The following is a 64,571-nucleotide window of genomic DNA, read 5'->3' on the forward strand; positions in this document are numbered from 1 at the left end:
TCCAGTACCCCCCAGATCGTGTCTCAGTGATAGTGGTTGAATGCTGTGCTCTACACAATCTTGTGCTGGAAAGTGGGGGATGCAGTGGACGATGAAGACGTTGACACAGTAGTTGTGGCTGCACACGATGAGTCCAAAAGTGAGTCCGAGGATGAGCACGCACAGGGAAATGCTGAGGGGGTAGACGCTGACCTGGGATACTCCAGGGAGGCAGAGACACCCGGGAGGCTTTAATCCAATGAGCCTTCAGCTAGCTCACCACAGATGGACCTCCAGGACAAGCCTGGACTGTAGGCTCCATACTCAGTACCTAAGTGCAAAATCTTCCAGGTTAGGAACAGTAACTAAGGGCCTTGTTAATTAAGCTGAATGTCCCACAAAGCACTCATAATATTTTTGGAAACCATACACATGCAGAAGAAAAGAGGAACCCTCAGCCATAGTCACATGTCTGAATTTAATATCACAAGCAAAGAAACTTAAGTCAAAAAAATGGCAGTGTTCCAGTTCAAAACAAATCATAAGGACCTCATCTTAGGCCAACACAAAATCACCAGTGATAAACCTGTGGTGTGCCCAAAGTGCCTTATGTTTACATTTCCGAGTGTCAAGTCTTGGTGCTGCCCCATCACTGGGAGTGGCATCTGGGACAGTCTGCTGACTCTGCTGTCCTGTTGGCCTCGATGACCTCAGTGGTTGTCCTCTGCTGCGTCGTGGACGACTCCAGAGGCACATCATCAGGCACAGACTGAGCATGTGCCTGGTCCCCTGCAATTCTCCGACTGCTGGTGCCATGGGCACTCTCTGTCTCTGCCAGCTCCTCCAGCGACTGTGAAGTGCCCTCACCGCTGTACCCCGGGACACTAGCCGATGTTCTAACTCCCACTGAGGTGCTAGTTATCTGCGCTGGTGTCTGGCAGAAATGGTGTGACACTGGTGAGACTTCAGGCCCCTCAGGTGTGAGAGAGGGCCTCCGCTGCTCCTCCTCCCAGCCCTGCTCTGCTGATGCTGAAAGGAAGAACAAGGACAGTGGATCAGTTAACGTGGAGACAATGACAAAGTGCATCCCTGTCCCCCTGATCATTATGCGCTCATCCTTCCATAAGCAATGGTCAAGCCATGTTGCAAGATAAAATCACTTAACATTCAGCACTGCTATGGCTGTTGGGAGAACAATGCTGACCTCACTGCTGGGCATAAATACTTGGCCATGGCACCCCAGCCTCACCGACACCAGTGGACCTGGGCGCATGGTGCCTCTCCAAATCCAGGGCCTCCTACTCAAACCGGCTGAGAATGGCTAACTGTGCCTGGCCGCCACCAGTCCTCGCACGCTCTGCCGCATTGCGTGCATTCTTCTCCTGAAAATGAGAGAAGAGCATTGATTAGTGCTAATTGTACATGGACTCTCTTCGCACACGGCCCACCCCAACCAGAGTGGGACATATCAGGGCTCCAGTGTCTCCTCACCCCACTGCTGCCAAACACTCACACAAAGGTACTAGGCCACAGCACCTTGAAGCTTTCCTCCCAGCATCTCATCACCCTGACTTGGACATGTCCTGCAGTTCAAGGACAGCACCTAGGTACAGCTGCTCCAGGTTGCCCCCAGAACAGTCACGTGGGTCTCAGTGTACCACATGCTGCGGGCGCAGAACCCATCTCTTCACCACCCTCTCAGGCTGACCTCGGCATGGGCAATAACTGTTGGCCCACCCAGCAAAGGACACATGCCGTCAATGATTCAATGCAGTCACTACACTCAGACATTGCGGGGAGGGGGCAGGCAGCAAGGGGGAAAGCCAACCTGTTGGGTAAGTGACCAATGGCAACATTGTCCTCACCCTTCCAGAGCACAAGTCGCTGAAGAGCTTGCAACACTAGATCCAGGTGCGCCGCACCACGTTGCGGGAGCTCACCACCTCCACCACCTCCTCCCAGGCACGTTTTGTCATGTGGGGGGGGGGGGGGGGGGGGGGCGGCCTCCTCCCATCCTGGGGAACCAGCACCTCCCTCCATGCTGCGACCTCCTTGAGGAGGGCAACAAGGCAGTCATCTGAAAAACGAGGGGCACACTGGCCTACCCTCCAGCCTGGCCTGCACCATTGGCCTCCGCTCCGGACTTACGTCACCTCCATTGCCCCTCTGCAGAGCCCCTTGCCCAGCTTTTCCAAGACTGCCAGACTTTCCTTTATTCAGACTGCCGGGTCGCCATTGGACCCAGTGGGCTGACTGGACCCGCTGCCGCCCGCCCACTGCCACTGTGCACGGGAGTCATAAAGTATGCTGGGCAGGCCTCAATTGGCCCCCCCGCGTAAAATGGCGGCACGCATCGGATCGTGAATGGTGATCGAGTCCACTCCCGCTCCGCACCCCGCTTCACCCCGCGCCCCCCCGCCCCCCCCGCCACCGCCAACCAGAAAATTCTGCCCATACCTTGTCCTTCAATCAACTGAGTCCTTTATTGTATCGTACAACACTCAAACGCTACCTATTTAAATTTTGCAAGAAGGTGCTTTCAGCTCGAATAGCCTTGCTAACCTAGAGAAAAAGTTGATGAATTTGATAGATCAACCAAACTTGTACACCAAGTTATATGGTGCTTTATGACTGGATTGTGCTTCTGTTTAAAGTGCTTCAATTCTGAGTAATAATTAACATGAAATTGAGTAATCATGAAATTGTTACTGTGCAAGATCAGACCAGACTCTCCTTGCCTCTGTAATCATTTCCACATATTAATTGCAACAGATGTTTGACACACCGATTCTTTGAAAAATCAAAGTCTTGGGAAGAAAACAGGACATAGGCATGAAAGTCCTCTTGGTGATTTTAAATGCCTGCCTACTTTCCGCCAAATTAAAATTGCCCCTTTTTGTTTCAATATGGAGATTGAAGGAAGCACTCACTTTAACTTAGACTGCAACATAACATATAGCCCACAACTGACTACTAAATTATCTTGGTCGCCTGGTAACTGGGCTGCTGTAATTCTTGACCTCTGGTGATCCTTTTAGCAATTCAAAATCTCCAACCCTTTCAATCTATTTCAAAAATGTAATTTCAATGAAGGAATCTGAGGGACTGCAATCATTTTTAGGGAGTTCAAACTGATTATGTTATTAAGCTACAGAAAAATTATTGTACTAACATTAAAATTTCAATTGCTTTGTTTTAGGAGAAATAGGGGATCCAGGGGAAAATTCACCGCCTATTATTTCATACGAGAAAGGTAACCGAGGGACCTCAGGTATTCCTGGTGAACATGGATTTACAGGACCACGAGGTAAGGAAAACACGGCCTAACCAACTTTCAGATGTCTTAGGATTTGGTTAAAGGATTATTTATTTAGTGATGGGTGACTTTTTGAGCTAAATGGTTTATTATTTCACTTCTGGAATGAAGCTGAACCCAACAAAATGAGATGATGAAAGTTATTCCTCTCTTAGCTGTGATAGTCAGTAATTCATTTGGGTGAAATGTTAACCCACTTCCTGGTATGTGCTGAAGTACAGCAGAAAACATAAAAGCATCTGATGTGGGAAGTGAAAAAGCTTCCACCAATGTTCTAAGGGCCCTGGCTGAGATTTAATTGCACTTCTTAGAGATAAAAGCCCTGATTGCAGCTATTTGTAAAATAGTTATAAAATGAAGGAGGATCAAAATTAGTTTTTTTTTAAAACTAATCTTTTAGTGCTAGGAACACTACTGTGTTCAAGATTTCAAGGTGGGTGGCGTCTCACCAACGCCAATGACATACATGACCTGTGTTAGAGGTTTGGAAGAGCAGCTTGGCGGACTAATGCAACAAAAGCAGAAAATGCTGGAAAAACTCAGCAAGTCTAGCAGCATCTGTGGAGAGAGAAACAGAGTTAACGTTTTGAGTCTATATGACCCTTCTTCAGAGGACTAATGGTGCCTTGTGCCAAGACAATTGCTGTGTTACTATGACAAGGTCTTTTAGGGCCCTGAGCATGAACTTAAGTAGTTTTGTTTTACAATACACTAACTGTATGATAATGACTGTTTCAGGTGAAAAGGGATTGCCTGGGAATCCGGGAATCCCTGGATTCTCAGGCAGGCCTGGTTTTCCAGGCCCGGAGAAAGGTTTTTCTGGGATGAGTGGACCGCCAGGTCTACCTGGGCGACAAGGGTTAATTGGACATAAAGGCCAAAGAGGTTTTACTGGATTTCCTGGAATTAAGGGGGCGAAGGTAAGTCTGAAAAAACACTATAATAGCTTCATGAGGCATTTGTTATTACATCAGAACCATTGTATTGCAAAGGGGTCAATATAATATTAAGTTGTGGTATATTTACTTTTAGGGTGACAATGGACAATCAGGATTTCCTGGATCACAAGGTGAACCTGGTTTTAAAGGAACAAAAGGTATAAGTACAACTGATTAACTTTCCTTAACTATTAAAACCATTAATTGTACTTTCTAACCAAGTGGCCAAAATTCACTCTCACTGAACTGACGGAGTGCATGTACGAGTTCCAATAATTTCTAAAACTCGAATGACCATGACTTGGGGTCCCAAATTCACCAATTTCTGGTTACTTGTTGACTAAATGTTTGTAAATTTACTTTAAAGATTTACTGAGATCCCCTGATAACTTATGTAAAAGTGCTGCCTCATGCAACACTAAGCCACACATCATGCAACATAAAGATCCAGGTTCAATTCCTGGTCCACATTGAGTTGGGCAATACTTGGGTTGCTATACTTGGTCCCTGTACACCTGAGCTGAAAAGAGAAAGAAATCTGCTATTCCCACCACTGATCACGTTGTAGTTGGTCAGAATGGAGTAGAAAGGATTAGGTAAGTCCACTGCTCCATTTTAACTGAACCCCGGCCAAGTTTTTACCAGGTGGGCTGATTTAAAATCAAGGCCTATGTGTCTAAAATGAAGTGTCCAATTCTTGATAACTAACATCCGTCATGTTCATGAGCATAAAAAAAGCACATGAGAATGTAAGGAGGGGTTGGGGGTGCGGAAAAGGAAGCTAGGTGATATTTAACCAGATTTTGAAATGAGAGATGAAGGTGCACTTGTCTCCACCAGTACGATGAATAACAAAATCAAGAATTGCCTCTCAAATAACAGGTTCAGATCATAAAGTCATAAGAAATAGGAGCAGGAGTAGGCCACTCAGCCCATTGAGCCTGCTTCACCATTCAGTAAGATCATGGCTGATCTGATTGTGGCCTTAATTCACTTTCCTGCCTGCTCCCCATAACCTTGGACTCCCTTGTAGTTCAAAAATCTGTTTAACTCAGCCTTAAATATATTCAGCGATCCAGCCTCCCCTACTCTCTAAGGAAGAGAATTCCAAAAACTAACAACCCTCTGAGAGAAGAAGTTCCTCCTCACCTCCACCTTATATGGGAGATGTCTTATTTTGAAACTGCGCCCCCAGTTCTAGATTCCCCCACTGAGAGGAAACATCCTCTCAATACCTACCCTCTCAAGCCCCTTTAGTATCTTATTTGTTTCAATACGATCACCTCTCATTCTTCCAAACTCCAATGTGTATAGGCCCAACCTGCTAAACATTTCTCACAAGACAATCCTTTCATCCCAGGAAATCAGCCCAGTGAACATTCTCGGAACTATTTCCAATGTAAGTAAGTCCCTCTTTAAGTAAGGAGACCAAAACTGTGCATAGTACTCGCAGTCTCACCAATGCCTGTATAGTTGTAGCAAGATTACTTCTATATTCCATCCCGTTGCAATAAGGATCAACATTCCATTTGCCTTTCTAATTACTTGCTGTACCTGCATTGCCAACTTGCTGTGATTCATGTACAAGAACACCAGATCATTCTGTATTACAGCATTCTGCAGTCTCTCGCCCTCCATTTAAATAATAATCTGCTTTTCTAACCTTCCTGCCAAAGTGGACAACCTCACATTTTCCCACATTACACTCCATCTGCCAATTCTTTGCCCTCTCACAACCTATCTATGTTCTTTTGCGGATTCTTTGTATCCTCCTCATGTTTCCTGCCTAACTTTGTATTGTAAGCAAATTTGGCTACAATACAGTTGGTCCCTTCATCCAGGTGATTGTAAGTGGTTGAGGCTGCAGCACTGATCCCTGTGGCAATGCACTTGGTACAGTTTTCCAACCTAAACATGACCCATTTATCCCAACTCGCTGTTTCCTGTATCTTTGTTAATATGTCACCTCCCAACTGCTTAAGCTGTTATGTTGTGCAGTAACCTTTTACATGGCACCTTATCGAATGTCTTTTGGAAGTCCAAATACACTACATCCACTGGTTCTCCTTTATCTATCCTGCTTGTTATATCCTGAAAGGACTGTGATAAATTTGTCAAATTCAGCCTAAAAAATTTATTATTACTCATTGTATGAAAATCTTCCTTGAAAAATAAACTACAATTCCTTCTTTCAATAGGTGATACAGGTGATTCCATTAGTTTGCCAGGATTTTGTGGAACCAAAGGGCAGATCGGTGACCCAGGAGAGCCAGGTAAAGTGTAACTGTTCAACAGGCAGAAGTTCCGGTGACAGGGTGCAGCATTTGGTTAGGGCACTGTCCATTGATATCTGGGTCCCATATCTGACTCCAGCATAAACTGGCAGGTTGGAGTCTTCTTCCAGCAGGAGGGGTTCCTCCTGATTATTTTCTGTAACTTTGGCAGAAGGGAGGAGAAATCTCAGAAAAACAGTTTAAACTATTTGAAATGTTTCTCAGAGCTTTCCACTTCTTTTCCCTTGACATTGCTATGGACATGTGGAAAAATACATGGGGGAAAGATTTTCCCCCAATTGGGGGGGGAAGTGTGGGTGCGGGCAGGCCCGCCTCTGATTGGCGTCCTCGATTGGGGGCATGCCGCCATTTTACGTGGGCGGGCCAATTAAGGCCCGCCCAGCGTGACGTCCGCCAGGAAGCGCTATGCGGTCTCTGTGCGGGGGTGGGGGGGGGGGGATTGCTTCAGCCGGGAGTGCGCTCTTCCGCACATGTGCATGAAAGAGTGCACTGATCTCCCTGAGGCTAAGTGCTGCCTCAGGGAGATCGGCTCCAAATTAAAGATTGTTAAACACATGATAGAAAGATTTCCCTGACATGTCCCCTAATGTGGCACTGTCACATGAGTTGGGACATGTCCATAACTTTAATTGAAACCTTTATTAAATATTTAAATACCCTCATGAAACCTCACCCCACCCGTGGATGAGGTTTCATGCTTTTTCTGAAGCCCGCCAAGGCTCCCGGCCTGCCCGCCAACCTTAACATTGGATGGGCAGGTCCATTAATGATGTTAGTTACTTTTTCAATGGCTCAATAGGCCGTTGACAGGTTGGTAGGTGCGCAGCTGATTCCCTCGCCGACCTGAAAATGGAAATGACGCAGGGTGACATCGGGAGTTCCACCCGACGTCATCCTGCGTCATTTTTGGTGAGCGGGCAGCGGCCCCACTTGCTGACCGAAAGATCCTTCCCATGGAAATTTATTCTCTTAAGTGCCCATGTGAAATAAGACTAACTAGTCTATCTTTCTGCTAGGCAAAGGCACAGAGCACAAAACTACCCATTCTAATATAGTTGGCAATCTGCCTCAGGGTACAAAGATGGCTGGTGTGGGAGTCGAGTAGATGTTTTTTTCTGAAGCAGGGATTAAGCCATGCTATTAGGTTAGAGTGGTAGAAGTTTTATTTTTTACCTGGCTCAGGTATTTATCTATCGTTTTCACTTTGAAACTGATCGACGATGCATCCAGGAACTTTAAATACAAATACAAGGTATTTATTTTTAATCTTTCGTGGGATGTGGGGTTTTGCTAGTGAAGCCATTTGTTGCCCGTCCTAATTGTCCTTGAATTGAGTGGCTTGCTAGGCCATTTCAGAAGGGTGGAGGTAAGAGTCAGCAATTTTGCTGCAGGTCTGGAGTCATTTGTAGGCCAGACCGGGTAAGGACAGCAGATTTCATTTGTTAGTGGATTTGATGGATTTTTACAATTTACAACAGTTGTCATGGTTACCATTATTGAGACTAGCTTTCTATTCCAGATTTATTAATTGAATGTAAATTCCACCTGCTGCCATGGTGGGATTTAGACCCATGTCCGCAGAGCATTAGCCTGGGCCTCTAGTTTACTAGTCCAGCGGCATTACCATTATGCTGCTATCTCCCCCACTGTGATGCTGGAAAATGTTTCATTCCATTGCACTAAGTTGTAGACTGACTCTTAGATTCCATCATTTGAGATCAAGTTATTAAGGAATGCATGAGTCAATTAAGAATAATCAGCACAGATCCATTAAAACAAGTTGTGTTCAACAAATTTATTATGATACTGAGTATCCTATGTGAAATAGTTTGTTATGACAAAGTTAGTAAGCTAAAAATGGAATCAATTGATCAAGCAATTGCAACAGCTACAATGTAGAAGCATTTTCCGCAAGCTTTCAGTAGGGTGTCTCACAAGAGGATTGGCAAAGTGACAAGGAGCATAAAAAACTTCAGAAGGAGACATAGTGCAGAATTTAATGTCATTCCCAGTGGTGAGTTTGGAGACAGAGCAGGTATTTAATCGGGCTAGAGGGTGGCAGATGTGGACCTTGCTGTCTTCTCCCCTCCGTCTGAGTGAGTCTGGGGTGGGAAGGCTCATGGATGATCCTCCCGGCAGACACTAACTGAGGCCCTTAATTGGGCAATTAATGCCCACTTAAGGGCCTCAACCCACCACCGCTAGTATTCAACCGGCAGCGGGCGGGAGAGTCACCACACAGGGATCCTGAAATGCAAACTCTGTTGGGTTTGCAAGCAGGCTTTCAGGAGAGGTTCCTCGTTCAAAGACACTCAGTGTCTAATCGAGGGACCTGGAATCAGGAAGTGGGGCTAGCCCACTGTAAACCACCCCACCTTCTCTTTCTTCTGATCCACTCCTCACCACCCCCAGCCAGCAATCTCCTCCTGCAACCCTCATCCTGCTCTCACTGACCTATGACCTGGGTCCCTCATCGATCCTAGGCCTGTATGTGTGCATTGTTGGCAGTAGTCACCACTCCCAGTGGCACTGATGGGCAGTGGAGATCTGCTGCATTCTGATTGGTTGGCAGCTCTTACCAGGCAGGATTTCCACCACCCAACGTCCTAAATCCCAGAAAATGCCTGACACTGATAAGTTATGTGCCTGAGGGTCACTTTAGTCCAGTGGGCCATCCCCAACATTAAATTCCACCCATCAGCTTTTTTAAAAAAAATGTTCTTGGGATGTGGGCAACATGGCAAGCCAGCATTTATTACCCATCCCAAGTCAGCCTGAGTCATTAAGTCAACTGTGCAATGATGAACTTGAGTCATTTATAGGCCAGAACAGTTAGGACTCTCTTCTCTGTAGTACGTTAGTGCAGGAGTTGGGATATTACTGAAAGTTTCATGGTCATTTCCGCCACCTGATCCACAAATTGATAGATTTTGAAAGTTCAAATTTGAATTTGAACTCAATGACCCTTGGGCTCATAGTCCAGTACTGTAATCACTAGGCTACTGTAGCCTTGTTTTGTAGCAATGCTATTGACAGATGACAAGGAAATGTAATATATGACTGTGAAATATTTAACAATTGTATTTGCTCAATCTGGTAGTCAATAAATATAAAGAGAAAAGCTGTGAATACTGGAAATTTAAATAAAAACAGAATATGGTAAAAAAAAAAGTAGGTCTGTCAGTATCTGTAAATAGCAGCTTAATGTTTTAGAGATATAACCAGGCCACATAGTGACAGACCAATTGCCATTTATAGCATTTTCTGTTTTTATTTTCGCTGTTTTGGAATTTATGTCTGTGTCCCTGATTTGTTTGTTCTTCATAAATCTACTTTGAACAGTAATGCAGACAATAGTTATACTTCTGCACCGTAGACTTGACTATGCCACCTGCAACACTTACAAATTGCAGCACAAGTAATGATTTTTATTTCTTCTTTTTCAGGTGTCAATGGTTTACCAGGTCAGCCTGGTGTCCCTGGATTTGGTGGAAGGTCAGGTGCACCTGGAGGAAAGGGAATCCGTGGTGATCCAGGGGTTCCGGGTTTCCCAGGTACTGGTAGCCATTGAAAAAGAGCAACGGAACCAGTGCCTGATGGTTATCGATATGTTAAATGTGATCAATATGGCAGTCAGATATAGAGATTGTAAGGTGCGGTTGGATGAAGAAACAAAGACAGTTACAGCACACCTGGCCCATCATTTTTCTGCAGGCTCTTAGGGAGAGAATCTGGTTGGAAAATAGTGAGCTTTTTTTCATTCTTTCATGGGATGTAGGCTTCACTGGCTAGGCCAGCATTTTTTGCCCATCCTTAATCGCCCTTGAGAAGGTGGTGGTGAGCTGCCTTCTTGAACCGCTGCAGTCCATGAGTTGTAGGAACAAGAACATTGCTGTTAGGAAGGGAGTTCCAGGATTTTGGTCCAGCGACAGTGAAGGAATAGTGATATAGTTCCAAGTCAGGATAGTGTGTGACTTGGAGGGGAACTTGCAGGTGCTCTTCCCATGCATCTGTTGCCCTTGTCCTTCTTGGTGGTAGAGGTCGTCGGCCTGGAAATGCTTTCAGTGGAGCCTTAGCGAGTTGCTGTGGTGCATCTACTGGTGGTACACACTGCTGCCACTGTGTGTTGGTGGAGAAGCAAATGAATATTTAAGGTGATGGATGGGGTGCCAATCAAGCAGGCAGCCTTATCCTGGGCGATGTCAAGCTTCTTGAGTGTTGTTGGAGCTACACTCATCCAGGCAAGTGGAGAGTATTCCATCATAACTCCTGACTTGTACATTGTAGATGGTCGACAAGCTTTGGGGACTCAGGAGGTGAGTTACTTTCCGAAGGATTCCTAACCTCTGAATTGTTCTTGTAGCCACAGTATTTATATGGCTAATCCAGTTCAGTTTCTGGTCATTGGTAAGCCCAGGATGTTGATAGTGGGGATTCAGTGATGGTGATGCCATTGAATGCCATGGGAAGATGGTTAAATTCTCTCTTGTTGGAGGTGGTCATTGCCTGATTCTTGTGCGGTGTGAATGTTATTTGCCACTTATCAGCCCAAGCCTGAATGTTGTCTAGAACATTTTGTATGTGGACATGGACTGCTTCAGCCTCTGAGGAATTGCAAATAATCCTGAACATTGTGCAATCAACAGTGAACATTTCCACTTCTGACTTTTCGGTGGAGGTAAGGTCATTGATGAAGCAGTTGAAGATGGTTGGGCCTAGGGCACTACCCTGAGGAACACCGGCAACAATATCGTGGGACTGAAATGATTGGCCTCTATTGACCATAGCCATCTTCCTTTGTGCTAGGTATGACTCCAACTAGTGGAGATTTTCCCCCATGGTTATCATTGACTTCAATTTTGTTAGAGCTCCTTGATGCCACACTCAGTCAAATACTGCCTTATGTCAAGGACAGTCACTTGCACCTCGTCTCCGGAGTTCACCTCTTTTCTCCATGTTTGGAACAAAGCTGAGGTCGGGAGCCGACTGGCCCTGGAAGAACCCAAACAGAACATCACTGAGCAGGTTACTGCTGTGTATGTGCTGCTTGATAGCACTTGCAACCACACCTTCCATCGCTTTGATGATCAAGAGTAGACTGATGGGTTGGTAATATACCAGATTGGAGTTACCCTGCTTTTTGTGGATTGGACACATCTAGGCAATTTTCCACATTATTGGACAATGCCAATGTTGTAGCTGTACTGGAACAACTTGGCTAGAGAGGTAGCTAGTTTTTTATTTTATTCATTCAAGGGATGTGGGCTTCACTGGCTAGGCCAGCATTTATCGCCCATCGCTAATTGCCCTTGAGAAGATGGTAGTGATCTGCCTTCTTGAACTGCTGCATCCCCTGTGGTGTAGGTATATCCACAGTACTGTTAGGAAGGGAGTTCCAGGATTTTGACCCAGCGACAGTGAAGGAACGGTGGTATATTTCTAAGTCAGGGTGGTGAGTGGCTTGGAGGGGAACTTCCAGGTGGTGGTGCTCCCATGAATCTGCTGCTCTTGTCCTTCTAGATGATAGTAGTCATGGGTTTGGAAAGTGCTGTCAAAGGAGCCTTGGTGAATTCCACCATCGCATCTTGTAGATGGTACACACTGCTCCTACTGTGCGTCAGTGGTGGACAGAGTGAATGTTTGTGGATGGGGTGCCAATCAAGCAGACTGCTTTGTCCTGGGTCAGGGCCATAGCATTTGCAGGATCCAGTGCCTTCAGCCATTTCTTGGTATCATTTGGAGTGAAAGGATTTGTCTGAGGACTGGCATCTTTGATGCTGGGGAGCCCCGGAGTAGGCCAAGATGGATCATTCACTTGGCACTTTTGGCTGAAGATTGTTGCAAATGCTTCAGCCTTGTCTTTTGCACTGATGTGCTGGACTCACTCGTCATTGAGGCTGGGGATGTTTGTGGAGCCTTCTCCTCCAGTTAGTTATTCAATTGTTTACCATCATTCATAACTGGATGTCACAGGACTGCCAGATGTTGAAGCATAGTTAAGAGACAGACATCACTGTAATCACAGGGCCGTATAATGTCCAAGAACCACAATGCAATTGGGGAAAAAAGTAACATGATGCTTCAGGCACAGGAACTTACAAAGGAACCTTCACAAAAAGAAGTGATCTTTGTTGCCTGCAGCTGGGAGACATGAAAGACACATCATCCATAGTTACTTACACAGCGTGTGGTTCGAGCCTGGAATGCACAGCCTGGAAGTGTGGTGGAGGGAGGTTTAATCAAGGCATTCAAGAGGGCATTAGATGATTATTTGAATAGAAAAAATGTGGAAGAATACGGGGAAAAGACAGGAGAATGGCATTAAGCCATGATGCTCATTTAGAGAGCCAGTGTAGGCACGATGTGCCGAATGGCCTCCTTCTGCACCGTTATGATTCTGTGTCCTTAACACCCCACTTCACATCTGGAATGGCAGAAGAGGGGAGGGGTTTGGGAGGCCTAAGAATCTGAACATATTCCAACAGCTGTATCGTGACATGTTTTGTTCATAGTGTATAATTAGGTTGGACACAAATAAGATAGAGCAATACTGCCTGTAAAACTGAAAACGTCTGTGATTAATTATGTAAACTGTGCTGTAATCAGTGAAGAATTTTTGCATTTGTAAGAAACATATAGTTACCCCTGTGGAACTGGCAGTATGAAGCATATTTCATTGGAATAAGTAGTCAGTTTATTTTTGAATTGGATTACATGATGTAAAGGGCTAAAATGATATTGTAACAGTGTATGAGGCAGGCATAAACCAAGAGTTGGAAATCTTATTCAAAGTGCTCACATGATCAACTTGTGCTGTAATGATTGTGTTGATTCATCTCATTAGGATATCAAGGACCTCCAGGAGACACAGGACGTCCAGGACCAGTAGGAATACCTGGTATCCAAGGACAACCAGGATCTGTAGGACCTCCTGGCCCACCAGGTCCCAAAGGTAAATTGATATATAGTACAACCCAAAAGCACCTGTTAGTGACTATTTCAATAATGACTGTTTGAGAGACTGGAGCAGTGGTAAGAATCCAAAAGTTTTACTACTAAAGTGTTCAAACCAAAACATACTAAAGAGTTTTCCAGAATAAATTTCTATAATGATCGTATCCTGAGCCTACTTTCTAAAATCAGAACCAAAGAAAATTTATAACTTCTGTTTTACTGTGTCCTGTCTCTTGGTTAGAGCACCATTTATCTCTGCTTCAAAGAGACAGAACTACATGGAGTCGATGTTACTAAGTACAACCAAGTGTTCCTTGCCTCTCCAATGTATTCAGTTTGAGGGTGAGATATGTGGGTCTGAAACTAGAGTCATAAACTGAAATAAAAATAATTAAAAGGGTATGAAGACAAAGTTGGAGGAATGCGGAACAGGAAAATAAGTTAAAAGGTAAGATGGTAGAGAAGCAGAGGCAGACATTTAAGAAAATATTTCATAACTATCAACAAAGATATATTCCATTGAGAATGAAGACCTCTACAAGAAGGATGGCCATTCATGGCTAACGAAGGAAGTTAAGGATGGTATCAAGATGAAAGAGAAGATGCACAATTCTGGGAAAATTAGTGGTAGCCCAGAAGATTGGGGAAATTTTAGAAACCAGCAAAGGATAACAAAAAAAAATAGAGGGAGAACTTGGAGTATGAGAAAGAAATAGCAAAAAATATAAAAAAGGACAGTAAAAGCTTCTGCAAATATATAAAAAGGAAACAATAGCTAGAGTAAGTATTGGGGCCCTTAGAGAGTGAGACCAGGGAATTAATAATGGGAAACAAGGAAATGACAGAGTCTTTGAGCAAGTATTTTATATCTGTTGCCACAGTAGAAGACACAAAAAAAAATCCCAGGAATAGTACAAAATCAAGAAGCAAAAGGAATAACAATCACTAGAGAACGAAACAAACACAATCCCTAGAGAAAAAGTACTGGGAAAACTAATGGGGTCTGAAAATTGACATGTCCCCTGGAGCTGATGGCCTGCATCCTAAGGTCTTAAAAAAAGTGGCTGCAGAGATAGTTGATGCATTGGTTGTAATCTGCCAAAATGGTCTAGATTCTGGAAAGATCACAGTGGATTGGAAAACTGCAAATGTAATGCCTCTATTCAAGAAAGGAGGGACACAGAAAGCAGGAAACCATAGGCCAGTTAGCCTAACAGCTTTCTGGGAAAATGCTAAAATCCATTATTAAGGAGGTAGTAGCAAGTTGTTTAGAAAATCATAATACGATCTGGCAGAGTCAATATGATTTGGTTATAAGTAAATCGCGTTCGACAAATTTGTTAACATTCTTTGAGGATGTAACAAGCAGCATGGATAAAGGGGTACCAATATATGCAGTGTATTTGGATTTCTAAAAGGCATTCACTCAGGTGCCACATAAAAGCTTACTGCACAAGTTAAGAGCTCATAGTGATGGAGGTGATATCTTAGCATTGGCTAACTAACAGGAGACAGAGAGTAGGGAGAAATGGGTCATTTTCAGGTTGGCAAACTGTAACTAGTGGTGTACCACAGGGGTCAGTGCTGGGGCCTCAACTATTTACATTCTATATTAATGACTTGGATGAAGACACTGAGTGTATTGTAGCCAAATTTGCTGATGATACAAAGTTAGGTAGGAAAGCAATTTGTGAGGAAGACACAAAGAATCTACAGAGGGATAGAGATAGGTTAAGTAAGTGGACAAAGATTGACAGATGGACTATAATGTGGGAAAATGTGAGATAGCCCACTGTGGCAGAAAGAATAGGAAAGCAGAATATTATATAAGTGGAGAAAGACCACATAATGCTGCAGTTCAGAGGGACCTGGGTGTCCTACGTGAATCACAAAAAGTTAGCATGCAGGTACAGCAAGTAATTAGGAAAGTAAATGAAATGTTGGCCTACTCGCAAGATGGTTGGAGTATAAAAGTAAGGAAGGCTTGCTACAACTCTATGGGCATTGATGAGACTCCACTTGAGTACTACATATAATTTTGGTTTCTTCACTTAAGGAAGGATATGTTTGCCTTGGAAACAGTTCAGAGAAGGCTCACTAAGCTGATTCCTGGGATGAAAAGGTTGTCTTATGGGGAAAGATTGAACAGGTTGAGCTTGAACACATTTGAGTTTAGAAGAATGAGAGGTGATCTTATTGAAGCATATACAATTCTGAGGGGGCTTGACAAGGTAGCTGCTGGGAGGATGTTTCCCCTCATGAGGGAATCTAGAATTGGGAGACTCATTTGTAAAATAATGTCTTCTATTTAACACTCGTAGAAAGAGGATTTTTTATCTTGGGGTATTGTTAGTCTTTGGAATTCTCTTTCACAGAGAGCAGTGGAGGCTGGGTCATTGAATATATTCAAGGCTGAGTTAGACTGATTTTTGATCAAGGGAGTCAAGGGTTATGGGGGACAGGCATGAAAGTGGAGTTAAGGCCAAAGTCAGATCAGCCATGATCTTATTGAATGGTGAAGCAGGCTCGAGGAGCCAAATGACTTACTCTTGCTCCTACTTCTTATGATCATGGAAGATAAATGTTATAACAGGTGTGTGATCAGATCATTCTCATTTTGGCACTCTTACACATCAATGGAGTTATGGCCCTTTGGCTTAAAAAAACACAACCAATATAGGTTTCACCAAAATGAAAGTTTAAAATATACCTCCTTGCTTTTCAAAATTATTTGTAGCATGGCTGCTGAGGAGAAAGTGTTGGAAACCGAAGAAACATAATCCATCCGTAAGATTGAATGAAAAATATCAATGCATTATACAACATGTGCTCAGACTGCATAATCCAAATACGTCTCACAGAGTCTGGGTAAAAACCTGAAGTGCAGGTCCAAACCTTTTGGAGAGGCTAAGCCCTTCAGAGGAAACCTTCAATGAAGGCTTTAACAATGCCAATTTGCATTTGTGTAGTGCTTTTAACATAATAAAATTTCTCAAGGTGCTTCATGGTTGCATTGAAAGTGTTAAGACACAAGAAATAATGCAATTTAATTATGCTATTTTGGAATATGTAATATATTGGAGGGTTTTTTTGTTTAACTGCCCTTATTAAGAATTTTGGTTGCTGAGGGAAAATCCTTAGATGCTGAAGCAGTCCATGTCCATATGCAGCAAGACCTTGACAACATTCAAGCTTGGGCTGATAAGTGGAAATTAACATTCGCACCACACACGTGCCAGGCAGTGATCATCTCCAAGAGAGAATCTAACCATCTCCCCTTGACATTCAATGGCATTACCATTGCTGAATCCCCCACTATCAACAATCCTGGCGTTACCATTGACCATAAACTGGACTGGACCAGCCATATAAATACTGTCTCTACAAGAGCAGGCCAGAGGTTGGGATTTCTGCAGTGGGTAACTCAACTCCTAACTCCCCAAAGCCTGTCCACCATCTACAAGGCAAAAGTCAGGAGTGTGGTGGAATACTCCCCACTTGCCCGGATGAGTGCAGCTCTAATAATATTCAAGAAGCTCAAGATCATCCAGGATAAAGCAGCCTCCTGTTTGGCATTCCATCACCACAGTAAATGTTGACTCCTCCTGCCACCGATGCACAGTGGCAGCAGTGTGTACCATCTACAATATACACTGCAGCAACTCACCAAGGCTCCTTCGACAGCATCTTTCAAACCGTTGACCTCTACCATCTAGAAAGACAAAGGCAGCAGGATCATGGGAACACCACTGCCTGCAAGTTCCCCTCCAAGCCACACACCATCCTGGCTTAGAACTATTTTGGCTGTTCCTTCACTGTGGCTGGGTCAAAATTTTCAAACTCCCTTCCGAACAGCATTGTGGGTGTACCACATGGACTGCAGCAGTCAAGAAGATGGCTTACCACCACCAACTGAAGGGCAACTGCAGATGGGCAACAAAAGCTGGTCTAGCCACTGATGGTCACATTCCATGAAAGAATAAAACAAAGCAGATTTTAAAAAAAAATCAGGAATATTTTTGAGTGACCTGTGTACCATGGAGATTCTTTTGTCTTTGTTCATGGAATGTGGGTGTCACTGACAAATCCTGCATTTATTGCCCTTCCCTATTCACCCTTGAGGACATGGTGGAGAGCCACCTGTGCCAGTTTGTGAGATACAGGATCAAATCTTTGACTTAAACCTTCTCAAAACCTGAATTTAACAGAGTCCCAAACTATATAAAACAACCACTTCAAAATACCCAAATCTTTGTTCTGTTTAGAGGAATTATAATGCTTCTCAACTAGGGTGCTGATCCACTTTATCCACTTCTGGAACTATTTTCGACTAAGAATATCTGTAATAAAATATTCTTAGATCTACCTTGGCAGCTATCTTTAAAAAAAGTGAATTAAGTTACTGGAAATAATTTTCCTTTTATTCTAGGTCAACCTGGATCACCTGGTTTACATGGTCTCAATGGATTGCAAGGACAAAAAGGAACTCCTGGACCTTCAGGTAAAAGCTGCAGAGTTATTATCTATATTTTTAAACACTATACCAACAACTTTTCCATTCAACTAACCAAGTCCGTGAAACAGATACCAGTAGCACCCTAACACTATCTCTTATAGATTATTGCACTGAAATACTTCTTTCTGGTTGCAGATACAAACCACATCCCTTTGATATGGATATCATGCACAGCTACACATCATCTCTGGGGCATAAATGGAAATACCGTTGCTTCAGAACAAATACCCATCACACTGATGCCATTTTGTGAACACAGATACCAACTACATTTAGACTAACTGTCTTAATCCTATAAAATCATGTTCAGTTAGTTGAGTTTTATTTTAATCGTTGTTGTCTGATGTTGGAGCATTAATTAACTTTAGGTTCTAACTTCAGCTTTATCCAGTGATGTGTCACATAATTATTAATATTTCTATAATTAAAAAGGACTGAGTGAACTTGGACCACCGGGATCACGAGGACCACCTGGATCAAAAGGTGCAAAAGGTTCCTCAGGACGTCCAGGAAGCCATCTTCAATGCCCAGTGGGTAGAGCAGGACCTCGAGGACCAGAAGGTAGGAAAGTACGTTACCTTGAGGGATCAAGTTTTTCAATCTCCCTTTTGAGTACTAACCTGTTTGACCATCTGAAACACAATGGTAGAAAAATTCATTTGCATAGCACTGCTAGACTTTTTAGATTCTCTGTGGGCAGACATAACCAGAGGCTGCTACCTGCAAGACGCACTTGATTTTCCTCACTGACATCTAGAACTAGGGATCACTGTTTAAAAATAAGGGGTTGCCCATTTAAGACAGAGATGAAAAGAAATTTTTTCTCTTAGAGGAACTCCCTTCCTCAAAAGACAGTGGAAGTAGAGTCTTCGAATGTTTTCAAGACAAAGGTAGATTGATTCTTGATAAACAATGGGGTGAAAGGTTATCGGGGGATAGGCGGGAGGTTACATTCAGATCAGCCATGATCTTATTAAATGGCAGAGCAGGCACGAAAGGCCGAGGGACCTATTCCTGCTTCTAGTTCGTATGTTCGTATTCTGGACATTGCCTCCACAGGTAGTGTACCGCAGCATTCTCTGTCCCCGCGGAATTGGTATAGTTTTAAAGTGGTGCCACCCGAATAAACTTTTCCTACATATGCTTCATTACTGAAATGAACAACATATGTCCAAAGATGCTTTGCCTCCCTTACTTTTGGAAATGTTACTTGAGTAAAGAATTGTACACTTTTGAAGTTTGCACTTACTATAAGTGTTTGATATGTTTCTTCACTTTGTGCTTTTTCTTAGACTCAAACTGCATTAGAAGCTTTGCAGTGCTCTTAAAATCATGTGTTAGATAAGGCAAACTTTAATCTACAGAGACGTAGAGGGATTGTAGGGTCTTCTGGCCTACCTGTTGAACTGCACCCCAATGCCTGTGAATGGAGGGCATGCTGAATGTACTAGCAACTGAGAACTGCAATGACTGGCACAGGGGCACATTTAAAAAAAAAAACAGGTTGTGCTTGTATTGGGAGGCCATGCTGAGCTTCTTAAGTCATTTGTGCCACAAGAAAAGCTTTGCTCTTTCACATTAGAGAGATAGTTGGAAAGCTGCATGTATTAGATAAAGTGCCCATGCTCAAAACGATCTTTTATAAAGTGATTAACACTATTATTCGAATGTCTATCATTGCTTGGAGGCTTAGATATTTGACAAGTGCTAACATTGGGCAGAATTTTATGTTCTGTCGCTAGCAGGTTTGGAGGAGGTGGGGTGGGGGGTGGGGGGGTGCCCATAAAATTCTTTGGATGGCCTTCCCACTGGGCTCCCACCTGCCCTGACCTCTCTGCAGTTTTACAGTAGGCCTAAGTCGGCCCGCCCGCCCTTGCCCCAATTGAGGCCCCTAAGTGACCAATTAATGACCACTTTAAGGGCCGCTTCCCACCCAGCCTCAATTTTCAGGCTGACAGGAGGAGTTCAAAGGTGAGGGGAGGGGAAGCCTGAAAATAGGCCGTTAAATGGCCAGCCAGTGTGAAATCGTGGTCGTGGGCTGATCATGTTGGCAGTCTGTTTCTAAGCCGACCCCGGGCCCGCTGATCGCACCCGCCTGCCGAGCTGAAAATGCAGGCCTATCTGTGCAATTATGACACAATCTAACACTCTCCAGTGGATACTTGGAGACATGGCCAGATCTAACACTGCCTCATGGTTGTTTCATGCAGTTATTGTTTTCATGTCCGTTGTCACATTCTTATGGTCGTATTGTAGAAAATGAAGAAACCTGTTGCCATGTTGTATTAATTCTTGCTTTGAATTGCATGTTTGTATTTGTCTTTGCCTAATACCATCCATGAATCCTTAATGCTTCCTGCTGTTTGGTCATGGCCGTTATGAACTGAATCCAGGCCCTCCAGGTGAGCTCTTGAATTTAAAGATCACTTGAGTTTTAGTTATTAAAGAAAATTACTTTTCGCACGTTAGTTGTTTGTGCTTGTAGCTGTATCATAGGAATGTGCAAAGGATGATTTGTGACCACTTCCTGGTAATTCTAACTCTTCCCTTGATCCTGTGATCCAATATTGTACACAGTATCCCATGTATTAACAAGCTCTTTCTATAGAATTTGGGAAATGGCAAACCTGGATGATTTTTGTTTTTACTTAATTCCAATTTCTTCCTTTGCATCTTGCTCCCAAAATTTGTGTAAAAACCAGCATTGTAGAATGCTCACTACACTAAGCTTAGACTTACCTAAAGGTGGACTGAATTTTATGGAAAATTCTCCATTCTTGGTGTCATTGCAGTAAATTAACTCTCTACAAAGTGTCATATTCCAGGTGTAAAAGAGGGTTGGTTCAAACTGTTTGGGGTTGAATGCCACAGCTGCAATCAGATCAGCCATGATCTTACTGAATGGCGGAGCAGGCTCGAGGGGCCGAGTGGCCTACTCCTGCTTCTAATTCATATGTTTGCATGCACCCCGCCCCCAGACTAGAACAAATAAAGGTTAAAGGAGTAAGCTGTCATTCTTGAGTGTCCCGAACATACACTTGTGCATTTCTCTATTGATCTGTGCTCCATGGATTCACAATAATACATAAGGCAAAAAATCCCAATTGTTTTGCGAGAACTGTCACCTACCTATTTACCCATCCTTTCAAGGCCAGGGTGGTCTACCTCAAGTCAATAGAATTAACTCACTTTTTTCACACTCTGCCTGCATCCCTATCTCACTGGTCACAAAATTGGGCTCTGTAGCGCAATGCTGATCGCAGCACTACAGGAGCCCAAGACGGTTTAAAAATGGTAGAGGATCTGCTTCTGGCCAAGTCTGATGCAGCCTGTGCCGATTGTCATCTTAGATAGGCTGATAGTGTAGGTGTCCCATTTGTGCACACAAGATATGGTGCTGATGCTTCCTAAGTTCCTGAATAATTTATCAGAGCATTGTAGAAGCCCCCAAAGCTCTGAATATCCAGGCTTCACCTGATCTTGAAACATGGGAAGAAGGAAGGAGTGAGAATTATCATTCATCGAATAAATATGTTCTCTGGTAAGATATAGGATCATGCAGCAATTTGGATAACTACAGATCCTCTTTAAGCAGACAATATATTTATCAAATATTATAGTTTCTAATGTACTCTGTTCAAATACAGAATATATAACAATATAACTTTTCATTAAACTACTTTAATTACTAGGACCATTCTTTTCAATATGTCCAATATGTTTGCATTAAAATTACAGGTCCATGTGGGCCACCAGGACCCCCAGGTTTAAGAGGACCATCTTGCGATTTTATCTCAATTGGACCGCCAGGAGATGAAGGTCCACCAGGTTTTGATGGTCCACCAGGTACGAGAGTTTTTGCCAAGTCAGTAACCATAGAGAAGCCTAAATGAAAGCATTTATGTTCATTTCACCAGGTTTTGGTATGGGATTTGATCCCGCTTTTCACCAACCAACTGCCTCTAGAAAGATGCGGGCAATTTTAACCCATCTCGCCTGTTTGGGAAAATGATGTGTTTGGGTGCAATACTGGGCAGAATTTAGCCCTTGATGGGCGGGTGGGCCCCACCAGCTCGGCGGGCGGGCAGCCAATCGCCACCACCAAAACGGGCCCCGCCGCCATTTTGAGTGGGCGGGCCAATTAAGGCCCACCCAGCGGGCCGCCCAATAGGAAGCGCTATGCACTTCCTGCGCGGGGTTGGGGGGGAGGGATTCCCCATCTGTCAAAGTGCGCTCTTTCACGTATGCATGCGAATGAGCGCACTGCTCCCTGAGAGTAAGTGCTGTCTCAGGGAGATCGGTGAGAGCTTTATAAACATCAAAAATAGAAAAATAAAAAAATGATTAACATGTCCCCCTCATGTGACAATGTTACACGAGATGGGACATGTTAATAAATATTACGTAAAGTTTATTAAAGTTTTTAAAAACAGACATGAAACCTCATCCCGCCAGTGGATGAGATTTCATGTTTTTTCAGAAGCCCCCTGGGGCTCCTGGCCTGCCCGCCAGCCTTAAGGTTGGATGAGCAGGGCCTTTAATTGGGTTAATTATTCTGTCAATGGCCTCAATTGGCCATTGACAGGTCGGCGGCCGGACAGCTGATTTCGCTGTCCACCTGCCTTCCTGCATATATAAATGGGGTGGGTGAACCCCCGACGTCATCCCACATCGGCGAGAGGGCCCCGCCCCCAACTCGCCGACGGAAAAATTCTGGCCACTATCTTTATCCCCAGCCTGATTTTACTCTTAGCTTAAGTGGAGGTTAATATTGGTCAGGGTGTAAAAGCAGTGTCCCGCTACATCCTGTGTGTTTCCCGCATGGTGAGTTTGGTTGCAATTAAGTTGTATCGGTAGACTTAGTAGCCTATATTAATTACTCCTTGTTACTAAGACAGATAATTGTTTACTACGTTTTATGCTTTAAGGTAATGACTAAGAAGCAACTGAGGAGCAGTTATTTTTCTGTGCAACATCCCTGTTTTAACTGTGGAGTTCTGGGCAGATGATCTTGGCTATGTGTCTTCATGTGTAGCTGGCACAACCCCGCCATTGCCTTATTGCAGAAATACACTCTTCTCACCCAGAACTCCACACTGAGATCTTTATACAGACTATGTGGCCTGTAAGTTCTTTAGGAGGAAGGATGAATAAGACCTTGTAGAACACATCCTTAAAATATGGTGCCACAATCCTATTTCTTCCTGTTCCTCCCCACTCCCATTAAATTTGCAAATAAGGCAATACCCCTTCAGAATCCCACACCTGACTCTCAGAGCTTCTTATTATGGGTGAGGGCAAAAATAGACCAGGGGTCTCATGGCCTTAGGATGTCGATAGCAGGGCCAGCTCTCAGCTGTATACAGGTGCAAAGCACAAAAACAGACACTTTATAAGCCTTTCTGTAACACTCTTAATGACTGCTCAGTGACTTGATGACATCAATGAGAAGAACAACAAATTGCATTTATATGGCACCTTTAACATAGTAGAATGTTCTGCTTCGAGAGCAATTATTAAACAAAGTTTGACATCAAGCTGCATAAGAAGATATTAGAGCAGTGGTCAACAAGGAAGGTTTTAAGGACGGTCTTAAAGGGAAGGTGGAGAGATTTAGGAAGGGAATTCCAGAGCTTGGGGCCTTATGATGGCACGGCTGCCAGTGGGTGGAGTGATTAATATCAGAGAAGGCTAAAAGGTTAAATTAGAGGAATGCAAATATCTTGGAGGCTGCAGGACTACAGGAGACTACAGAGATTATGGAAAGGCAATGCCGTGGAGGGATTTCAAAACAAGGCTGAGATTTTAAAATCAAAACACTGCTTTGTCTGGAGCCAAAGAAGGTCAGTGAGCACAATGGAAATGGGAAAACAGGATATGTTGCAAGTTAGGATACAGCAGCAGAGTTTTGCATGGCCTCAGGTTTACAGAGGATGGAATATGGGAGGCTGGCCAAGAGTACATTGGAATAGGCAAGTCTAGAGATAACAAAGATATGGATGAGGGTTTCAGTAACAGATGAGCTGAGGCAGAGGCAGAGTGGAACAATGTTATGGAGATTGAAATAGGTGGTCTTAGTGATTGGGTGGATATGTGGTAACAGTGTGCTCTGAGTCATGCATCATATTTACAATATAATATAAGCAGGACTCTTGCATACAGATGTATTTGTCCCTAATGAAAAGTAACTTGCAATAGAGATCTTTAATAGTGCGCCAAATACAAAGCCCCACCAATACCCCAGCAACCCTCCTTGAACTACAAGAAGAGCATTACTTAGTCTGTTACCCTGCTGCCCTCTGGTGACTTGGAAACACAAATGGATTTTGTTCTTCGGGATCCAATTAGCTTGCACTATTTGGCAACTTTATGATGTAAAATGAGATTATCAGCAATTCTGGGAGTGATCTGGTGGGAGGAACCCATTTCCACTGAATTTCTGCCTGGCGATGGCAGTGCTGTGGTTCAAGGGCCTTAATGTTTGTGCAGTGATGCTGCTGGTGCAGCATTAAGAGAAATGCTAATGAAGAGCAGCAGCTCTGGAGGAGCAAAACTTGTGACTTGCACACCCATTGCTCCAAAGATATCATAAAATCATGGTACAAAACAGCACAGAAAGAGGCTCATTGTCCCTGTGCTGGCTTTTTCAAGGAGCTATCCAATTAGTTCCATTCCCCTCTCCTTTCCCTGCCACTCAGCAAATTGTCCCACTTCAAATATTTATCCCACTCCTTTTTAAAAGGTATTATTGAACCTGCTTCCAGTAACCTTTTCAGGCAATGGGTTCCAGATCATAACAACTCACTGTATAAAAATTGTTTTGTCGTGTTGCTTCTGGTTGTTTTTCCAATTACTTTAAATCTGTGTCTTCTAGTTATCAAGCCTTGTGCCACTGGGAACATTTTTTTCTTACTTGCTCTATCAGAGCAGTTTAAGATTTTGAACATCTTCATCAAACCTCCTCTTAGCCTCCTCTACTACAAGGAGAGCAACCCTAGCTTACCCATTCTCTCCATGTATCTGAAGTCTTTCATGCATGGTACCATTCTAGTAAATTTCCTCTGTACCCTCTTGTAACTTAAGGATATCTTAAGCCTTTTATCTTAAGGCTGTGACATCATTCCAAAGTTGTGGTGCCCAAATTGGCCACATTATACCAGTTCTAGCCTAATGGACTATTATAAAAGGTAATTGAGCAGCTAAAAGTGACCTATTTACAGCATCAGCTGGGACTGGCTTAAGTGCTTTAATGTTGAGTCTGCATGCAGCTTAAACATACTGTGAGGAGTGATTAGGAAAGTTACAGAAGAGCTTTTAAATTATCTTTTTTTGCGTGCTTTGCACTTTTATAGAGCTAGCTTTGCCACTGATGTCCTGAGGGTGTGAGACCCTTAAGTTATTTTTGTTCCCACCTATAGTAAGCCATTCTTATTAATAGGTATGGGGTTCCAAAAGGGTATTGTCTTGTTTGCAAGTCTAATGGAAGAGAAGGAACAGGATAGAAGAAGTAAGATTGAGGCACCATGTGATAAGAATGTGTTCTTCAAGATTTTATTAATCCTTCCTCCTAAACAATTTACAGGCCATCTTCCCAGAGAGCTTTGCCTGTGGCTGTGAATGTATGAACTGCCCTAAATTTTTATGCCACATCACATAGGGTTAGTGAAGCACTTAACAATACAGTGAGGATTACTTGTGCGGCTATTCATTTTAGAGGATCAGCAGTGTGTTGGTACCCATGAAACCCAGAGAAGGAAAGGGTAAGTGCCTGGTGTGGTACCTTACCTGTCTTATTCAGATCATTGCACTTTTTCCAGCACTAATCTATAGTTCTGAGGCTGAGAGAGCTGATATTCTTCCCCCCACCCCCTCCACCCACATGGCATGAGACACACTCTCCTAAGGATCCTCCCATGGGGACCAAGTAGTCTTTCTCTCTTTTGCAAAATTCTACGATGAGCAGCAGCCTTACTAAAATTGGCTGCTCTTTCTGCCTCCTTGCCCTACCCTGCTCAGCCTTTTGCACCTCTGTCCATTACTCATCTTGAAGAGATTCTTTAAAAGTGCCCCAAAATCTCATGAGCCACCTGTTACATTGGCCTGTTGTTTACATTGTTTACATCAATTCCTTAAACTGCTTTACCAGCTGCTGTTTCAGCTTGCTGCCAAAGATCCTTAGCCCTTAAAGACTGTATTTAACGCCTGCAATTATCAATTTCCAATCCTGCTGTCTCCCAATGCAATATCCTATGTCACACAGAAGTTGCAGTTGGCATCACAAGTAGATATTTTTAAAGACTGATCTCCCACACACCCCATCCCCATCCACCCCTTCCCCTACTCTCCAATTTATGACAGGGTTGGATGTTGGGAATCCCTGCTCAGAACTGCTACACCAGAGCAAATGGGCTTATATTTATTTACTCCTCATATTGTTTCTGTAAATGACTGTGAACTATACACATCATGTTGCTTTATAACAATACCTGTATTGCAATTAGCAGTAATAGAACAATGAGATCCAGGGTGAGACACAAGTTTCTTTACCTCAGTAACCAGAGGGAGATCTGCATTATAGCACAATGCTACACATTATAGTACAATTATAGCCTAGTCATATCCTAATGGTATTGCATGGGATTAATATCGTTTACATTGTCTTCATTCTTAGATTATCTGCCTAATCTTTTAGGTTCCGTCATCTTGTCTTCTTTTGCAGGTCCTCCTGGTCTCCCCGGTGACCCAGGGCTCCCCTGCACACCATTTCATGGGGACCCTGGAGATCCGGGCTTATCAGGTAGAAATGGACCTCCAGGCCCACCAGGAGAGCAGGGCGAGTGTGGCTTATATGGTCCTCCAGGGCCGCCAGGTCAAAAAGGTATTTTCAAAGTACAATTTTAAATTGAATTTTCAGTAATATATTGGTATTGCCCTCTGCCACAAGAATACCCAAATGCTAAAAGCATAATGCTGAGTCTCACTGAATCTTAAATAGTTGTCGAAGCAGAAACATTGAAAACAATAAATTCTTATTTCGTGAAAGATTCTGGAGGTAGATTGAAACTTTAATAAGATCTTGTTCATTTATTTTTCCTTTTTTCCACAGAAGCATCGATGCTTACAGCATACAAAACCATTTGGCACATGGTGTCTGTGTAGTCCCACAGCCCCCACTCTCTCCACTTAGTCCCATACCTTCCTCATTTTTAAATATCTCCCCACATGTCCCTTAGAAGTTGCACTGTTCGCTGCCTCAAGTACTCCCTGTGACAAAGCATTCCATACTCCCAACAGCCTGCTGCATATAGCAATTTCTCCTAGCCCCTCTTCTCACATTCTTAGTAACAATTTAAAAATGATGTCCCCTTTGCCATTGACTGGCCAGCCAGAGGATATAACCTTTCTCAATCCAGGCTATCAAAAGTTTCCATAACTTAAAAAAAATCTCAATTAAATTTCCTCTTTAACCTTTATTATTCCAGTGGTAATAGTCCCATTAGCTCGAGCCTTTACTTATAACTATAGTTTCCTATTGTTTGTAACATCCCGGTGATCCTGAACTGTACACTTGCTTTTATTTCGTGGCCCTTCTATAATTGGGTGGCCAAAACTGCACACAATACTTTAGCCTAACCAAAGCTTTACACAAATTCATCATTACTTCTTTACTCTTGTACTCTCTGCTGCTATTCATGGAACCAAAAATATTGTGGGCAGAATTTTCACCATGGCATACGGGCATGCGTTCGACCCCCTCGAGTGTCAAATGATGCACGATGATGTTGGGCAAGCCAACGCGCAGTTGCACGATAGTTCGGTCGGTGTGAATCGGCAGAATGTCCGCCAACAATTTGAAGGCCTATTAAGGCCATTGAAGTATTAATTAACTTAATTTTTTTTGCTGCCTGGCAGGCGAAAAGGCCAAGCGGCCTTTACACTTATTAATTGGCCCGCCAGCATGAAATCGCGGTCTGGCCCCGATCGTGGGTGGCGGTCGGCTTCCCGACTCCCCCTGCCTAGCCTGCCCGACAAGGGCAAAATTCTGCCTTGTCTTTCATGTGGTCTCATTTGTCTGCAGTCGAGGAACTGTGCATTTGAATCCTTGATTGCTTCTGTTCATTCACAACTTTCAGCATCTTTGAGTGTACACTCCCATTCTTTGCTTTCTCTTCCAAAGTGAAATACCTCAAAAATACACAATGATGGGCTTTCCCTTACCACCATCTGAAGAGTCGACCTGCTGACTCTGCCTGCCTGGCAGCCATTGCACGCTCGAATGAGCATCAGTTGGCTGCAGGGACTTCCACCCTAGTTCGGGAGGAGTCCCACCTTAGAGAGCTGCCGGCCAATCTGATTGGCTGATAACTCTCTAGTCCCTGCAGTGACTAGACAGGAAGTGCGTGAAGATGACAGAGCCCAAGTCTGGACATCAAGGCAACTTTTTGGGGTCCCAGGGCAGGAAAGGCCTTTGGGGGGCGGGGAGGGGGGGATGGTTGGGGAGGTGGGGGGGGGGGGGGATGGTGGGAGGGGTGCGGGGTGTGGGAAGTGTTGAAGGGGTGTTGGGTGATTGGGGTGTTGGGGGTGAGGCCAAGTTTAAGGTCCAGGGGCTGCCGCTGGTGGCGAGGGCGTTCCAAAGTTAGAAGCGAACTTCTGATGGAGGCAACACCCAACTGCGCCTCCCACCCCAGCCCCAACACCAATAATTGGCCACTTTAGGGCCTCAATTGGGGCAAAGGCAGGCAGCCCATCTGGAGCCTTGCTCGCCCCATTGTAAAACTGCCGTGAGATCAGGGCGGGCGAGAATCCAGAGGGAAGCCCATTCCTTCTATTTCACGCTCCCCCCCACCCCCCACCCCCCCCACCTCCCTGTCTGAAAACCCACTGGCAGGGCAGCATGAAATTCAAAACAAAAACAAAAACAGAATTACCTGGAAAAACTCAGCAGGTCTGGCAGCATCGGCGGAGAAGAAAAGAGTTGACATTTCGAGTCCTCATGACCCTTCGACAGAACTTGAGTTCGAGTCCAAGAGAGAGTTGAAATATAAGCTGGTTTAAGGTGTGTGTGTGGGGGGGCGGAGAGAGAGAGAGAGAGAGAAGTGGAGTGGGGGTGTGGTTGTAGGGACAAACAAGCAGTAATAGAAGCAGATCACCAAAAGATGTCAACAACAATAGTACAAAAGAACACATAGGTGTTAAAGTTAAAGTTGGTGATATTATCTAAACGAATGTGCTAATTAAGAATGGATGGTAAGGCACTCAAGGTATAGCTCTAGTGGGGGTGGGGAGAGCATAAAAGATTTTTAAAAAAAAAATTAAAAAAAAAAAAATTTTTTTAAAAAATAATGGAAATAGGTGGGAAAAGGAAAATCTTTATAATTTATTGGAAAAAAAAAGAAGGGGGAAACAGAAAGGGGGTGGGGATGGGGGAGGGAGTTTACGACCTAAAGTTGTTGAATTCAGTATTCAGTCCAGAAGGCTGTAAAGTGCCTAGTCGGAAGATGAGGTGTTGTTCCTCCAGTTTGCGTTGGGCTTCACTGGAACAATGCAGCAAGCCAAGGACAGACATGTGGGCAAGAGAGCAGGGTGGAGTGTTAAAATGGCAAGCGACAGGGAGGTTCGGGTCATTCTTGCGGACAGACCGCAGGTGTTCTGCAAAGCGGTCGCCCAGTTTACGTTTGGTCTCTCCAATGTAGAGGAGACCACATTGGGAGCAACGAATGCAGTAGACTAAGTTGGGGGAAATGCAAGTGAAATGCTGCTTCACTTGAAAGGAGTGTTTGGGTCCTTGGACGGTGAGGAGAGAGGAAGTGAAGGGGCAGGTGTTGCATCTTTTGCGTGGGCATGGGGTGGTGCCATAGGAGGGGGTTGAGGAGTAGGGGGTGATGGAAGAGTGGACCAGGGTGTCCCGGAGGGAGCGATCCCTACGGAATGCCGATAGGGGGGGTGAAGGGAAGATGTGTTTGGTGGTGGCATCATGCTGGAGTTGGCGGAAATTAACAACACCTCATCTTCCGACTAGGCACTTTACAGCCTTCCGGACTGAATATTGAATTCAACAACTTTAGGTCGTGAGCTCCCTCCCCCATCCCCACCCCCTTTCTGTTTCCCCCTTCCTTTTTTTTTCCAATAAATTATAAAGATTTTCCTTTTCCCACCTATTTCCATTATTTTTAAAAATCCCTACCCCCACTAGAGCTATACCCTGAGTGCCCTACCATCCATTCTTAATTAGCACATTCGTTTAGATAATATCACCAACTTTAACTTTAACACCTATGTGTTCTTTTGTACTATTGTTGTTGACATCTTTTGGTGATCTGCTTCTATCACTGCTTGTTTGTCCCTACGAACCACACCCCCACTCCACTTCTCTCTCTCTCTCTCTCTCCGCCCCCCCACACACACACCTTAAACCAGCTTATATTTCAACTCTCTCTTGGACTCGAACTCAAGTTCTGTCGAAGGGTCATGAGGACTCGAAATGTCAACTCTTTTCTTCTCTGCCGATGCTGCCAGACCTGCTGAGTTTTTCCAGGTAATTCAGTTTTTGTTTTTGTTTTTGTTTTGGATTTCCAGCATCTGCAGTTTTTTTGTTTTTATCTCTGCATGAAATTCAGGCCAGTGTATATGTAACCTGACACCCCACTCTACTGAACAGTCTACATCACTCTGAAGTCTTTGACACTTCTTCACAATTCGGCAAATCTACTCTTGTGTCATCAGAAGATTGTGAGATTGCATTCTCTCTGCCCAAGTCCAAATCAGCTATATATATCGAGAACAAATGTGGATTTGTTGCCCTGTGTTACAATCTGAACAACATCTACCTCCAACTTCCAACCAATGATGCTACTTTTCCTTTTGTACCATATACCTGAATTTTTCTTACAAGCCTGAGACTCCTTATTTATTTTAAAATCTATATACACTAAACACATTGCATCCCTTTATCTATCCAATTAGTCACTTCTTGAAAAATCTCTAGAATTTGTCAATACCCAATATGCCTTTAATGAATCCATACTGGCTGTCCATGATTGTCCTGTTCATTTCTCTCACTAATTTTATCTCTAATCATAGATTCTGGATTTGCCTACAACTTATCTTAGATTGGCCTATTGTTCACTAATTTATTCTTCTCGTACTTCTGGAACAGAGATGTTGCTTTAGCTTTTTAAAAATTATTTTTAAATTTATTTTTATTTTTAGCTGCTTATTTTCATTTTTATTTATTTATTCATTGTTTTATTGGCTTTTTAATCCCCTTTTCCATCCTTTTCCACCAACTACTGCTCCCTCCCCCCCAACCCCACCCCCAAAAGGGCTATCTATTACTTATTCAATGTTGTTCTTTCACAGACTGCTTACCCTTGTTCTGCTATTAACACATTCTGCTTTCCTACCTTTATGCCACAATCAGCACCTCCCTTAGCCCTTACCGCTACCATTAACACTCCCTTTGTCTTGTGTCCACGATATCTTTGTCAATCTCTCCTTAGCCCCCACCTATCATTCGCCTTTTATCCAGTTTCACCTGCTCCAACACCTCAAACAGTGTAAATTTCATCACATTTCTACTTCTCTTTACCTCTGAAGAAGACTCGAACCGTTAACTCTGTTTCTCTTTCCATAGATGCTGTCAGACCTGCTGAGTTTTTCCAGCATTTTCTGTTTTTATTTCAGATTTTTATTTTTATTTCAGATTTCCAGCGTCTGCAGTATTTTGCTTTGATGTTACTTTAGCTCATCTCCAGTCCACCAGCACAATTTGCATGTATGTGCAGGAATAAAAAGATGTGATCAGAGCTTTTTTTCCTCTTTTATTTTATTTCATTCAACGGCCGAAGGCACGGCCGGTCAGGATCTGGTGGCTTATCCATTTTGAATTCTGCTAGTCTTTTTAGAACCAGTTCTTCTTCGACAATTGTCTGTAGCAGCTGCTTTTTGTCCACCTACAAGGGAGTCAAAGTTTATGAGGGACAGGCAGGAAAGTGGTTTTAAGTCCATAATCAGATCAACCAAAATCTTCTTGAATGGTGCAGCAGGCTTGAAGTGTTAAATGGTCCACTCCTCCTCCTAATTTTTACCTTCTTATGTACAAATTTGCTTTGGCCATCATTTGTAAAAAAAAAATGAACAAAATACTTATTTAATATCTCTGCTATACTTCATTCTATACAACTGGATTCCATCCTTTAACTAACCTTTTCTTTTTAAATGCATCCCTGCATACAGTGGGGATAAATGTGGCTGACATATTGCACTCTGTTATAAAAACAAAAATAAAAATAAAAAACTGCAGATGCTGGAAATCCGAAACAAAAACAGAATTACCTGGAAAAACTCAGCAGGTCTGGCAGCATCGGCAGAGAAGAAAAGAGTTGACGTTTCGAGTCCTCATGACCCTTCGACAGGGTCATGAGGACTCGAAACGTCAACTCTTTTCTTCTCCGCCGATGCTGCCAGACCTGCTGAGTTTTTCCAGGTAATTCTGTTTTTATATTGCACTCTGTGTCTATCATGAGAGTTCCCTGCACTACCACACACCTGTGTTTTAAGTTATTAGTCTGAACCCCAACTAACATCACACGCATACCAGAATTGAACTCCACTCACTTACTTCACACAAATATTAATAATTGAAAAAAGTCCTGTCCAACTGCATTTGAAGGCAAAACACTCCTAATGCTGAATTCCACACTCCTCCAACCTTTCACGCTCTGCCAGCCTCACACAGCTCAAACATGGATTTTTAAGGTCAAAATTATTGCACTTTATTTCTTAATTCCTAATACAGGCTACAGTTATAATTCTCTGTTCTTGCTTATTGTTAAGGTGAAGAAGGTGTCCAGGGGTTCGCTGGGTTCCCTGGACTTGATGGACCGTTGGGAGCTCCAGGTGATCGAGGTGAACGTGGTTGTCCTGGTCCACCAGGGCCTCAAGGTCAGTTACCTTTTAAGAACCTTCAGAACTTGGGTAGTGATGATAATCCATTTGAATAATATAACAGTAAAAACATCAAGCTCCTCAAATATTACAGTCAATGTTTATCTGAGAATAATATCAAGCCACAACTTGAAATGCTTATGTTTAGCTGGGGATATTGCAAGTTCTCACAAGATTTTTCCAATACAATGCATAGAATATTGAGCATCTAAGGCTAGCTTACAAGAATAGTTTTGTACTCTACATGTGCAATCTATCATTTTCACTTAGTTGTATTTGTCATTTGCAAATAATATGCCAACAGAAAATAAATTCTTACTTAATAATATCAGAAGTACTGATTTGAAACCAGCACAGTTTGTAGATATGCTAAGGCATGTGTGCCTCAGATTAGAGGAATGTTGACTACTTTTCGGCATACCTCACTTCATCGGTAGATAATCTCCTTTATAGCAAAGTAGGTTGGACCAAAATGGATGTGAGGTATATCTCCAGAGAGAAGGAAAGTCAAAGCACTTCTGAATGTTTTTAGAGCTGCAATGGTGGAGGATTAGTGACAGGTGACTTCATCCTCTTAGCCAGAACTTAGTACATGGCATTCGGAAGGCTCCGAGTTACAACTGTTCGAAAAAGAGAATGTCACATTCCAAGGTAACAAAGCCCTAATAAAGAAATCATTGAATTGGAGCTTGTAGAAAATATTGGATACATAGTGATGAATGCAACTTTATTTAATATTTTAAGTTGTTTAGCGATATTTAAAGAAAGCTGAAATGACTGCCAAACTCATCAAGAGCGTTACTACACAAGGTACCACTTTGGTAATCAGCAAATAATGTCATTTCTTGTCTAATATGTTCCTCTATTTTAGAATTATATCATTCTATTATCCCTAAGAACTTGTCCTCTCCTATGGTGCCCATTCCTTGTCCTGCTTCTGCCACCTTCACTTCTGGAATGCATCACCATCAATAATTTGTCAAATTCACACTGACTGAGTTTTAACTTGGAGGTTGTCTTCGGCTACAGATGTAACTTGAATGTTCTTAAATATGATTGTAATCTGACTGTTGGAATTTTCAATTGCTTTTTTTTCTAATTGCCATATCTCAAGAGCCACATTAGTCTGCATGTATTTAAGTTATGAAATTTGTACACCTGGCTTTTACTTTTATTAGCTCTTTCAAATAACACCTAGTTCTGGTTGGCTTACCATGGTTAAATGTATTGTATTGTGAAATGTAAATGCTAAACCTGCACAGTTGGGCTGCTCTTTGAGAATGGATATTGGAGAATTCTCATTATGGGAAATGATTGGCCTCCATTTAGAAAAATCTTTCTTCCTGAGTCCCAAACTCACCATGAATAGAATAGAACATGTTTTCTCTCATTATGTTCCCACTGTTCTGCCTCTTTTGTGCTCAGCAATCTGGATCTTGTGTTTGCAACCTAACTCCTGTGATTTTTTTTATTATTCGTTCATGGGATTTGGGCATTTATTACCCATCCCTAACTGCCCTTGAGAAGGTGGTGGTGAGTCGCCACCTTGAACCGCTGCAGTCCATGTACACCCACTGTTAGGGAGGGAGTTCCAGTATTTTGACTCAGCAACAGTGAAGGAATGGCGATATATTTCCAAGTCAGGATGATATATGACTCGGAGGGGAACTTGAAGGTAGTGGTGTTCCCATCTATCTGCTGCCCTTGCCCTTCTAGGTGGTAGAGGTCACGGGTTTGGAAGGTGCTGTTGAAGGAGCCTTAGTTAGTTGCTGTAGTGCATCTTGTGCATCCTCAAAGTGCAGCCCAACTGTGCCGGTGTGGTATTTACACACTGCTGCCACTGTGTGTCGGTGGTGGAGGAAGTGAAAGTTTATTGTGCTAGATGGAGTGCTAATCAAGCATACTGCTTTGTCCTGGATGGTGTTGAGCTTCTTGAGTGTTTTTGGAGCTGCACCCATCCAGGCAAGTGAAAAGTATTCCATCATTTATGTGTATGCTTGTTATTGATGACTCAGCTTTTGATATGGTCAACTGGCTGTTTGTATTAATTCTTTCTTTGTTTTGATTGTCATGCCGCATTCCTTCTTGCTGCTGAATCTGTGATGTCTTCAGGTGATCGAGGTGAGCTATGATAAGTGACTAAACAACAATAAATTAAATAAGCACCATCAACAATGTAGAACATCCAAGGCACTTCTCAGGAGTGTTACCAAACAACATTTGGCACAGACCCACAAAAGGAGATATTAGGATAGGCCAAAGAGGGAGATTTTAAAGAACGTCCTAAGGGGGAAGAAAGAGCTAAAGAAGTAGAGAGGTTTAGGGATGGCATTCCAAAACTCATGGCCCTGTTATCTGAAGGCATGACCGCCAATAGTAGGGTGTTTAAAATTGGGAATCTGCAAGAGTCCAGAGTGGGAGGAGTGGTAGCGACCTTGGCTGATTGCAAGGCTGGAGGAGGTTACAGAGATAGGGAGGAGTGAGGGTGTGGAGGGATTTGAAAACAAGGATAAGATATTTAAAATGGAGTTGTTGCAAAGCCAGAAGCCAGTGTAGGTCAGTGAACAGGGGATTGATGGATGAATGGGATTTGCTACAAGTTAGGATATAGGTAGCAGAAATTTAGTTGAACTCAAGTTTATGGAGCTTGGAAAATGGGAAGCTGGACAGGAGAGCATTGGAATAATCAAGTCTAGTTGTTACAAAGGTACACTTCTGCCCATTTAGCACAGGATGCCAGACGAGGGATGGAGTTGGTGGCTAGGGAGCAGAGTTTGTGGCGGGTTCTGAAGGTAGTGGTAACCACATAACTAAGCGATAAAATAGTTTTGTGCTTACTGATGGTGTGATTCCTTGTTCTGTGCAGCTTAATTTCTGGAGCAGTTTTAATTATTCTGCAGGAGTCCAAATTTAGTTTGAAATTTCGAGCTCACTGATGCATTCTGCAAGTGCAACTCAGGGATCTTCCAAGGTGCAGAATCTGATATCATCAATTGTTTTCTGCAGATTTGGAGACTGCATGAGATTCAGTCAGGGGAATGATAACCTCAGTCCCTGGGGAGGAAGCCCATGGGATCAGGAGCAATGCTGGTTTTATATCTTGCCAATTTTCCTCTCCATTGACTTCAATGGAAAACATAAACGGGCAGGGTAAAACCAGTGACGCATTCAATCCTGTGGCATTCTTGAAAGATGCATTGGGTCAAAACTGCTCCCGAAATTGTACCTTTTAAATGTAAACAATGATATATAAATAAGTCATATGAAAAAATTCCAGTTTTTCTGGCCTACTCATTTCTTTAGTGTTTGAAACCAAAGCTGCTGATCTTTCCTTCTCTGGCCTTCATAACTTAGATTCTTAAAGATGCAGGTGACCATTTACTATTGGACTGGAGGTTTTAATTTTCTGCGTTCCTCCAGCCATTTCTGTAAACGCTTGCACGTTGCTATTACAGATAAATTCTTGGTACATATTGAAGTTTTCTCTTTACATTTTGAATCAGAATATTGTTAATTACTTTATTGTTTCTGTTATAGGACCACCTGGTATAGTTATTCCAGATACTGAAGGGGATAAAAGTTATTATAAAGGAGATCCGGGGCTACCAGGACCCTCAGGTCTTCCAGGACCACGAGGAAGAATGGGATCTTCAGGTTCACCTGGCCTTCCAGGTATTGCCTACTTTTGAAGTATACATTCTGTGTGAGTTCCATATGTTGGCAATGTCCTCTATGAGATGGTGATCGTATCAATCTTGCCTTAGGTCAGGTAAATCAAAGGCACTACACAACAGAAGATCTACTGTGCAATACCGTGTAACCATTTGGAAATTTCCTGAAGAGTCGCAGGTGGATAACCCTGGGCTATCTAAAAGATTCTGAGGAAATTTCAAACAAAATCAATGAAAGCAGAGCAGGTCAGAGTGTGCAACCAAGCAGAACAGATATCAGCAAAATATGCATTAGATAGAAACTTCATTATATTATTACGTGGTGTTTTCTTTCATTTGGAAAATTCCAGCTTTTAAGTTTGTTTTGTGCTTTCTAAAGAAAAAAGTCATGAAATATGCAGTGTTCATGGCACCATGTTCTTGCTAATTTTAATCACTTTATTACTGGGGCCGTGATTTTAGAAGTTGAGTATTGCACAAACATTTTCTTGTGTGTTTTCATTAGAAAGCTGCATAATCAGCAGCTGGGAGTGACAGGAAGCAAAACAGGGCTTACATTTACCTAGTATCTTTCATGACATCAGTACTTTTGAAGTGTGGTCACAGTTGTAATGTAGGAGACCAACAAAAGATAACCAAAAAAATAATAAAGAGGGAGAAAATAAACTTTGAGGGTAAACTAGCAAGAAATATGAAAATGGACAGTAAAAGCTTCTTTGAATATATTAAAAGGAAGAGAGAGGCCAAAGTGAACCTAGGCCCCTTAGAGAAGGAGGCTGGGGAAATAATAATGAGGATGACACAAAAATAGGTGGGAAGGCAAGTGGTGAGGATGACACAAGAAGTCTACAGAGGGATATAGACAGGTTAAGTGAGTGGGCAAAAACTTGGCAGATGGAATTTAACGTGGGAAAATGTGAGATTATGCACTTTGGCAGGAAGAATAGAGGAGCTGAATATTATTTAAATGGAGAAAGATTGCAGAAGGCTGCAGCACAGAGGGATTTGGGAGTCCTTGTGCATGAATCCCAAAAAGCTAACATACAAGTTCAACAGGTAATAGGGAAGGCAAATGGAATGTTATTTCAGAAGGAATGGAGTATAACAATAGGGAAGTCTTGCTAAAACTATACAAGGCACTAGTTAGACCACATGTAGAATACTGTGAACAATTTTGGTTCCCTTATCTAAGGAAGGATATATTGATGTTGGATGCAGTCCGGAAAAGGTTCACTAGGTTGATCCCAGATGTAGAGGGATTTTCTTATGAGGAGAGGTTGACTAGGCAGGGCCCATAGTGATTGGAGTTTAGAAGAATGAGAGGTGACCTTATTGAAGCATATAAGATTCTTAGGGGGCTTGACAGGGTAGATGCTGAGAGGTTGTTTCCCCTTGTGGGAGAATCTAGGACCAGAGGGTATAATTTTAGAGTAAGGGGTCGCCCATTTAAGGCAGAGATACGGAGGAATTTCTTCTCAGAGGGTAGTGAATCTGTGGAATTCTTTACCGCAGAGGGCTGTAGAGGCTGGGTCATTAAGCATATTCAAGGCTGAGATAGACAGATTTTTAATCAGTAAGGGAATCAAAGATTATAGGGAAAAGGCAGGAAAGTGGAGCGGAGGATTATCAGATCAGCTATCGTCTCATTGAATGGCAGAGCAGACTTGAATAAGTAGGCCGATTGGCCTACTGTTGCTCCTAGGTCTTATAGATGCCAGCATTTGGCAGAATGGAGCAGCTGGGATATACAAGATCATCCCTTTGTGGCACAGGTGCCCACCAACTTACCCTGCACATTCCAACAGGATCCCCATTTCCCCATTCAAAGGTACTGATGACCAAATTGCCAGGATTGCCCAAGGGTCTTGCGGACAATTCCTTCTGTTTTCCTCTCAGATCCATTAATTTATCTGATGCTTTTGCCATTTCCTGGTCCTCCGCCTAAAAACCCATATTTTCTCCACTAGCTTTACTGCATTTGAGCCAAATAAGTGGCTTCCAGTTTCCCAAATACAGGATGGAGTTTAATGCCCACCTCAGTGACAGGTTTGGTGGCAGTGGGGCATTTAATGGGACAGGAGGATGGGGTGTGGGCAGCATGTGCCGCCTTCCCACCTCTGTCCCGATTAACTCCGTGACGGGAAGGTTTGTGGACCACCTGATGCCCCACCACCAATTGAGCCCCTTAAGTGGGCAATCATTAAGGGTTTTATCCTGCTGCCGCTGGTATCCACCCAGTGGCGGGTAGGGGACACACCACTCAGCCCGAAAAGCAAACCCCGTTTGGATTGTCTGTGCTCTCTTAGGGCGTCCCTTGTTCAAAGGCACTCAGTGCCTGACCAAGAGATCCAACATTGGGAAGGGCTCCCCCACAGCTGACAACCACCTTGTTATCGACCCCCCCACCCACCCCCAACCTGCGATCCCCTTCCTGCCATCACTCACCTGCAGCCTGGGTCACTCAATGATCCTGGGCCTTGGGCTGGGTGAGTACATTATGGACAGCAGCCACCACCTCCCCAGTGGGGCTGCCAAGCAATGAAGAGACTGACTGCTCTGGGATGGAAGGGGGTGGTGGGGGGGTGCTTTGCAGGGGTGATCTCCGTCCCCAGGGTCCTTGATCTCGGGGAAGGCCTGCTGCTATCCAGTTAAGTGCCTGATTGTCAGGGCACTCCAGCTGGCAGGCCTGACTCCAGTCACCTACATTAAATTCCTCCCACTCTTTTATAATATTTTCGCATTTAATTATAAGGGGTCTGACTGGGCTATGTTTGCATTTTGTGCAACGCAGACACACATTAGAACAAACATATGCAATAGGCTGTGAATGAACATTTAAATTATGCATAAAATTTCCACCTAGTTTGTTCCCCCTGATGTTCAACGAACTCTTTCTTTTTTTTCTTAAACTAAACACTGATATCTCAGCCTTTTTTCTTTTCAAAATTGAAAGCTTAAAAAGCGGATTTCAATTACTAATGTGGATCCTTGGAGAAATCTATAAATGGTCATCTTTCTCCACACCTACAGGACCCAAAGGCTACAAAGGGGAGCCTGGAAGGCCAGGTTCTAATGGCCCGCCTGGTCCCCACGGGCCACCAGGAAACATCGGTCTACCTGGGCAACGAGGAGTCACTGGGGACCAAGGTGAGAAAAAATTCTTACTGCTCAACTGCTTGTCTTTTATCAACAGTCATTTCATAAAAGAGACACTGAGTTGCATGAAGTACAAATTTATTCTTAGCGCTAAAATCTGACTTTCTTGCTGTAATTGCCAGAAATTCTGCTGAAATCTTACTTGATATCTTCTTGCGAGAAAGGATTTGACTCTAGAATTATTAAGCTCTATGAGAGCAGGATGGAAGAGTTCCATTTTGGAGGGGTTGAGGATAGGAGGATGGCGAAGAAAAGTGTCAAGAATTTGTGAAGAATCCAGTTACTCCAGAATTCTGCTGCTTTAAATTCCATTGAAGAGGCCAGAGGCAGATCATCCATGCATCCACCCTATGTTAATGGTCTGTGTCTAGGGTTGTCTAAACTGATTGGATGTACTCACAAGTCACAAGATCTCCTGCTCCCAACCGACCATCCAGTCATCAGCCTTTTTTCCCCCATCGCTATTATATTTCTGACTGCTAAATGAAAATGTGCAATGAAAATTATCATAATTCACAATTTTTTATGCCTCTATAATTATTCTCCCAACCGTTAATTGGATAAATTTAGGTTAAGTGTCCACAGGTTGGGGGCAGTCATTGGATAATGACTTGTGCACATATATGGAAAGCGATAGCTCAGTTGCTAGCGCTCTTGTCTGTGTGTCAGAAGGTTGCAGTTCAAGTCTCACTCCAGTATTTGAGCACCAAAGTTTCGTTTTTCCAGCACTTTCTGTTTTATTTCAGATCTTCAGCATCCACAGTATTTTGCTTTCATAGAAATTGTTGTCCTGGGTGCATTGGTGTCCTCAGTGGTTCTTGGCACATTTGTGTGGTTTTATTATTTTCTTTGAACACATCCATTTATTAGCTATGAATATATCGGAGATGGGAAAAATGGCTGATTTCCTGCCATGTGTCGGAAAATTTCTCTGAGGTCAGAGAAAAGGTGAGTGGGAGCGATGTGGAGAATTAAAATGACAGGCGACTAACAGCTTGGGGTTACTCATGCAGAATGAATGGAGGTGTTCTACAAAATGGTCACTCAGTCCAGTGTAGAGGAGACCACATCGTGAGCAGTTAATAAAGCATACCAAATTGAAAGAAATACAGGAAAATTGCTGTTTCACGTGGAAGGAATTGTTTGAGGCCTTGAACAGTGAGAAGAGAGAAGGTAAAAGCACATTTCTTGTGCTTGTGTGGAAAGGTGCCTTAGAAGGTGGAGGAAGTGTTTGGGTCACTGAGTGGACCAGAGTGTCACGGAGGGAACAGTCCCTTCAGGTTGCTGAAAACGAAGGGGGAATATAGTGTTGGCATCATGCTAAAGGTGTTATAAATGTTGGAGGATGATCCTTTGAATGTAGAAGCTGGTGGGGTGGAAGTTGAGGACAAGCGGAAGTGCGTGAAATAAAACAGACATGGTTGAGGGCCCTGTCAACCACTGTTGGAAGAAATCCTTGTTAGAGGTAAAAGGAAGACATACTTTAAGTGCTAGTATGGAAGGTTGCTATGCCTGTCTTTTTGTGCGAGATGTGGAATGTTCTTTGTCTGAACAGATGCAACAGAGATCGATAAACTGGAAGAACGGAATAGAGTCCTGGCAGGAAGCAGGGTGTGAGGAGGCGTAGTCAAGGTAGCTGAGGGAGTCAATGGTTTATAGTGAATATTGGTTGATAACCTTTCACCAGAAATAGAAGCAGATAAGTCAAGGGGAGAGTTGGAGCTGGACCATGTGAAGGTGAGAGAAGCATGGAAATTGGAAGCAAATTTGTAATTTTCCAGTTCAAGGATAGAGCAGGAAATTACTCTGATAGAATCATCAATATACTGGAAAAGAGGGAGGGATGGAGCCAGATTAGGACCATGGAAGCCCAATCCCTCTACACCTCCATCCACCATCATGATGATCTGACATCTCTCCACTTCATTCTTGAATGAAGACCCAACAAAGTCCACCCACCAGCACCCACCTCTGCCTGACTGGACTTGTTCTCCAAACAAAAGCTGTTGCTATGGATAACTGCGTGGGCTAGCTATGCCTGCCTTTTTGTGGGAGATGTGGAATGTTCTTTGTTCCAGTCCCACTCAGGCTTTACATTACACCAAAAACGTACAAAACAATTTTAAAGCTCCTTCATTTGTGGAACATTCTCGAATCTTATTCCAAATGGACAGAGATGGAGAAAAGTGAAAACATGGTGCAAATACCACAGAAAAATTGTACTGGGTACCATTTAAATACTGTTACATCAAATCTGGTACCACTACAGCATGAAATGGATCTAACATTTCAACTCACTAAATGCAGAAGAATGCTGAATTATAGCCCAGAAGAATACTGGTGTAGGGTTTGCTTTCACACAGCTACCTCAACTACAGCTCCTTACACCCTGCTTCCTGTAAGGACTCCATCCCATTCTTCCAGTCCCTCTGCCTCCGTCACATCTGCTTCAATGATGCTACCTTCCAAAACGGCACTTCTGACATGTCTTCTTTTTTCCTTTAACCGAGGGTTCCCCCCCCCACTGTGGTCAACAGGGCTCTCAACCATGTCCGACCCATCTCCCGCACCTCTGCCATCACCCCTTCCCCTCTCTCCCAGAATCATGATGGGGACCCCTTGTCCTCATTTTTCACCCCAGCAGCTTCTGCATTAAAAGGATCATTCTTCACCATTTCCACCAACTCCAGCATGATGCCACCACCAGACACGTCTTCCCCTCACCCCCCTGTCAGCATTCCATTGGGACCTCTGTGACACCTTATATCCACTTCTCTACCACCCCCAATCCTCATCCCCCTCCCACAGCACCTTCCCATGCAATCACAGAAGGTGCATCCCCAGTCCGTTTACCCCCTCCCTGCTCCCTGTCCAAGGCCCCAAACACTCCTTTCAGGTGAAGCACTTGCACTTCCTTCAATTTGGTCTACTGTATTCACTCTCCTAATGCAGTCTCCGCTACCTTGGGGAGACTAAATGCAGACTGGGTGACATTTTGTGGAACATGTTACTAAAGGAAGATGAAATTACAGAAAGATCACCTCCACGGTAGTTTCAAAATATAAAACAATATAAACACGAGTCCTTTGATTAGTTTGGATACTGGTTGACATACAGTTGACATTTCTTTATTAAAGCCTCAGTGAAACTTTGTCCTTCACTTTAGGCCCTCCTGGACAACAAGGCCTGCCAGGAGATCCAGGCCTGTGTCCTCCACTTTCTGCTGGCTTCTTGATTGTGTTGCATAGTCAGTCACAGAACGTACCTACATGTCCTCAAAACATGAATAGTCTTTGGCAAGGATATAGCTTGCTTTATCTGGAGGGCCAATCAAAGTCTCACAATCAAGATCTTGGTAAGTACAAGACATTGCTTACCTTTTTATATAAGATATAACCTATCACTGTGCTATATTTTCCTATTTTGGGTCTAAACATTTCTCAGAGACTTTCTGGAATAAAGGTTGACGTGTTTTTAAATCTCCAGCATCAAGTGCAAGCTGAGTATGGTTTAAGTAATGTAATAATCCTCAGCTGTGACATGTTTACTGTTGTTCAGCTGGTCACCATTAGGAAAGGGCATTGCTTGAAGTACTAGTCATCAAAATGCTGTGCAACCTTTTTAATAAGCACTAGCAGGCAGTTTAATTGTTAATCAAATCCTTAATAATTCTCCAGGCGGCCTTTTCTCATGCACACTTAAACTCCTTTACCAAGATGATATATTGCACTAAATGTGGACGAGTCCAGCTTTGCAGCTCAAGACTCCATCTCGGGCACCTCAAAGGCTCCATACCATGTAAAGGATCCAGGGAAAATCACCCCATTCAATATTCATTCCCACATGATGTTAGTGAGAGATTTTCCCTATGTATCAGGTTCAGATTTACCAGATGATCACTGAATGCTGATACCACCCAGCTCTTTCCCTGCTCCGCCTCTCTCAACCCCTGTAGTTTCTGTGTTGGCCAGGGTGCTTGCTTGACATCTAGATCTGGATGAGCCACAATTTCCTCCAGTTAAACGCCAAGGAAAGAATAATGAAAGACTTGCAGTTATCTAGTGCCTTTCAACAACCTCAGGATGTCCCAGTCTTTTCTGCCAATTAAGTATGAAGCCTAATCGCTGTTGTAATGTGGAGAGGACAGATACTGTTGTCTGGTGGCTCACATCACAAACTCCATACTTTTGCCACTGATTCCATCTCCCGCTACAGCTTGTATCTCAGGATGAGCTCGAATTTTTGCAATCCTATTTGACCCTGAGCCGAACTTCAGACCCTATATCCTCTCTACCACAAAGACCATCTACTTCCACCTCCATAATATTGCCCGCCCCTGTCTTTCCTTCATCCATACCTTCAGACTTGGGCACTCAACATTGTCCTGACCAACATCGAAGCCAACACCTCAGTAAACTTCAGCTCATCCAAAGCTCCGCTATCTGTAATCTATTTTCCACCAAGTCCACTTGCCCATCCCCACTGTTCTAGCCTACCTACACCGGCTCCTGGTCCTTCAGCAGCTGAAGTTTAAAACTCTCATCCTTATGTTTAAATTTCTTCATGGCCTTGCTCCTCCTCACATTTACACCCTCCTCAAGCCCTGCAATGTTCCCCATCCCAGTGAGTAACTTGGTAATAACAGATTTTAATTCAGTATAATGTGCTTTCTCTATTAAAAATGTTGTGACAGACCTCTTTTGTGATTGTGTTTAGTGTGAACGAACAGATAATAGATTGAGAAATAACCAGCAGCCTGGTTAGATAGCCCACAAGACAGTTTATAATAATAGGTGATTATCTGCATAGCATTTTGTTTAAGCCATCTTGTTGTAAGTCCCACAAGAACTGGATGGTATCACTTATTGGCACAGACTTCATAACTTACTGGATTTACAGCTGTTCCAGAGTGTGGCAATAATTTGTTTACTTCGGAAACCAGACTTAGCAGTGTCACACCACAGAATAAAACGTTTGATTTTACATTTATTGTTCCTACAAATTTTCCCCTTCCTTTGATCTCCTAATTTCCTCAATTACTGTTCACGGCATAGCAACCACTCTCCAGTCCGAGTGCCAAATCTGAGTCTGACAGTGGTACAGCTATGGCTACCAGCTATGGAACAGCTCACACCCAAGTCCAATCCATCCTCTCCCAACATCCGCACAGGGGAACCTCACCTCAGGTCCCTCCGGATAATCAGGAGCATCCCTTGTGGCCATTTTTTCTTTCTCAACCTGGGGTATTGCAATTCAGTGGAGGTCTCCTCTTACTGCCCCATGACTAGAAACAGAGCATGGATTGAACCTCAGACCTTCCTTAGCTGTGTGGTTTGGAGACTTCTGATTTCACTTTGATTCTGTAGTATTGCTACTCAGGAAAAAAAATGCCACTTTGGACACAACAGGGATTGCTACTCATTGACTAAGGTAGCTGCAGCTTGGCAAGAAAGTCTCTGCATGGGCGATGACAAAAATGGGAGGGTATGGTTGGTGCTGTCTCTGTACAATAAGTGGAGGCCTCTGTCAAGAGCAGCCTTGGTAGACTTGGTGTACAATTGGAAAACTGCTTTAGTTTGTGTTTTGACTGCTAAATGGCAAGGCTGTCAGGATATTTCATTATGTTACTTCTGATCATTACGTCAGATAGTTATTGCTAACCATTACTGCAATCTTGCTGTTCTCCCAGGTCTAGCTGGCTCTTGTCTGCCAATGTTCAGTACTATGCCATTTGCATATTGCAGCATTGATGAAGTTTGTCACTATGCCACTAGAAATGACAAATCCTATTGGCTGTCTACCACCGCACCTGTCCCCATGATACCACTCATTGAACAAGAGATCGCACCTTATATCAGCAGGTGTTCTGTCTGTGAAGCGCCTTCTGTCGCAGTGGCTGTACATAGCCAGGACCAGACCATCCCTCCTTGCCCATCAGGGTGGGTCAGCCTTTGGACTGGATATTCCTTTTTGATGGTAAGCTACATTTTTAATTAGCTATGCACTTAAAGAAAAAAGTATACACATCATTATAAAACCCAAATGGAATTCATTGGCTGAAAATTTATCACATGGTGTATTATTTTTATAACATGATTTCAGTGACAATTGAAATTGACGTGTAACTATCTAGGTAAATAACGGAAGTGGTGATTTGCCATTCCGCCCCCCCCCACCTCCGCACAATGCTGGAGAATTGATGACCTGATTCCAAAGCTTGAGTTCCAAAATCAGTCTCAAGTGCCATCGGAACAGGTGACCTGCTGCATGCTGCACAGCCTCACCATTATGGGGAGCTGCCCTTGCCACCAGATATACAGTGAGAGAAAGAGGAAGAGAAGCATGAGGAAAGAAGCCCTTTCTGACCAGGCTGTTCCTGAAGAACTCAGTTGACTGCAGTACCAGTAACCGTAATCCCAATTCCTCATTCACCAACTGTCCCACACCTTCTCTCTGTCACTGACTATCGCAGTATCTGCATAGTCACAGTGCAAAAGTAAAAGCCACCACAAAATAGACTTTCCAAACCAAATTTATAAAATCATTGAATAACGCATATAAATCATTCTTGTGAATTCCCTTAATACATGTCTTGTGGGTGCCTTTACCTTTCCTAGTGCTCCTACGTAGTGCTACCCGAGAGGCTGCAGCATGGTTGGTGGAAGGATGTCGACCTTCAGTGTTGGATTTTGCAATTGGCCTTTCAAGAGTCTCCCGAGCAACTCTGGGTCTTGAAGGCCAGGCTTTGGACTGCGCCATTTTGGCATGGGTAGCATCAGTATGGGCTGGCTGGTTGGCAGAGTGGCAGGGGTGGAAGGATGAATGCTGCCTTCCTGAGAGAGGATGGCAGGTTTGTGCTTTAGGAGCCACTGCCACTCCCCTGGATACGCCTCAGGAGTCCTAGTAAACTGGAGGACAGATTGCGGACCACTATGATACCCTGCAAGCCCTTTCCACATTGTAATCCACTAGAATGATGGCTTCAATTTGAGTTTCCACAGCAGCATTCAGATTTCTTGTGGAAGCTGCTTGTGCTGCAATGGAAGCTGAGACATCGCCATCAGACGTTGCAACATGGTTAGGTCCACGGGTATACGAATGGAATTGGCCATGACTTCCATGTTGGAGAGGTTGGGAGCTAAGCTCTGTGTAAAGCCCTGTGCCAAATTGATGCCATGCTCCATGCTCCTAGACATTGCCAGCAAGCTTTCTGGTAGGCTTCCCAATGCACCAAACATGTTGTTGTGCCTAACCATCAGCGTTCATATGTAGGCAGCTTCACTGAAGTCCTCATCTAAGTCCTCTATCATGGAACCAATGTGTAGCTTCATCCTTCAGCTTACTGGCACCTGCACTATCCTTTCCCCCTGCCCTGGCAGCAGGCTACTAATGCCCAGGGTTTCACTACATGCAGATCCCACTTTTAATCTATCCTCGAAGGCATGTGCGTATCAGTCTCTGGGCTGGTGGCTGAGAGTCTTAAATCAAGTGATGGTGCTTTGTCTTCATCATCACCATCTTCTTGTTGTTCCTGCACTGCTTGGTTTGGTTGCACCTCTTCAATACCTGAAAGGAAAAAGACACAAGGGTAAAGTTGTTGTGTGGACAGAAGCTGAAAGCAAGAGGAGCATGTATATACCATCCACAGCTTGTAAATCAGGAGAGAGCATGGGATGAGGGGAAAGTGGGATGGGAGAAGGAGAATTAGGTATACAGATACTGTCATCTTTCATGGTTTCAGCCCTGTCGCTAGTCATTGCCCTCAGCAATGTCTTCTCAGTGATGGGCGTCATCATACACTCCATGGGCGTTAGGCCATTCAGTCACACCTCCTCTTCCAGTTAGCTGACTTTGGTTGTGCACCAGCTTGTCCCCCAAGACATAAGCGAGTGTCATGCAATCTGTTTGGCTGAGGTGGCTGTCATGGACGAATAGCTGGCAGTGTTTGTAACCTGTGAATATGTGCATGAGATTTGTAGCAGTGCTAAGTATCAGAACATGCAGTGAAGCATATAAATGTTAGGTATGAGTCCTGATTGATGGAGATTGTTTGTAGGTTTGTGATGGTGAATTGTGTTGAGCTACTGATACAGTTGGTAAAATATGGCATTTGAAAATGCATTGTCAGATCTTCACCACTCGTGTGAGGTCATTGAACTCCTTGCAGCACTGCATCCTGGGCCTTGGGGCTTGACTCTTGGAATTCACTTCCAAGAGTCTGGTTGCACTGCCTTTTAATCATGTGTCTGCAGGCCTCTTGCTACCCCTCCACGGGGCATCTCTCTGCCTTTCCACCTCTTCCACCAAAACGGGTTGCAGTGTCCAAAAACTTTGATACTACTCTCTCCCCGTCATACTATTCCTCACTCTTTCCTGCATTGGAGTCCCTTTAACAGCAACTTCCAGCACCTGTTGCAGCTGCACTGCACCTCCCTTTCAAGCATAGCAGGCTAACTTTATATGATGCTAGCAGCTCATTATGTTGGCCATCTGTTGACGTGTCCAGCCAATGAAGAGCGTGGTTAGTGCAGGCTGGATGCAGAGATCATTCAAATTGACAGGCACCATGAAGTTGGCATAGTTCTTGCATGGCAGTCAATGGGCACGGTTTCACTGTACGTCATGATCCCTGTGTCCTTTTTCAGGGTCTATCCAATTTATAATCCCTTTTGCTCATCTTCTTGGTTCTTACTTAGAATGTAGTGCATGTCAGTTTAGGATTGTAAAATATCAAATAAAATTAGGAGTATCACGGGTTTAACTTCCAGCTATGAATCTTATGCTCTACCTTCTTGTTGCAGCACACAGGAGCTGGTGCCGAAGGCGGGGGTCAGTCTCTAACATCACCTGGCAGCTGCCTGGAAGATTTCCGCTCAACGCCGTTCATTGAGTGCCAAGGAGCTCGTGGCACCTGCCACTACTTTACTGATAAATACAGCTTTTGGCTGACAACTGTGCAACCAAGCCACCAGTTTGGACCGTCTGCTCCATCAGAAACTCTCAAAATAGAGCAATTACAAAGACAAAGAGTTAGTAGATGTCAGGTTTGTCTGAAAAGATAAATAATTTCACCTGCATTGGAACTCTACAAGGAAAATATGTGGTAAGACTTTTTACCAAAGGGAAGATAACAATTCAGGCCTAATGGTTAATGGTGCTCATTTAATTTCTTTCTCTTAAGTTCAACTTCAGCCGATTAGAAAATGTATGTCAGGGGAATGTAAAATTTACACTGGCATTAGCATGCTCATGTTAATCAATATATTCAAAAGTAAAATCCGTGGAGATTAAATTTTATATGAAATGTACAGCAACTTAATTGACATTGTTGGTGCAATTTAACTTATAGACTGTAAAATTATTTTTTAAAAGCTGAAATATTTTTGTCACCTGGTCTTAGCAAGAAGTTCTAAAATTAAGATGACAAAAAAAACCATAGGTCATTCAAAGTCAGGGCAATTGAAAATGGTCTGTAAAAAGTTATTGTAACTATATTATTGTTAATAGCAATGGTTCCATTAATAACTCAGTGGCATGTTCAGAGTGGAGGGGCCACAAAAATTGGATGTGAAATCTGGAAGAGGTTTCAGCACCTTGGTTTGTGGTATTTGAGCACTGCTACAACATTACTTCTGGGTTTGACATTGAATGTGCAACAGGGGACCCATGTGATGCGATCTCAACTGGAGCGTTTAAAGGGTCAATCCAAGAATGGAATTTAGTGGCGTTGGATGCTGCAGCTAAATGAGCAAGAAGTTTTGTAATGCATTCAGGATAGTCACAGACTGCACCAAGGTTTAGTGACACATCCCTTTTGCACTGCTGGGTGCAATAAAGAGTAGAAGAACAGTACTGCTCCCCAACAGTGGGAGGAAGAAACCTGCTGCTGCATTGAAGATGGCATAGCTGGAGGTGGCCGAGGAGGTGAGCAGCAGGCACATTGTGCCCGACATGTGGCTTCAAGCAGGAAGCACTTTAATGACCTAACCAGGTCAAGAAAGGCGAGTACAGTTGCACATTCATCTACATCCTGATGTGCACATCATCTCCCCTGCTGGTCCAATCCTCATTGTGCAGTACCCAACACATTCTGGAGGCCCTCACTGGTTAATGCTAGAGGGCATCCAGATCAGTCCTGGCAATAACTTCTTCAGCATGCCAATAACTTGCTCAATGACACATCTAGTAGTTGTACGGCTATTGCTGTACTGCTGTTGGGCTTCATTGATGGTGTTTACATTACTTATGAGTGATGTCAGCCAAGTTTGATAGTGATTTCCTTTGTCTCCTAGTAGCCAGCCTGTAAGTCTGCATGCAAGTCCAAAGAGATTGGATGGCTGCAGCATCAGAGCATTGTGGCAGCTCCTCTGCAGCTCTCTCCACGACAGGCTGTTGCTGCTCCTGATAGTCACTTTGCTCCTCTTCCAAGGACAAATCTAAGGCAACCATTGCATTATCCATCCTGATCTTCCAAAAGTTCAAAAACATCCAAATTGCACAAATTAGCCTCTCAACACAAGTACTCTCAACAAACCATTTCCCCGTGTGAGGTAAGAAAGCAGCTGTGAGCATTAAAGATTTATTGATGTCCATATGTCTAACTTTTAATGAGCCCATGAACTGCCTTCTCACCTTTGTTTCATTGGTCAGCCTGAGGAACCTGCACATGCCTTGTTAAATTTAGATCCTGGTGAAAACATTATTCAAATTGTTTAATTTAAATATTATCAGCAGTAACCTCTCTCTCTGAGGGATGGGTTGTACGCACGCATCAAAATGCTCCGGAGTTAAAACCGGGTGTTGACACATTGGAACCAGCTTCTGGACGTGCTGGTAGTTTCTTTGATTTTAACAATCCTCCAAAACCCACATGCTCTTTACTGTTAAAACTCCCTCTCTCAGTCTGTGAAATGTCACTATGACTATATCACTGTGGTAATAGGAATAGGTTCAGTAACTATATTACTGTGTTAATGTCAATAAACATTCCAAACACACGAAGACAGCAAACTTCGCAATTTAGTGGAAGATGATCAAATTAATAAGTTGGATTTTTTTCCTCACCTGGTTTCATTCGAGGTATCGTGAGTGTGGATAGACTTAATTTATTCTTAAGTTATTCTTAAGATGCCAATAAAAAAGTCCAAGGGGCATCTGCTATGTTGCTAGGGTATTTGTTGAGGAGGTATATATTTTATACATGATTTAGCTCCTACTACCAAATAGTTTGATAAGACCTAGGAACACAGTTGTAAACAGGGCTGGATTACTTTTCCTCTGTGCTCTCTGCCTATGATTTTCTGTCCATTAAACAAGCGGGTGGAAAATCATTGGCTGAGAGGCTTAGCAGCTGGGGAATCGTACAACTGATTCAGTCAATTTTATACTATCGGCCATTCACTGCATGTTTAAATAAGTCACAATACCGTATTTCCTTTCAAAATAGTCAAAAACTTTCTGCTGAGTTATTCTAGGAGACAAAATGACAAAACAAGAGTGCACTGACATGCTGAACTTACCAAAGGGTTTCTGTGAAAGAAGTGGAAAATTGGTCGCTTCATTAATTCATAATCACATATTTAGCATGATTAGACAAGTGCACAGAATGATGAGCTTTTATGTGTCCATACTAAATGTCACTTTGGTTTAGGAACTTGGAAATAATGAATGTCTGTTGCCTCATTCTCTGACTCAGAAATTTTATTTAAACTCATTAACTGTTAACCTTCACTTGAAACACCGAGGGACCATTATCATTGAATGGAGTGCTCAGTAAATACAGCACAACAAAATGGAAGACAGTAAAGCTATAGGCACTAAGTATATCCCAGACCAAAAATATTGCATTTTATCCTGGTTACTTGAGTTGTTATGACTAGATTAAAAGTGACTGATTGCCAGGGTGTACTAACTTGCATAAGACCTGGATTGAATCCAGTTAAGGTAGATGAGATGAAAATCTCCTCTCTCCCACCCTTAGTAATAGCCCTGAGTAAATGAGCAACCTCAATTCAATGCATAGGTTGGAGGCCCACCATGCAAAATATCTCTCAGTTCAGAAGAGGGGAAAGATTTTGAACAGGTATACTTCATAGCACATCATGCTTAGTATCATTTCCATGTTCACCAGTCTTAAATGGATATCAATGAAAGCTGAGCATTTTACTATTACATTTTACTATCAATTGCTAAAAAAGTGTTATGAGTTCAGTTAAATTAATGTTTAATAAAAAGATATATGCAACAAGTAATGCTGGCTTTATGCAAAAAGCATAAGCACAACTGTTCAATACTGAACATTTTGTTTACCAAAGGATAAACTACCTTTAGATTTTAGAATAAATGCAATTAGAAAATATATTTAGTAACCACCTTTCAATAAAAGTAGCAAATTTGAAAATTTTGCTTTTGGAAAGAATTTCAAAACTTCTCAAATCCATTGCGACAAATAAGATTGAAGAATATTTAATCTTTGTCCAGCAACTCATATCAATGCAGCAGACTTTACAATTTACAGAACCATATCTGCTTAATAGATTCTTGTAACATTTCTATGTTCCAAATTAAACATTCTGGGATTGGAAGTGGCAATTTTGGAAAGGATTATTCTGTGTAAATTGTGTAAGGATGTCCATTGAAATGTAGTCTCCCCTTAACTGCTCTGAACATGTAACATCCTACAGAATACAAGTACTGAATTTACTGGTAGACGGTACTGGAAAGAAATTCCACATATTTGTGCTAGTTAAGTCAATGAGAAACAGATATAGCTGATGTGCTCAGAAACCTAACCATGTGTGCAGGGCAATATTTGTGCAATTGATAATTAAAATTATTCAATGTCAGTAGGCTCATTTAATCTTTTGATATCAATTTGATAGGACAAATTGCACTAAGCCAATGAGCTCTGATTTTTTTGTCACAATATTCATTACTCCAAAATGCTGCTGCCATAATCAGCAAGAAACTATAAGTATCAGTGCATCACCCTAATATAGCTCAAAACAGCTTTCCAGTTACAGCACTATTTGGATGCTTTTCACATTATAAGAATGGAAAGTTCACTGTATTATAAATATTAAACATTCTACTGAGATGGAGATATGAAAGACTGATGAGCTATAGGATTATGGTGTGAACATGATACGTATTACAATCTGTATATATCTATAAATTCTTGCATACAAAATTGAGAAGTAGCTCACTACTGTCCCTAAATTGAGGGAGAGAATTTTTATAGCAAAAGACACAAAAGTTTAAAGGGAGAAGTTAACCAATTTGTATGTTAGCTTGAATCTCTTCGATAAACAGGGATCCCAAAACAGCTAACATTTATATAGCACTGCTAGTGGTAAAAAAAAATCTCAAAGCACTCCAAGAAAATGGAAATTAAAACGAGGAGGAGAAGTGAAGGACCAAAAGTCTGCATGAAGTCAAGTCTCCAGCTTCTCAGATAGTGATGCGTGTGAATCCTGACGTCTGATGTATTTTTAAAAAGCAATAGATGCTGTACTGTATACATTATACTTAAAGTAGAATGCACTGGGTGAAATTTGGTGTTAATGCTAATTCAGTTGTATTCACCTTCCTTAAACTATAAGCCATATGTATGTGCAATTATATTCATCATGATCAGTCATTTTCCATTATATGGATCTGATTACAGAACTGATCATAGTCCATTTCAATGCAGAAACAAATATCACAGTTCTTTTCCATGATGAAACAATAGTTAATGTTTAGAGGTGCATACTACTCATTTGTTTTAGTCGACAAAGCAAAGATTCACAACTTTAATCTGAGACTCAGAGTTGTCCAAAGCTCGAGTCCCAGTGCACAGCTTTTCTTTTCCTGCTTGTTCCTGACTGTGGAGGTTGGAAAATTGTACTTTGTTAAACAATGACTAGTGTGTGTGTTTGGCTGAAAAAAGAGACATGCTGTTGAAGCTTTCCATCTTGCACTCATCAGGAGAGACTCAAAAATGCCAAATTTCAAAGGGAGCAGCAATTTATACTGCATGAGAAAAAGGTGCTGATTGATTGAGGCATGGCCATGGAGAATGCACTAGGGAAGCTTTTGTTTAATTCAATAAAGATGCAATGCCTGGACATGTTCCTTTTGCCTGCAGAGGCCAGGTCCCTGTGCATGAATATGTGTAACTTCCAGCAAGCGTAAGTGAGCTACATTGCAAGGCCGACTGATAATCTTAAATTGGTTGTTAGTGTATACTTAGCGCACTTGGGATTATTCAGCAAGTTCTGTCCAATCACAGATTCACATCTCATCGTAGACATTATGTTCTGAGTTTTGCAATCATGGGCTGGTTGAGTATGGTTAGTACGCTACACATTGTGAACAGAGTTGACTTGCCAACCAATCAGCACCATTTTCTCATGCAGTATCAATTGTTGTTCCCTTTGAAATTTGGCATTGTTGCATCTGTCCTGATGACTGTAAGATAAAAAGCTTCAATAGCATGTCTCTTTTTTTAAGCAATGCTCAAGTTCTGTACCATGAAGCGACTAAAAGTGTGTATTGTTTAAATGTATAGTAGCCACTGATGTTGCATTGTATTACTTTACTCAATAACATTTTTATTCTGACATAATCCAAATAACTTTAGAAATAATCAACATAAGTATACATATGATATTCTTTGAGCATGTCATTTAATTATGAAGTAATTGTGGCATTTTAAAAAAATCTTGTCTGCATATCTATGTATATTAACCCTAGATTTTACAGTGTCTTTTTGGTGATGGCCATGAAATCAGATTGTAATGGCTAAAAGCAACAATGAATTAAAAGAAATGCTGTGTCATTGTGTAGAATGACATCTGATACTGCACAGTTACTAAACTATTGTTGGTTAAGTTGAACTTGTTGATGTGGTGACAGTTATCGTGGTCAGTTAACAAAGAGGGAGAGTATTTACAAAATATGATTAAACATATTAAAGGGGCATGAAAAGGAAAAAATGTGGCCCCTAACCATATTTGTCTGACGTAAACTATTCCTTTGTGTAAGGCTTTTGACATCCACACGCTTGTTTTTTTTACTTTTAAAAGGCCACACACTTTGGAATGGATCCCAGTACAAAGACTGAAAGTACATTCAACAGATTTGTTATCATGCATCACTGCATGACAAATGCCTGAAACTTTTGCAAGCTGTTAAAAACAAAAATTGTGCCTTTTGCCTGCCTTTGTAACATTGGTAAGTGTACTAGAAATAAAACAGGTTTTGTTTCTGTCCTACCCCATTGCCAGTTCCTGTGCTGAGCTTTACAATGGTTAGGAAATGATTATTGCACAATTTCTAGCACACATTTAAAACTCATTTCTATATGGATTATTTTCTCTTTTCATCTAAATAGTAAAAATATCCCATTACTGGAGAGATTTTCATGTTCAATCTTACACAAACATACACTGCAAATCTAATCAAGTTACATATGCAATTTATAATGAGTGTTACAGACATATAACATATAATGAACAGATTTAAAATAGTGTTGTACAGAGATAAGAACAATACCTTACGATTAACGGGTGGGAAAGTGGAGTTGGAGCCCAATATCAGCCAGGATTATATTGAATAGTGGAGGAGGCTTGATGGGTGGTAGAGTTTGCTCCTGCTTCTATTTCTTGTGTTTTTAAAGCGCACTGCAGAAGCGTAATCAGACAAAAAATGATCCAAAACTGAAGAAGGAGACATTAAGAAGATTATTATTGGTCTAAAAGAAAGGTTTTAAGGAGGGCCTTAGAAGGCAGAGAAGTTTAGGGAAGAAATTTTAGAACTTAGGTCCTAGGCAGCTGAAGACATGGCTGCCAATAGCAAGCTAAATGAAGGTGAGCATGGACATGAGGGCAGATTTGGGAGAGCACCAAATTCTTAAGAGAGTTTTTGAGCATCCTGGTTTTAATTGCTCCATTATTGAGGGCTGTGCCTTCAGCTGCCTATCCCCTAAGCTCAGGAATTTCTTCCCTAAACCTCACTGCTTTGTTAACTCTCTTTCCTCCTTTAAGATGCTCCTTAAAATCTATCAAAACTAGGAGACTGTAACTTGCTATTACTTTAAATTAGTAACGAGTTAACAAACCAAATAACAAATAAATAGGATTAGACAGTCATGGCAGGGCTGGTGGTGTGCCATAACTGCAAGATGTGGAAGTTTGTGGAAAGCATTGCAATCCCTGACAACCATTTTTGTGTTGTCTGCAGCTCATGCAACTTTCGTTGAGATTTGTTGAGCTGGAGTCCAAGTTGCAGACATTGCGGAGCATTGGGGAGGGGGAGAATTACCTGGATACATTCTTCCAGCAGGTTGGCACACTCCCGAGGTTAAGCATCCCACACGCCTTCCCTCCAGCTCTCCCCCTCCCCTACTCACCCCCTTCCTGCTTGCCCTCTCTCCAGCTCACCCCCTTGCTCGCTCGCCTCCTCTTCAGCTCGCCCCCTCTCCCGCACGCCTGCTCGTCTCCTCTCCTGCTCGCCTCCTCTCCCGCTTATCCCCTCTCCCCCTTGCCTCCTCTCCTGCTCGCCTCCTCTTCCACTCACCCCCTCTTTCACTCACCCCTCTCCAGCTTACCTCCTGGAAACAGCTCTAGGTTGGGAGAAAGATGCAGTTTTAATCAACCATCCAGTCAAGCTAGAAAAGTCTTAGGCTGAAAAAAGCAAGTCTTTGTTTTCCACAGCAGAATGGAAGGGAGTTTAAGGGGTCATGTGGTATGCCTTTATTAAAGCTAAGGAAGTTTGCCTTGGGTAATATTACTGGATTTTTATAGTTAAACATCCATAAGGGGATGTTACCTGGAAAGTGAGTCTGACAAAATAGGGGAATGTTTTGTAAGTCTAATTTTAACTGTGTAACTGTAAGCTTTTGTGCTTAAGTTTTCTTTTCTTTTCTTGTTAATAAAACCTTAATTTTTAAAATCCTGAAAGTGCTACTGGACTTCTTGCTGCCAAGATCAGTACATTTTCTTCTCGTTTTCAGAATAAGCCAAGTTTCCCTCTGGGATTTGGTTTGATCAACAGTTAACACCTGCTGGAGGTGAGTTACTCGCCACAGAATTCCCAGCCACTGAACTACTCTTGTAGCGACAGTATTTATATGGCTGGTCCAGTTCAGATTCTGGTCAATGGTATTCCCCGGGATGTTGATAGTGGGGGATTCAGTGATGGTGATGTCAATGAATATCAAGGGGAGCTAGTTTTATTCTCTGTTGTTTGAGATGGTCTTTGTCTGGCACTACTTGTGTGGGGTGAATATTATTTGTCACTTATCAGCCCAAACCGGAATGTTGTCCAGGTTTTGCTGCCTATGTGCATGAACTGCTTCAGTACCTGAGGAGACACAAATAGTGCTGCACATATGTTCCGATCTCTTTGACAAGCTTTTGGCCATCTCCCCTAATATCTCCTTTTATGTCTCTGTGTTAAGTATTTTTTTTTTGATAATGCTGCTGTGAAGCAGCTCAAGATGTTTTACTATGTTAAAGGCACTATATGAATATAAGTTGTTGTTATAGGATTGGAGGAGATTACAGAGATAGGGATGTGTAAGGCCAATTAAGAGATTTGAACACAAGAATGAACATCTTAAAATGAAAGTCTCGGGGACCTTGAGCCAATGCAGGTCAGTGAACACAGATAGTGAATGAACAGAACTTGTTGCAAGTTAGGATACAGACAGCAGAGTTTCAGAATGAGCCTAAGTTTATGGAAGTTCCTCAGGACGAATTGGAATAGTCAATTAGGTAACAAAAGCACGGATGAGGGCTTCAGCAGAAATAAGTGGGAAGTGAGTTGAGACAGGGCCGAGACAGATGATATTGTATTGGTACGTAGGTGGACATGTTAATAGAGAGGAACTAATGCTGGAAGCTCTGTTTTGGGGAATTTGCAAATAATCTGCTTCAGCTTGAGACATAGGCCAGGGAGGGGGATGGAATTTGTGGCTAGAGAACCGTGATTGCAGCATATGCTAAAGCCAAGAGCTTTAGTCTTCCCAATACTTAATTAAAGGAAATCATCCAGGTCCAGATGTCAATCAAGCAGGCTGATAGGCAGTGGAAGAGCTGAGAGAGGTGCTGGTGAGGTAGAGCTGGATCAGCGTGCAATCTGATTTTGTATTTTTGCATGAATTCGCCAAAGGAACAAAAACAGCATTCAATACAGTATTTTAAAAGTTGAAGAATTTAAGCCTTGAATAAAGTCTTTAAGCCATGAAAATCCTCAGGAAGCCTCAAGTGGAGTGGAACTATTTCATGCCAACAGCCAACTTCCCTGACCTTATCAGAAATCACAGATTCAGAATATTATAAATATCTTGGGCAGGTGCCCACTGTAGTACTAGGGTCTGGTACATACAGGGTTAATGTGGGACTGAGTATAGTACCGCCCACACAGTGATGTAATAAGGCACATGATCCAGAGCCAGGGGCAGTCTAGAGATGGACAGTGATGTGTAAAGTCCTAGGATGGAGTCCGCTCCATAACTGTACTCTCTACTGTATATAGTTATGAGTTGTTAATAAAGACTTGTTGTTAATATAAAGACTACGAAGCCTACTTCCTGATGCCCAAAGCAGGATGCTTCACCCAGTTGACTGGGAAAGCAGCCCTGCAGCCTCTATAACGAATGTTAAGATTTTTAAAATTAGTAAAATTTGCCAATTTTGACAATTTAATCGATTGTTGTGCTTCTAAATGCAGTTCCAAAACATTTTGAATCCTGGGTGCCATAGCAACCAGCAGGGCCTCTCCAGTGTCCTTGGCGTTTCATGTTATTTGGATCAAGAATGAGATAAATACATTAGATAATGTATCTTACTCATTTACATATATTCTGAACCTGCCTACACTGGGGCTCAAAAAAGGCAGGATCCTAACAAATCCAGATTCCATTCTCTCACTCAGCTGACAATCCATCGTGAAGACACTCTTCCCCCTCTCCGGCATTTCGGGGTCTTAAATTTCAGTTTCTTGATATAAAACTGATGTAGTTTGGACAGTTAAGATTCAAGTAGCTGAATTTTCTCACAGCTTCCAAAGTCTTGGAAACTTCAAGAATTGGTAGAAACGTCTGACTGTCAGAATGCACTAAGAAACTCCGACTGTATTAAACCCTGAAAGTGGCACATTTCTGGATGCAGGTTCACACCTGCTATGCTCCACTGTATTGACTCCTCATCTTATAATCCTGCTGCCAGTGACTTTAGTTAGAACATACAAATTAGGAGAAGGAATAAGCCATTCGGCCCCTTGAGCCTGCTCCGCCTTTTAATACAATCATGGTGATCTGATTATAACCTCAACTCCACATTCCCACCTAACCCCGATATCCTTTCACCCCCTTGTTTATCAAGCATCTATCTAGCTGCTCTGCCTTAAAAATATTAATGTCTCTGCTTCCATTGCCTTTTGAGGAAGAGAGTTCCAAAGATTCAGAATCTTCAGAGAGAAAAAAATCCTCCTCATCTCTGTTCTAAATGGGCGACCCCATATTTTTAAACAGTGGCCCCTAGTACTAGATTCTCTCACAAGAGGAATCATCCTCTTCACATTGACTCTGTTAAGACCCCTCAGGATCTTACATCTTTTGATCAAGTCACATCTTACTCTTCTAAACTCCAGCGGATACAAGCCTAGCCTGTCCAACCTTTCCTCCATAAGAAAACCATCCCATTAGAAGTATTAGTACAGTAAACCTTCTCTGAATTGCTTATAACACATTTATATCCATCCTTAGATAAGGAGAGCAATACTGTACACAGTACTCCAAATGTGGTCTCACTAAAACCCTGCATAAATGAAGCATAACCTCCCTACTTTTGTATTCAATTTCCCTTGCAACAAATGATAACATTCTCTTAGCTTTCCTAATTACTTCCTGTGCCTGCATACTAGCTTTTTGTACAAGGACACCCAGATCCCTCTGCAGCTCAGAGCTCTGCAATCTCTCTCCATTTAGATAATATGCTTCTTTTCTATTCTTGCTGCCAAAATGGACAATTTCACACTTTCCCACATTATACTCCATTTGCCGGGTCTTTGCCTACTGACCTAACCTATCTGTATCCCTTTGTAGCCTCCACTTCACATCTTACTATCTTACATGTCTATGTGTCATCAGCAAATTTAGCAACCATACCTTCAGTCCCTTCATCCGAGTCATTTAGATAAATTGTAAAAAGTTGTGATCCCTGTGGCACACCGCTCATTGCATCTTGCCAACCAGATAAAGGCCCATTTATGCCTACTCTATGTTTCCTGGTAGCTAGCCAATCTTCTATCCATGCCAATATGTTACCCCCTACAACAAGAGCTTTTATTTTTCTTAATAACCTTTGATGTGGCACCTTATTAAATGCCTTCTAAATACAGGACATCTACTGATTCTCCTCTATCCACAGCATATGTTACTTCTTCAAAAAACTCCAATAAATTGGTTAAACATGACTTCCCTTTCACAAAACCATGTACACTCTGCCTGATTACCCTGAATTTTTCCAAGTGTCCTGCTATAACATCTTTTATAATAGTTTTTAACATTTTCCCTATGGCAAATGTTAAGGTAACTGGCCTGTAGTTTCCTGCTTTCAGCCTCCCTTTTTGAATAAAGGAGTTATATTCGCTATTTTTAAATCTAATGGAACCTACCCGAATCTAGGGAATTTTGGAAAATTAAAAGGAACACATTGGGCAGAATCGTCCCAGATTTGCACTGAATGCAGTAACCAGAGGGGATAAGGATGTTTTACCTGCCAGCTGCAATGGTGGTTTCTCACACCATATTATCCCACACCCGCTACATTAATTATGCATTCCCAGGAAACACGCCGTTTCGATGATGGGTGGACACTCATTCGCCCGCCACACCGTCAACCTCATTGCTTCATCAAGCCGGACACCATATTTAAAGTGCAGCCGCACTCACACCTCCCAGTGCTGCACAGAAGACCTGACCCTGAAAGGCATAAAGACTGCAGGAGCAAGGTTTAATGACGGATCCCTCGAGCATCTTTTAGATGCCATAGAGGCCTGCCGTGAAGTCCTCTACCCTCACTCTGGCTGTAGGATAGGCAGTGTTATGACATGGCAGGTCTTGTGTGCCAGGTGGACCAAATCCACAAGGGAAACTTGGCCAGGCTATCACAATGGTTTTGCAATTTGTGTTTACTATGAGAAGATGTGTGCACTGAATTCGTAAGTAATGAGTTCACTAAGACCTTTAGAAATTTTTTAAAATTAAATTAAAAAACGTATTAACAAAAGAAAAGATTTCAAGCGCATACATAAGATTACAGTTACTTAATACTATAACAAAGCTTAAAATCCTTAATTAACCTAACTCCCAAAAACGAACCTCCAATTAAGGCAACTGCCCAAAATAGATTTTAAATTTAAAAAGTGAGCCAGCAAGTTACCACAGCACCCACTCGGCAGTGGAATTCCAAAGGCTTTTCTCCAACTTTAGTTACTGGACACAGCAGTCCTTTGCAAAAATGGCTGTGGGCTTCTTCAAGGCAATTTCACGCACTCCTGTTAGATCTTAAAAAGCCTCCAACATGGTCTTTCATTCCCCTTTATAGATGTTTCTCTCTCTTTAATCTTGAAGTTCCATTGTTCCACATATCTTTGCAAATTTACTTTTCCCATAATATAAAAATCTTTCATGTTGCCAATATGACCTCTTTCCTTTTGTGAAAAATAAACACACTGCGTGGCTTTGCTTATCTTACCAGTTGTAAACATCCTACCGTCCCTTAGAAATGCAAACAACTTCACTTATGTAAAAATGTAAATTTCCTTCACACCTTTTATGCTAAGACTTCATCCATGTTTACTCATTAGCATGTCAAGTGCCCTTCTACACCTAACTCCTTTTGATAATTTCAAGCTTGCAGTCTAGCTGACTCCAATTCAATTAAATCACACACAGACAGAATCATCCATACTCACTCCTATAAACCTACTTTACAATAACCCGCAGTAATATTATGAAAATTATTATAGTTTCGTAAAAGCTGCAACATCACCAATCCAGCTTGGGAGGCAGTGGTCAGCGTCAATGAAGTAAAAAAGAGGACAGCCACCCAGTGCCGCAAGTGGCTGAATGAATGAACTGCATTCCACCAAGGTAAGTCACTCTTCTCATCACTCCCAAACCCATCACACATCCACAGGGCCCTTACTCATCGCCAGTTCAAGAAACATCACTATGTACTCACACACACACACCTTCATTGACCTCATCCCATCCATGGGACCACTCACCACCCACACTTATCATCTGGCCTGGTAGGTATCCTGCTTACAGTCTCTCCATCTATATGCATGCAGGACAAGCTGATACACAACAAGAGGGGGAGGTCACAGATTGGTGGAGGAATGCCTGAAATCAAGGTCTTCACAGACTTTAAAAACAGAACCATCCAGCTGGCTGGCAAGGGTCTGGGCCATTTCTGTGCTGACAGAGAGGTCGATGGTGCTCTACCGAGTGAGGATCCAGCAGTTCAATGTTCATCAGACAACCATGATGTGAGCAATGTTCCACAGGTCACTGCCATGCACTAGTTATCTCTCCTCACCTTCACTGGCACATCTGGGAAATAGCTGATGGAATCCACAATCCAGGGCCTCCAATCAAGCCCCAAAGAAACCTCTGCAGGCACCCTTCTTGAAGTCCCATCACAGCACCCACCCACCAGCAGCACAGTGCCACACACCTTGGTGGGGCTAGCTTTAGGGTAGCCTCAGGATCACAGTGTGGATCACACTTTCTGATCCGCAGCACCTGGAGGCCAGAAACCTGCTGAGTCTGAGTCGGATGACAGTCATGGCACAGTTGCTGGAACATTTCTTTTTCCTCATTCATGGGATGTGGGTGCCCTTGTTCGGAGGACATTTAAGAGAGTCAACCACATGGGTCTGGAGTCACATGGCATTAGTAGATATTAGCTAACCAGATAGGTTTTTACAACAATTGGCCATGGTTTCACAGCCATCACTACACTCTTAATTCCAGGTTTTTAATTGGATTCAAATTCCACCATCTGCTATGGTGGGATTTGAACCCAGGTCCCCAGAGCATTACCCTGGGTCTCTGGATTACTAGTCCAGAGGCAATACCTCTATGCCACTACCTTCCTGTTGTTACAAAGATAAGCTTGGGAGGGATGTCCGCTGCACTCCTCAGATTGCAATCACAGACAGGGCATAGCAGTCAGCAGGCTGCCTCCACATCCGCTGCGGATGTCTGGGGAGCACCAAGTAGTAGCGGCAGGGTTAGGAAGGTTAAGAAGGTGTAACTCTTTCTGAGTTAAAACAATCAAACTAAATTAACAAAATTAGGATAAATCAGGCACAGCCCCTAATTCAGGTCAGCTATAAAACCAAGAACAAAGTTTAAAGGAAATTTACAAACTTGAAACCAAAATGTGATTAAAGGGGTCAATAAAGCACCCCAATCCCCGCGGTGCCCACCGAGCATGGAAGGCCTCGAGAGTGCCAGCAGACACCACGTGCTCCCTTTCCAAAGACATCCGGCCGCGAACGTAGCCGCGAAAGAGGGACAAACAATCGGGCGGGACTCCCCTGCTGCCTGGACCTGTTAATGGGCAACTTGGCCAGGCCCAGGAGCAGGTTCACGAGGTGATCCTCCTCCTTCCCGACCCTCTTCCGCACCGGGTGCCCATAGATCAGGAGCGTGGGGGCTGAAGTGCAAACAAAACATTAATAACAGGTTCTTCAAGTAACTAAAAAGGGAGTGCAACCTACCACACCATATATATGCATGGTCCACAGACTCCACAAGACCGCAAAAAGGGCATGTGTCCTGGGAGTCCGTGAACCTATGTATTCTCCTATTATAGGGGACTGCTGCATGCAACACCCTCCAACCCAGATCCCCGATAGAAAGGGGGAGGACACCTCCGTAGAGGGCCTCCCATCGGGGGCCTCCGCCACCGGACGGCAAAAAGCATGCCAGGGCGTGTCCGGGCGGCAGACAAGGGCGAGAAAATGGAAGGTGTGCAGCAGCAGTCCATACAAAAAGCTCCTCCGCGCCGTGCCAAATGGCACAGAGGGCATGTCCCCGAGGCGGCTCATATTGCGGGGCACCAGCACCCGAGGGAGGGTTCGGGGCTTGGAGCCAGTGTGGAATTCTGTCCGAACAGGGGAACGTTCAGACGGAAGACCACCGCGCACCTGGGCCACCTCGAGACCCAAAATTACATCGGGTCCGAGCACGACCATTCTCAGGTCTTGGATGGCATCAGCTGTGACCTGGACACTCACAGACGTGCGACGCGCCAACTCCTGCGGGAGCATCCAGCCCAGTCCTCCGCCACCCAGCACGTCCCCGATCCTGGTCACCCCGGCAGCCACAGCCCTCCTCTCCGCCAACCACTGAAAAGGACGGAGGGGCGGATTCCTGAGCAGCGGCTCTCTGACGATAGCCGCTACTCCTGACGGGGGAGAGCTGCGTCGCAAGGCGACCATGTTCCAGACTTTGATCAGGTCCTGGTAAAAGACGGGCAACGGCTGCAAGGAGCGATCGAGGCCCCAAGATAAAGGCAGGTGTCTCAGTCCAGGACCTCTTCCTTGTGCTTTGTGCAGCCTTCAGACCAAAGTGATGGTCCGGCCTCACACCCCCTGGACACATTAGTGATGCCTGCACCTCGATGGTGCTTGTCATTGCTGCCAGAATGTCATGGGCAAACTTCACAAAGTTCTGTCAGTTTCTCTGTGTGCTCTTAGCACCTTTAAGGTGGGGCTGGCCCCCATCTCATCAGC

The 64,571-nt window shown here is 43.1% G+C and overlaps 1 protein-coding gene across 1 annotated transcript; it reads left to right on the forward strand.

Annotated features, from left to right (window-relative positions):
- Positions 1 to 33,716: 33,716 nt before the first annotated feature.
- On the forward strand, positions 33,717 to 48,832 carry LOC121287146 (collagen alpha-2(IV) chain-like). Its single transcript, XM_041204726.1, has 6 exons — positions 33,717 to 33,753; positions 36,481 to 36,615; positions 39,645 to 39,761; positions 42,937 to 43,125; positions 45,460 to 45,746; positions 48,572 to 48,832. The coding sequence occupies exons 1-6, from the start codon at positions 33,717 to 33,719 to the stop codon at positions 48,830 to 48,832; spliced, it is 1,026 nt and encodes a 341-aa protein (XP_041060660.1).
- The last annotated feature ends 15,739 nt before the right edge of the window (positions 48,833 to 64,571 follow it).

The sequence above is a fragment of the Carcharodon carcharias genome, chromosome 2 (assembly GCF_017639515.1).
Source record: "Carcharodon carcharias isolate sCarCar2 chromosome 2, sCarCar2.pri, whole genome shotgun sequence".
NCBI classification, from domain to species: domain Eukaryota; kingdom Metazoa; phylum Chordata; class Chondrichthyes; order Lamniformes; family Lamnidae; genus Carcharodon; species Carcharodon carcharias.

Bases quoted from the DNA above. Each gene is read 5' to 3' on its own strand.
- LOC121287146 (XM_041204726.1), top strand. From the start codon at position 33,717: ATGACTGCCAAACTCATCAAGAGCGTTACTACACAAG. The intron at 36,616-39,644 runs GTATTGCCTACT...CCACACCTACAG, and splicing joins AGGTTCACCTGGCCTTCCAG to GACCCAAAGGCTACAAAGGG. The intron at 39,762-42,936 runs GTGAGAAAAAAT...CCTTCACTTTAG, and splicing joins AGGAGTCACTGGGGACCAAG to GCCCTCCTGGACAACAAGGC.